The sequence below is a fragment of the Giraffa tippelskirchi genome, chromosome 12 (assembly GCF_054371585.1).
Source record: "Giraffa tippelskirchi isolate mGirTip1 chromosome 12, T2T-mGirTip1v1.2.pri, whole genome shotgun sequence".
NCBI lineage: Eukaryota > Metazoa > Chordata > Mammalia > Artiodactyla > Giraffidae > Giraffa > Giraffa tippelskirchi.
Window position 1 is genome coordinate 65059761 of NC_137286.1, and position 66203 is coordinate 65125963.

Here is a 66203-nt window from a genome sequence, read left to right on the forward strand (position 1 = left end):
CCTGGGAGACTCCAGCTTAATCTGGATTCAGGAGATATCTCTTCGGGCCAGCTAGTAATTGTAGGATAAGCCTAATGAGTCTTCACAGGATGAAGAGAGTAACGTGCCAAGGTAGCAATCGATGTCCTCATTCGAGAGGATGAAGCTGGTGCTCAGAGAAGGGGGGAACTTGGCCAGAGCAAGGAGGTGTGCACCCAGACAGAACCCCCAGATCCGGCCATTGGAGCTCAGGGAGGCCACTGGTGTGGCTTGTCCCTGTGGCAGGGGCCGAGGCACGCAGCCCACCCTGATTCCTGCGGGGGCCTGACTTGGGAAGTGCCATCTGGTAGCTTTGAGACTCACCAAACCAAATTGCACTGGAGAGAGGAAGGACACCTTCCTTCATCCACCCCCCACCCCCGCCGGATTCCCACATACCCTGACCCCTTTCTCTTGATTTCGGAGCCATTTCCAGAGTCCCGCTCATATGACCTCATTCGAAGTGCACTGTGGACGAGCTGCCATCTGCAGCTGCTACCACAGCAGCCAAGGGCTTTAGCTCCCGAGTACCTCCCTTCCTTTGGAACTTGGGGGCCCTCTACTCCCCACTTGCACACCACAGACCTTTGCTGAGGATTGTGGGGACCCTCACTCAGTTTGCAGCACGTTGTAGCCATCCCTGTCCTCTCAATACCTCCCTTGCCACTCAGCTTGTGAGCCCCTTTGGAGCAGCGTGGCCCACCTGGCTGCAACGGAAGAGACACAGCTGACAGTGAAACAACAGCTTAGATCTGACAGCCGGAAAGCTCTGTCAAAAGGGACCTCCCTCTTCACACCGTAGAGGCTGTAGGAGCCGCCAGGCTTTCGGAACCAGTGCTGGGGCCAAAATGACTCCACAGCCGTTTTCCTTCCTGGGGAGGGTTCTGGCTCGGGTGGGAATGGCTCAAGTCTCCTAAGGTTCTGAAAGCCCACTGTGTGCAGATTCACGGTACACAGAGAGGAGAAGGTGGAGTCCTGCCCTGGAGGTGGTCACAGCTCACGGATGAGCCAGGCAGGCAGGCAGGCAGGCAGGGCATGAGAACACCTGAGCTGCCTTCATGAGTGAATGGTGTGGGGGCAGAGGAAGAGAAGCCGGTCTGCTCCCTCATGTGGTGCCCAGGGCAGGTTGTCCCCAGAGGAAACCCTTACGACGGTGAGGACTCTCACTGCTGTTTCCCAAGGGGTTCCGTCGGTGCGTGTCTTCCCCGGAGCGGTCAGGCCGTCTCTAAAGTACACTGGCCATGGGCATTGCCTCTCCTTGGAACTTCCCACGTGTTTCTCTTTTTTATGGAACAGTGATTTTTCTAGAGGGGTTCTGGGCCACAAGGTTGTTGGGTCATTTTCTAGCCTTCTGTCGTGAAGAACGCTTTCCTGGGCGTTGGGGTGGTTTGTTGTTCCAGCTCCCTTTCTTGGCTTCTTTTGGGAGCTGGTGCAACAAGAGGAGCTCAGCCTCTGCCTTCTGGCTGAGATGTCACCCTTCAAACAGCAATGCCTGCCTGGAGATAATGATGGCATTTGCCAAAAGGGCTTCGTTTGGCACATGATATCTTGAAAGGACGTACACCGTCCTGTCAGCTATCAAAGGCTAGTTCAAATGACATAAAAATGAGAACTCTCCAATGGAGTCTTACAGTAGGTGGAGAGTCCGAAAGAAACTCCTTCAGTCATTTCACTGAGAGTCATTGATTGGGGACACCAAGAATATAGGAAGGAATGCAGAAAGAAAAGATGAAATTGTGTTCAGGATCGGGGGGAGGGATGAACAGGGCGTGCTTGCCTTGAATCCAGGCTTTGTTGGGGGGTGGGGCATAAAGATCAAACGGGTCTGAAACCACAAAGTGGTGATGGTAACACAGTATCACCAGTTACACAACAGTGTTCCCAAATTGCAACAATGATGAAAAAGTTTACTGATCCCAACTTAACCAACAAAAATACAGGAAACCATACAAAAAATAAAACATCACCAGAAAGGTGGAAACAAACCAAATGCAAAGCAGTTCAGGGGAAAGGAACTCCATGTCCCCTGGGGGCAGACCGAGTTGACAGCGTCCACGGTGAGCCGACAGGGATGGAGGCGGCAGAGCCGACCGCTCCCCTGGACGTGGTGTTTCCGGCAAGGGCTCTGGGTCTCTGTCCAGAGCGGGGGCTCGTTCTTCCTGCAGGGGTGGGTGAGTCATCGTCGGCGTCTGGGTGTTGCGCGGGAGCCAGGGCAGGCTCTCCCTGCCGAGGCGGTGACTCCTCCTCTGCCTCGGGTTCTCCTGCCAAAGCCCGAGCAGGTACAGGTGCACGTGGAGGTGGAGGTTCTGGCTGAGGGGGTGGGACATCAGTGCCTGGGGCTGGGGGTCCTGCAGGCACGGAGATCCGATCTGCCCGGTGTGCTGGCCAGAACCCAGCTGGCCTGGTGTCTCTGCGAGGGCAAGTCTCGGTTCTCCATCTGCCCTCGGTGGATCCCTGGGTCCTGCACCTGGAGCCACCACCTCTGTAGGGACAGGTCTGGGAAGTGGAGCCTGGTTCCAGTTGGAGGCCAGTGCTAGAGCTGGGGGAGAAGCAAAGTTTGCCCACAGGCCAGCCTTGGCATGTGCGTATCCCGGGACAGAAAGCTTCCAAGAGATTCCCAAAGAATACCCAGGGTCGGATGTCTTTTGGGACTGAAGTGTGCAAGATGGGGGTGGGGGTGTGAGGCCAGCGCTTGCTGCAGGCCCAGCAGCATCTTTCGGGGACTCGTCCCTGTGTAGCTCAGCACCCCCTCCCCACACACTCCCGTGCACCAGCCCCAGCGTCCTCACCTCTGTGCTCTGGCGTGCTGGGCTCCAGGTCCTCCTGCTGCCTCAGAGGCTGGGGTTCTCGGGACTCTGGGTCGGAGCCGGGTGTGCTGAGCTCCGTGGCAGCCTCAGACTGGGCCGCCGGGTGTATCCTGTGTGGTGTCTCGGCAGCAGGCCTTCCCCGCTTCCGCTTCGCCCCCGGTGGGGCTGATGCCTCCGTGGGCACGCTCACCTGGAGCCTGCACTGGGCCTCAGGGGCGGGGGGGTGGTGCTCCGATCCCTCCCTCCGGGAGGTGGACAGGGTGTCCCCGTCCTCGGCCTCATCACGTGTGAAGCTCTGCAACGACAGTGACCGTCAGCCAGCCATGCTGGGAGTTTTCCGAGCTGGGCCTGGCCAGTGGAGCCGCAGCTTCTGCCTGCTCGAACTTCTCTTCCCAGAAGGGTCAGAGACGTGTGTCTGCTCAGATCCCCACCCGGGAGGAAAGAGACCCACCTGAGGGTGTGAGGCCAGCCTGGGCGGCCGGCGCTGCCCGCACTCTCCCCATCCCACCCAGCCTGCTCTCCCCTGGGGTGTGGACACAACTTGCCCGCAGGCTTCTGCCCCACATCCGCCTGGGCTTCCTTGAGGGAGACACACCCCGAGAAGCCCGCATCCACACACACAGGCAAAGGACCCGGTGTTTCCGGGTGGCATGGGAGAGGTGGGCTGGCCCGGCCTGGGGCTCCCCGTGTTACCTTTCTGTTTCTCCGGGCAAAGGGCCAGAGGCCTCTCGGGGGTGCCCTGAGCCAACGTCGACAGGGTGCCCACGCACACTGCCTGTGAGCTCTCCTGAGGCCCCGGCCTCTGGGCAGGGGCAAACAGCAGAACATCCTGGCAGCAAGTGATCTGGCTGGGGGCTCCTCTCCGCTCTGGAGGCCTGGATACCCGGGATGCGGGTTCTGTTGGGTTCTGTTGCCGGCAGGTGACATCATTTCCTAGGATTCGTGCTGAGGTCCCTTCCCCAAAACTTCCCAAGGGAATCTCTGGGTTTCTGACTGCTCGACCACCCCCCTTAGGCCATGTGCAGGCACAGTGACAGCCACACAGCCCAGCCCACAGCCCTGGGGAGGCCTGGGTGCAGCCAGGGCCTGAGCTCCGAGGACCCCGCTGCTCTCAGACCAGGCTCCTTCTTCTCATAAGTGGTGTGGCCCTGGACAAGCGTATGCCCCTCAGGGTTTCCCCAGTCTCTCCATCTGCAGAGTGGGGGTCATTCTCCCATCTGCTTCCTAGGTCTGTCGGCCTACGAGCAGCTCCATGCCTTTCCACCTGGGGCCGATATCACGTGGAGCTTGTGCGCTGAGACTTCAGAAAGAAAGACTCCATCCAGGGCTGACACAGCACAGAATGGGGCAGAACGAGCCCTGGATGCGCCGTGGTACCCAGGAAAAGGCACTCCCCCTCCTGAGTGTTTTGAGACCCCGCATCCAAGTTGGAGGACCGAAAGGAAGACTCGAAGGTCTCCCTCTCTTATAGAAAAGAGTAGCCAACTTTCTGGTCCTCTGTTTCCATTGAGATTCTGTTCAAGTGTCCCAGCTCGGCTTCTGCGGGTGGCTGAGCTTCTAATGGCTCCCTGCGTTCTTGTCTTTTCCTCTCCAAACCTTCCGTCCTTTTCCCCCTTCTGGGGTGGATGGGCGCTGTCATTGCTTCTACCTTCGAGACAGATTGATGAAAAGTCTGGACCATCGACTCCTTTCCTCTCTTTGGTTCCGTGTCTCTCTCTGGCTGTGTCCCTCTCTTTTCCCTTCTCGATTCAGTCTGTGTCTTCCTCTTTCTCTCTCGTGTGTGGATGGATGGATGCTAGGAATGCACATGTATATGATTAGATGAGGGTTATGTTTTAGGGATAGGTTAGAGGGAGAGAAAGGCTTTAGTTCGGAGTTGGTCATGGGGGAAGGGTCAAGGGTGGTGGTGGTGTTTCTTGGAATCTGAGTGCTGTGCATTCTTCGTCTCTTTCCATAGGAACCCCTTCTCAGATACACCACTTGCAAGGAGTCTCTCATGTTCCGTTTCCTATCTTTTGCATTTCTGAATGCTTAGCTTCTCTGTTGTGAAGAGGTTCCATTGGATGGAAACCCATTGGCGTACTTCGTTTTCCTCTTTCCCTTACTTGAAGAGACCCATTTCTACCTCCGCCCAGCAAATGGCAAGGAGACTCTGATGTTAAGGAGCCTTTGACCTACGCTTCTTTCTAGCTATCTCATGACATCAGTCTTTAGGGTGAGGTTTTTCCCCGATATTGAGGTGGTGTGAGATCAAAACCAATAGCGTTCTTCAGATGTAGCTGTCTGGTTTTCCCATGGACATTTGTTGAAGAGGCTTTCTTGTTCCCATTTGGATATTCTCCCCTTTTGTGTCAGAGATGAGTTGACCATGGATGCCGGGGTTTGTTTCTGGACCCTCAACTTTATTCCATCGATCTGGATCTGTGTGTGTTGTTGTATTCCCAATAGCATACTGTCCTGCTGCTGCCGCTGCGCCTAAGTCACTTCAGTCGTGTCTGACTCTGCGCGACCCCATGGCCTGCAGCCTACCAGGCTCCTCCGTCCAGGGCGTTTTCCAGGCAAGAGTACTGGAGTGGGTCGCCATCGCCTTCTCCGATACTCTCCTGAGGATCCTAGTTTGGTCGTCTAATTTCCTTTCACACAACCTTGGATGTCCGTATCGGGGCTTTTTCGTCGGATTGTATTGACAATTTAGGCTCTTTTCTGTTTCCGTACCCCTTTTGCAATTCTTTGTTCGGTGCGAAAATGCATTGGCATTTTGGGAGGAATAGCATCGAAGCTGTGGATTGCCTTGTGGGGCTGTGACATCATTTTCCCAATAGGAATTCTTTCAAGCCCTGAGCACAGCTTCTCTTTCCAGTGGTTGGTGTGGGCTTGATCTTCCTTCTTCCATCTCTCGCCGTTTTGTGAGAACAGGTCCTTCCTTCCCTTCTGGGTTAGATGGACTCGTGGGTATCACTTCAGTGAATGGCATTGTCAGTGGGGGTGATAATTCCCTTCTCATTGGAAGACTTTGCTGTGAGTATTAGAAATGCAAGTGATTTCTCTTCCCCTTCCTCCCTGTCCATCTCTCAGAGCCACCGGGAAACAGAGGCCTCATCCAGGGTCACACAGGCCTGAGGGAGTGCAACTAGACTGTTGTTTCTTCAGGCCCTCAGTGCTGGACATCATCCGGGATACTCTGTGTGTGTCTTCCTCAGTCTGCTGTCCCTTCAGACCTTTCCCTAGTTTTCACAGGCTTGTCGTGTTGGTGTTCTTTGTCTGTTTGGAGACACATCCTTGAGAAGCTTTGTGTTTCCACTCATTCGTCTCGCGATGTATGACCTGTCTTTTGCTTTTGTAATGAGGTCTTTCCCACAGTAGATATCTTTGATTTTGCAAAGTCCACTGTATTCTCTGGGTTGTTTTGTGGGCTGCCTTTTTGTTTTGTGTGTGAAGACTCAAAGCACGTGTCCGGTTTCTGCTCATTGTTCTTCTAGATTTGTGACAAGTTTTCACGGAAACTTTGTCTAGGGATAACTGGAAGTGAACTCGGTGTAAGGTGTCAAGTCTCCATCTCCATTCATGTCATGCCCTGCAGTTTCCAATTCCCTGTTCCTGAGTGGTTTTGGAGACCTTGTGGGAAGTTTGGTTGCATCGGAGTTTGCGTTTCCACCTTGAGTAGATTCCCACTGTTCTGCCCTCAGGGACACTGTCAAGGGGGAGTGAGGAGCAGCCTGCACTTCCAGCAGTGACCACACGGTGGGGCGAGTGCTGCTCTCCCCTCTGGGAGCCCCAGGCCACAGGCATCCCAGTGAGGAGCCAGCTCTGTGCTCAGCTGAAAGGAGTTAGTCTCTCAGGAGCCTCTGAGCCCTTGCCTTTGGATCACCCAGGGTGGGCATTTGCTGTGACAGAAAAAATTGCCCTCAATTCCATGGACGGAAGAGCCTGGCTGTGTAGAGTTCGTGAGTTGCCGTGAATCAGACACAACTGAGGACACAAAAATTCAATAGTCTAAAACACTTTTTGGGGGTGGGGGGAGTGAAAGGGGGTGATGTGGGGTTTTTTGTCTTATATAATAGCCGAGGGAAATCTAGTTTAAACCTAAATTCACATAGATGGGAAAGGTATAGCTCTCCGTCACCCTATTAAAAAAAAAAAAAAAAACGTCTTAACTTTTCTGAAAGCTTATTTAGTAGCTTCCTTGAGCAGTTCATTGTGAAGGATTTTTTTTTTTTTTCTGTGACATTGGCCTCATGAAAAAGTACGGTTTGCCTTTACTGGATAATTTTGTTCATTGGTTTGTTAGGGAATCTTGGTAATATTTGAGTTTCCTGGGGAGTATGGTCACATGACCTGGCCCTGGCCAATCGGTGCGTTCCACCTCCCTGGCCACTGTGATTGGCTCCGGACTGGGGCAGTGCCCAATCGGGGCCCAGGGCCGGGCCTCACGTTGGAAGCCAGGGGAAGACGAGCTCTCGTCCTGCTGGGGTAGGGGAAGGATTGGGGCCGGGGGAGGTCAGGCTCCAGCAGTGGGAGGGGCTTGAGGTCCGCCTGCGGCAGTTGGTGACCTTCCTGCTCCCCTCAGGGCAGAGCCGCCGGCCTGAGAATGAGGGCGCTGCTGAGCCCAGGGGCTGAGATGGCCCGCTGCTGCTGTGGTCCCAGAGCTCCACCCGAGACCTGAGGGAGGCCGTCTGCCCGTGAGTCCTCTCCCGCTTGTCTGTCAGCTTGTTTGAACCATGCTGGGTTTTCTGCCCAGCTGGCTAAGGGGAGTCCCTGGAAATGCAAGGGTGTGGGTTTTGGCAGACTTCAGGGAAGACATGCCAGATGAGCCTGGGAGACTCCAGCTTAATCTGGATTCAGGAGATATCTCTTCGGGCCAGCTAGTAATTGTAGGATAAGCCTAATGAGTCTTCACAGGATGAAGAGAGTAATGTGCCAAGGTAGCAATCGATGTCCTCATTCGAGAGGATGAAGCTGGTGCTCAGAGAAGGGGGGAACTTGGCCAGAGCAAGGAGGTGTGCACCCAGACAGAACCCCCAGATCCGGCCATTGGAGCTCAGGGAGGCCACTGGTGTGGCTTGTCCCTGTGGCAGGGGCCGAGGCACGCAGCCCACCCTGATTCCTGCGGGGGCCTGACTTGGGAAGTGCCATCTGGTAGCTTTGAGACTCACCAAACCAAATTGCACTGGAGAGAGGAAGGACACCTTCCTTCATCCACCCCCCACCCCCGCCGGATTCCCACATACCCTGACCCCTTTCTCTTGATTTCGGAGCCATTTCCAGAGTCCCGCTCATATGACCTCATTCGAAGTGCACTGTGGACGAGCTGCCATCTGCAGCTGCTACCACAGCAGCCAAGGGCTTTAGCTCCCGAGTACCTCCCTTCCTTTGGAACTTGGGGGCCCTCTACTCCCCACTTGCACACCACAGACCTTTGCTGAGGATTGTGGGGACCCTCACTCAGTTTGCAGCACGTTGTAGCCATCCCTGTCCTCTCAATACCTCCCTTGCCACTCAGCTTGTGAGCCCCTTTGGAGCAGCGTGGCCCACCTGGCTGCAACGGAAGAGACACAGCTGACAGTGAAACAACAGCTTAGATCTGACAGCCGGAAAGCTCTGTCAAAAGGGACCTCCCTCTTCACACCGTAGAGGCTGTAGGAGCCGCCAGGCTTTCGGAACCAGTGCTGGGGCCAAAATGACTCCACAGCCGTTTTCCTTCCTGGGGAGGGTTCTGGCTCGAGTGGGAATGGCTCAAGTCTCCTAAGGTTCTGAAAGCCCACTGTGTGCAGATTCACGGTACACAGAGAGGAGAAGGTGGAGTCCTGCCCTGGAGGTGGTCACAGCTCACGGATGAGCCAGGCAGGCAGGCAGGCAGGCAGGGCATGAGAACACCTGAGCTGCCTTCATGAGTGAATGGTGTGGGGGCAGAGGAAGAGAAGCCGGTCTGCTCCCTCATGTGGTGCCCAGGGCAGGTTGTCCCCAGAGGAAACCCTTACGACGGTGAGGACTCTCACTGCTGTTTCCCAAGGGGTTCTGTCGGTGCGTGTCTTCCCCGGAGCGGTCAGGCCGTCTCTAAAGTACACTGGCCATGGGCATTGCCTCTCCTTGGAACTTCCCACGTGTTTCTCTTTTTTATGGAACAGTGATTTTTCTAGAGGGGTTCTGGGCCACAAGGTTGTTGGGTCATCTTCTAGCCTTCTGTCGTGAAGAACGCTTTCCTGGGCGTTGGGGTGGTTTGTTGTTCCAGCTCCCTTTCTTGGCTTCTTTTGGGAGCTGGTGCAACAAGAGGAGCTCAGCCTCTGCCTTCTGGCTGAGATGTCACCCTTCAAACAACAATGCCTGCCTGGAGATAATGATGGCATTTGCCAAAAGGGCTTCGTTTGGCACATGATATCTTGAAAGGACGTACACCGTCCTGTCAGCTATCAAAGGCTAGTTCAAATGACATAAAAACGAGAACTCTCCAATGGAGTCTTACAGTAGGTGGAGAGTCCGAAAGAAACTCCTTCAGTCATTTCACTGAGAGTCATTGATTGGGGACACCAAGAATATAGGAAGGAATGCAGAAAGAAAAGATGAAATTGTGTTCAGGATCGGGGGGAGGGATGAACAGGGCATGCTTGCCTTGAATCCAGGCTTTGTTGGGGGGTGGGGCATAAAGATCAAACGGGTCTGAAACCACAAAGTGGTGATGGTAACACAGTATCACCAGTTACACAACAGTGTTCCCAAATTGCAACAATGATGAAAAAGTTTACTAATCCCAACTTAACCAACAAAAATACAGGAAACCATACAAAAAATAAAACATCACCAGAAAGGTGGAAACAAACCAAATGCAAAGCAGTTCAGGGGAAAGGAACTCCATGTCCCCTGGGGGCAGACCGAGTTGACAGCGTCCACGGTGAGCCGACAGGGATGGAGGCGGCAGAGCCGACCGCTCCCCTGGACGTGGTGTTTCCGGCAAGGGCTCTGGGTCTCTGTCCAGAGCGGGGGCTCGTTCTTCCTGCAGGGGTGGGTGAGTCATCGTCGGCGTCTGGGTGTTGCGCGGGAGCCAGGGCAGGCTCTCCCTGCCGAGGCGGTGACTCCTCCTCTGCCTCGGGTTCTCCTGCCAAAGCCCGAGCAGGTACAGGTGCACGTGGAGGTGGAGGTTCTGGCTGAGGGGGTGGGACATCAGTGCCTGGGGCTGGGGGTCCTGCAGGCACGGAGATCCGATCTGCCCGGTGTGCTGGCCAGAACCCAGCTGGCCTGGTGTCTCTGCGAGGGCAAGTCTCGGTTCTCCATCTGCCCTCGGTGGATCCCTGGGTCCTGCACCTGGAGCCACCACCTCTGTAGGGACAGGTCTGGGAAGTGGAGCCTGGTTCCAGTTGGAGGCCAGTGCTAGAGCTGGGGGAGAAGCAAAGTTTGCCCACAGGCCAGCCTTGGCATGTGCGTATCCCGGGACAGAAAGCTTCCAAGAGATTCCCAAAGAATACCCAGGGTCGGATGTCTTTTGGGACTGAAGTGTGCAAGATGGGGGTGGGGGTGTGAGGCCAGCGCTTGCTGCAGGCCCAGCAGCATCTTTCGGGGACTCGTCCCTGTGTAGCTCAGCACCCCCTCCCCACACACTCCCGTGCACCAGCCCCAGCGTCCTCACCTCTGTGCTCTGGCGTGCTGGGCTCCAGGTCCTCCTGCTGCCTCAGAGGCTGGGGTTCTCGGGACTCTGGGTCGGAGCCGGGTGTGCTGAGCTCCGTGGCAGCCTCAGACTGGGCCGCCGGGTGTATCCTGTGTGGTGTCTCGGCAGCAGGCCTTCCCCGCCTCCGCTTCGCCCCCGGTGGGGCTGATGCCTCCGTGGGCACGCTCACCTGGAGCCTGCACTGGGCCTCAGGGGCGGGGGGGTGGTGCTCCGACCCCTCCCGCCGGGAGGTGGACGGGGTGTCCCCGTCCTCGGCCTCATCACGTGGGAAGCTCTGCAACGACAGTGACCGTCAGCCAGCCATGCTGGGAGTTTTCCGAGCTGGGCCTGGCCAGTGGAGCCGCAGCTTCTGCCTGCTCGAACTTCTCTTCCCAGAAGGGTCAGAGACGTGTGTCTGCTCAGATCCCCACCCGGGAGGAAAGAGACCCACCTGAGGGTGTGAGGCCAGCCTGGGCGGCCGGCGCTGCCCGCACTCTCCCCATCCCACCCAGCCTGCTCTCCCCTGGGGTGTGGACACAACTTGCCCGCAGGCTTCTGACCCCACATCCGCCTGGGCTTCCTTGAGGGAGACACACCCCGAGAAACCCGCATCCACACACACAGGCAAAGGACCCGGTGTTTCCGGGTGGCATGGGAGAGGTGGCCTGGCCCGGCCTGGGGCTCCCCGTGTTACCTTTCTGTTTCTCCGGGCAAAGGGCCAGAGGCCTCTCGGGGGTGCCCTGAGCCAACGTTGACAGGGTGCCCACGCACACAGCCTGTGAGCTCTCCTGAGGCCCCGGCCTCTGGGCAGGGGCAAACAGCAGAACATCCTGGCAGCAAGTGATCTGGCTGGGGGCTCCTCTCCGCTCTGGAGGCCTGGATACCCGGGTTGCGGGTTCTGTTGGGTTCTGTTGCCGGCAGGTGACATCATTTCCTGGGGTTCGTGCTGAGGTCCCTTCCCCAAAACTTCCCAAGGGAATCTCTGGGTTTCTGACTGCTCGACCACCCCCCTTAGGCCATGTGCAGGCACAGTGACAGCCACACAGCCCAGCCCACAGCCCTGGGGAGGCCTGGGTGCAGCCAGGGCCTGAGCTCCGAGGACCCCGCTGCTCTCAGACCAGGCTCCTTCTTCTCATAAGTGGTGTGGCCCTGGACAAGCGTATGCCCCTCAGGGTTTCCCCAGTCTCTCCATCTGGAGAGTGGGGGTCATTCTCCCATCTGCTTCCTAGGTCTGTCGGCCTACGAGCAGCTCCATGCCTTTCCACCTGGGGCCGATATCACGTGGAGCTTGTGCGCTGAGACTTCAGAAAGAAAGACTCCATCCAGGGCTGACACAGCACAGAATGGGGCAGAACGAGCCCTGGATGCGCCGTGGTACCCAGGAAAAGGCACTCCCCCTCCTGAGTGTTTTGAGACCCCGCATCCAAGTTGGAGGACCGAAAGGAAGACTCGAAGGTCTCCCTCTCTTATAGAAAAGAGTAGCCAACTTTCTGGTCCTCTGTTTCCATTGAGATTCTGTTCAAGTGTCCCAGCTCGGCTTCTGCGGGTGGCTGAGCTTCTAATGGCTCCCTGCGTTCTTGTCTTTTCCTCTCCAAACCTTCCGTCCTTTTCCCCCTTCTGGGGTGGATGGGCGCTGTCATTGCTTCTACCTTCGAGACAGATTGATGAAAAGTCTGGACCGTCGACTCCTTTCCTCTCTTTGGTTCCGTGTCTCTCTCTGTCTGTGTCCCTCTCTTTTCCCTTCTCGATTCAGTCTGTGTCTTCCTCTTTCTCTCTCGTGTGTGGATGGATGGATGCTAGGAATGCACATGTATATGATTAGATGAGGGTTATGTTTTAGGGATAGGTTAGAGGGAGAGAAAGGCTTTAGGTCGGAGTTGGTCATGGGGGAAGGGTCAAGGGTGGTGGTGGTGTTTCTTGGAATCTGAGTGCTGTGCATTCTTCGTCTCTTTCCATATGAACCCCTTCTCAGATACACCACTTGCAAGGAGTCTCTCATGTTCCGTTTCCTATCTTTTGCATTTCTGAATGCTTAGCTTCTCTGTTGTGAAGAGGTTCCATTGGATGGAAACCCATTGGCGAACTTCGTTTTCCTCTTTCCCTTACTTGAAGAGACCCATTTCTACCTCCGCCCAGCAAATGGCAAGGAGACTCTGATGTTAAGGAGCCTTTGACCTACGCTTCTTTCTAGCTATCTCATGACATCAGTCTTTAGGGTGAGGTTTTTCCCCGATATTGAGGTGGTGTGAGATCAAAACCAATAGCGTTCTTCAGATGTAGCTGTCTGGTTTTCCCATGGACATTTATTGAAGAGGTTTTCTTGTTCCCATTTGGATATTCTCCCCTTTTGTGTCAGAGATGAGTTGACCATGGATGCCGGGGTTTGTTTCTGGACCCTCAACTTTATTCCATCGATCTGGATCTGTGTGTGTTGTTGTATTCCCAATAGCATACTGTCCTGCTGCTGCCGCTGCGCCTAAGTCACTTCAGTCGTGTCTGACTCTGCGCGACCCCATGGCCTGCAGCCTACCAGGCTCCTCCGTCCAGGGCGTTTTCCAGGCAAGAGTACTGGAGTGGGTCGCCATCGCCTTCTCCGATACTCTCCTGAGGATCCTAGTTTGGTCGTCTAATTTCCTTTCACACAACCTTGGATGTCCGTATCGGGGCTTTTTCGACGGATTGTATTGACAATTTAGGCTCTTTTCTGTTTCCGTACCCCTTTTGCAATTCTTTGTTCGGTGCGAAAATGCATTGGCATTTCGGGAGGAATAGCATCGAAGCTGTGGATTGCCTTGTGGGGCTGTGACATCATTTTCCCAATATGAATTCTTTCAAGCCCTGAGCACAGCTTCTCTTTCCAGTGGTTGGTGTGGGCTTGATCTTCCTTCTTCCATCTCTCGCCGTTTTGTGAGAACAGGTCCTTCCTTCCCTTCTGGGTTAGATGGACTCGTGGGTATCACTTCAGTGAATGGCATTGTTAGTGGGGGTGATAATTCCCTTCTCATTGGAAGACTTTGCTATGAGTATTAGAAATGCAAGTGATTTCTCTTCCCCTTCCTCCCTGTCCATCTCTCAGAGCCACCGGGAAACAGAGGCCTCATCCAGGGTCACACAGGCCTGAGGGAGTGCAACTAGACTGTTGTTTCTTCAGGCCCTCAGTGCTGGACATCATCCGGGATACTCTGTGTGTGTCTTCCTCAGTCTGCTGTCCCTTCAGACCTTTCCCTAGTTTTCACAGGCTTGTCGTGTTGGTGTTCTTTGTCTGTTTGGAGACACATCCTTGAGAAGCTTTGTGTTTCCACTCATTCGTCTCGCGATGTATGACCTGTCTTTTGCTTTTGTAATGAGGTCTTTCCCACAGTAGATATCTTTGATTTTGCAAAGTCCACTGCATTCTCTGGGTTGTTTTGTGGGCTGCCTTTTTGTTTTGTGTGTGAAGACTCAAAGCACGTGTCCGGTTTCTGCTCATTGTTCTTCTAGATTTGTGACAAGTTTTCATGGAAACTTTGTCTAGGGATAACTGGAAGTGAACTCGGTGTAAGGTGTCAAGTCTCCATCTCCATTCATGTCATGCCCTGCAGTTTCCAATTCCCTGTTCCTGAGTGGTTTTGGAGACCTTGTGGGAAGTTTGGTTGCATCGGAGTTTGCGTTTCCACCTTGAGTAGATTCCCACTGTTCTGCCCTCAGGGACACTGTCAAGGGGGAGTGAGGAGCAGCCTGCACTTCCAGCAGTGACCACACGGTGGGGCGAGTGCTGCTCTCCCCTTTGGGAGCCCCAGGCCACAGGCATCCCAGTGAGGAGCCAGCTCTGTGCTCAGCTGAAAGGAGTTAGTCTCTCAGGAGCCTCTGAGCCCTTGCCTTTGGATCACCCAGGGTGGGCATTTGCTGCGACAGAAAAAATTGCCCTGAATTCCATGGACGGAAGAGCCTGGCTGTGTAGAGTTCGTGAGTTGCCGTGAATCAGACACAACTGAGGACACAAAAATTCAATAGACTAAAACACTTTTTGGCGGTGGGGGGAGTGAAAGGGGGTGATGTGGGGTTTTTTGTCTTATATAATAGCCGAGGGAAATCTAGTTTAAACCTAAATTCACATAGATGGGAAAGGTATAGCTCTCCGTCACCCTATTAAAAAAAAAAAAAAAGTCTTAACTTTTCTGAAAGCTTATTTAGTAGCTTCCTTGAGCAGTTCATTGTGAAGGATTTTTTTTTTTTTTTTTCTGTGACATTGGCCTCATTAAAAAGTACGGTTTGCCTTTACTGGAAAATTTTGTTCATTGGTTTGTTAGGGAATCTTGGTAATATTTGAGTTTCCTGGGGAGTATGGTCACATGACCTGGCCCTGGCCAATCGGTGCGTTCCACCTCCCTGGCCACTGTGATTGGCTCCGGACTGGGGCAGTGCCCAATCGGGGCCCAGGGCCGGGCCTCACGTTGGAAGCCAGGGGAAGACGAGCTCTCGTCCTGCTGGGGTAGGGGAAGGGGTGGGGCCGGGGGAGGTCAGGCTCCAGCAGTGGGAGGGGCTTGAGGTCCGCCTGCGGCAGTTGGTGACCTTCCTGCTCCCCTCAGGGCAGAGCCGCCGGCCTGAGAATGAGGGCGCTGCTGAGCCCAGGGGCTGAGATGGCCCGCTGCTGCTGTGGTCCCAGAGCTCCACCCGAGACCTGAGGGAGGCCGTCTGCCCGTGAGTCCTCTCCCGCTTGTCTGTCAGCTTGTTTGAACCATGCTGGGTTTTCTGCCCAGCTGGCTAAGGGGAGTCCCTGGAAATGCAAGGGTGTGGGTTTTGGCAGACTTCAGGGAAGACATGCCAGATGAGCCTGGGAGACTCCAGCTTAATCTGGATTCAGGAGATATCTCTTCGGGCCAGCTAGTAATTGTAGGATAAGCCTAATGAGTCTTCACAGGATGAAGAGAGTAACGTGCCAAGGTAGCAATCGATGTCCTCATTCGAGAGGATGAAGCTGGTGCTCAGAGAAGGGGGGAACTTGGCCAGAGCAAGGAGGTGTGCACCCAGACAGAACCCCCAGATCCGGCCATTGGAGCTCAGGGAGGCCACTGGTGTGGCTTGTCCCTGTGGCAGGGGCCGAGGCACGCAGCCCACCCTGATTCCTGCGGGGGCCTGACTTGGGAAGTGCCATCTGGTAGCTTTGAGACTCACCAAACCAAATTGCACTGGAGAGAGGAAGGACACCTTCCTTCATCCACCCCCCACCCCCGCCGGATTCCCACATACCCTGACCCCTTTCTCTTGATTTCGGAGCCATTTCCAGAGTCCCGCTCATATGACCTCATTCGAAGTGCACTGTGGACGAGCTGCCATCTGCAGCTGCTACCACAGCAGCCAAGGGCTTTAGCTCCCGAGTACCTCCCTTCCTTTGGAACTTGGGGGCCCTCTACTCCCCACTTGCACACCACAGACCTTTGCTGAGGATTGTGGGGACCCTCACTCAGTTTGCAGCACGTTGTAGCCATCCCTGTCCTCTCAATACCTCCCTTGCCACTCAGCTTGTGAGCCCCTTTGGAGCAGCGTGGCCCACCTGGCTGCAACGGAAGAGACACAGCTGACAGTGAAACAACAGCTTAGATCTGACAGCCGGAAAGCTCTGTCAAAAGGGACCTCCCTCTTCACACCGTAGAGGCTGTAGGAGCCGCCAGGCTTTCGGAACCAGTGCTGGGGCCAAAATGACTCCACAGCCGTTTTCCTTCCTGGGGAGGGTTCTGGCTCGGGTGGGAATGGCTCAAGTCTCCTAAGGTTCTGAAAGCCCACTGTGTGCAGATTCACGGTACACAGAGAGGAGAAGGTGGAGTCCTGCCCTGGAGGTGGTCACAGCTCACGGATGAGCCAGGCAGGCAGGCAGGCAGGCAGGGCATGAGAACACCTGAGCTGCCTTCATGAGTGAATGGTGTGGGGGCAGAGGAAGAGAAGCCGGTCTGCTCCCTCATGTGGTGCCCAGGGCAGGTTGTCCCCAGAGGAAACCCTTATGACGGTGAGGACTCTCACTGCTGTTTCCCAAGGGGTTCCGTCGGTGCGTGTCTTCCCCGGAGCGGTCAGGCCGTCTCTAAAGTACACTGGCCATGGGCATTGCCTCTCCTTGGAACTTCCCACGTGTTTCTCTTTTTTATGGAACAGTGATTTTTCTAGAGGGGTTCTGGGCCACAAGGTTGTTGGGTCATTTTCTAGCCTTCTGTCGTGAAGAACGCTTTCCTGGGCGTTGGGGTGGTTTGTTGTTCCAGCTCCCTTTCTTGGCTTCTTTTGGGAGCTGGTGCAACAAGAGGAGCTCAGCCTCTGCCTTCTGGCTGAGATGTCACCCTTCAAACAGCAATGCCTGCCTGGAGATAATGATGGCATTTGCCAAAAGGGCTTCGTTTGGCACATGATATCTTGAAAGGACGTACACCGTCCTGTCAGCTATCAAAGGCTAGTTCAAATGACATAAAAATGAGAACTCTCCAATGGAGTCTTACAGTAGGTGGAGAGTCCGAAAGAAACTCCTTCAGTCATTTCACTGAGAGTCATTGATTGGGGACACCAAGAATATAGGAAGGAATGCAGAAAGAAAAGATGAAATTGTGTTCAGGATCGGGGGGAGGGATGAACAGGGCGTGCTTGCCTTGAATCCAGGCTTTGTTGGGGGGTGGGGCATAAAGATCAAACGGGTCTGAAACCACAAAGTGGTGATGGTAACACAGTATCACCAGTTACACAACAGTGTTCCCAAATTGCAACAATGATGAAAAAGTTTACTGATCCCAACTTAACCAACAAAAATACAGGAAACCATACAAAAAATAAAACATCACCAGAAAGGTGGAAACAAACCAAATGCAAAGCAGTTCAGGGGAAAGGAACTCCATGTCCCCTGGGGGCAGACCGAGTTGACAGCGTCCACGGTGAGCCGACAGGGATGGAGGCGGCAGAGCCGACCGCTCCCCTGGACGTGGTGTTTCCGGCAAGGGCTCTGGGTCTCTGTCCAGAGCGGGGGCTCGTTCTTCCTGCAGGGGTGGGTGAGTCATCGTCGGCGTCTGGGTGTTGCGCGGGAGCCAGGGCAGGCTCTCCCTGCCGAGGCGGTGACTCCTCCTCTGCCTCGGGTTCTCCTGCCAAAGCCCGAGCAGGTACAGGTGCACGTGGAGGTGGAGGTTCTGGCTGAGGGGGTGGGACATCAGTGCCTGGGGCTGGGGGTCCTGCAGGCACGGAGATCCGATCTGCCCGGTGTGCTGGCCAGAACCCAGCTGGCCTGGTGTCTCTGCGAGGGCAAGTCTCGGTTCTCCATCTGCCCTCGGTGGATCCCTGGGTCCTGCACCTGGAGCCACCACCTCTGTAGGGACAGGTCTGGGAAGTGGAGCCTGGTTCCAGTTGGAGGCCAGTGCTAGAGCTGGGGGAGAAGCAAAGTTTGCCCACAGGCCAGCCTTGGCATGTGCGTATCCCGGGACAGAAAGCTTCCAAGAGATTCCCAAAGAATACCCAGGGTCGGATGTCTTTTGGGACTGAAGTGTGCAAGATGGGGGTGGGGGTGTGAGGCCAGCGCTTGCTGCAGGCCCAGCAGCATCTTTCGGGGACTCGTCCCTGTGTAGCTCAGCACGCCCTCCTCACACACTCCCGTGCACCAGCCCCAGCGTCCTCACCTCTGTGCTCTGGCGTGCTGGGCTCCAGGTCCTCCTACTGCCTCAGAGGCTGGGGTTCTCGGGACTCTGGGTCGGAGCCGGGTGTGCTGAGCTCCGTGGCAGCCTCAGACTGGGCCGCCGGGTGTATCCTGTGTGGTGTCTCGGCAGCAGGCCTTCCCCGCCTCCGCTTCGCCACCGGTGGGGCTGATGCTTCCGTGGGCACGCTCACCTGGAGCCTGCACTGGGCCTCAGGGGCGGGGGGGTGGTGCTCCGACCCCTCCCTCCGGGAGGTGGACGGGGTGTCCCCGTCCTCGGCCTCATCACGTGGGAAGCTCTGCAACGACAGTGACCGTCAGCCAGCCATGCTGGGAGTTTTCCGAGCTGGGCCTGGCCAGTGGAGCCGCTGCTTCTGCCTGCTCGAACTTCTCTTCCCAGAAGGGTCAGAGACGTGTGTCTGCTCAGATCCCCACCCGGGAGGAAAGAGACCCACCTGAGGGTGTGAGGCCAGCCTGGGCGGCCGGCGCTGCCCGCACTCTCCCCATCCCACCCAGCCTCCTCTCCCCTGGGGTGTGGACACAACTTGCCCGCAGGCTTCTGACCCCACATCCGCCTGGGCTTCCTTGAGGGAGACACACCCCGAGAAAACCGCATCCACACACACAGGCAAAGGACCCGGTGTTTCCGGGTGGCATGGGAGAGGTGGCCTGGCCCGGCCTGGGGCTCCCCGTGTTACCTTTCTGTTTCTCCGGGCAAAGGGCCAGAGGCCTCTCGGGGGTGCCCTGAGCCAACGTTGACAGGGTGCCCACGCACACTGCCTGTGAGCTCTCCTGAGGCCCCGGCCTCTGTGCAGGGGCAAACAGCAGAACATCCTGGCAGCAAGTGATCTGGCTGGGGGCTCCTCTCCGCTCTGGAGGCCTGGATACCCGGGTTGCGGGTTCTGTTGGGTTCTGTTGCCGGCAGGTGACATCATTTCCTGGGGTTCGTGCTGAGGTCCCTTCCCCAAAACTTCCCAAGGGAATCTCTGGGTTTCTGACTGCTCGACCACCCCCCTTAGGCCATGTGCAGGCACAGTGACAGCCACACAGCCCAGCCCACAGCCCTGGGGAGGCCTGGGTGCAGCCAGGGCCTGAGCTCCGAGGACCCCGCTGCTCTCAGACCAGGCTCCTTCTTCTCATTAGTGGTGTGGCCCTGGACAAGCGTATGCCCCTCAGGGTTTCCCCAGTCTCTCCATCTGCAGAGTGTGGGTCATTCTCCCATCTGCTTCCTAGGTCTGTCGGCCTACGAGCAGCTCCATGCCTTTCTACCTGGGGCCGATATGACGTGGAGCTTGTGCGCTGAGACTTCAGAAAGAAAGACTCCATCCAGGGCTGACACAGCACAGAATGGGGCAGAACGAGGCCTGGATGCGCCGTGGTACCCAGGAAAAGGCACTCCCCCTCCTGAGTGTTTTGAGACCCCGCATCCAAGTTGGAGGACCGAAAGGAAGACTCGAAGGTCTCCCTCTCTTATAGAAAAGAGTAGCCAACTTTCTGGTCCTCTGTTTCCATTGAGATTCTGTTCAAGTGTCCCAGCTCGGCTTCTGCGGGTGGCTGAGCTTCTAATGGCTCCCTGCGTTCTTGTCTTTTCCTCTCCAAACCTTCCGTCCTTTTCCCCCTTCTGGGGTGGATGGGCGCTGTCATTGCTTCTACCTTCGAGACAGATTGATGAAAAGTCTGGACCGTCGACTCCTTTCCTCTCTTTGGTTCCGTGTCTCTCTCTGTCTGTGTCCCTCTCTTTTCCCTTCTCGATTCAGTCTGTGTCTTCCTCTTTCTCTCTCGTGTGTGGATGGATGGATGCTAGGAATGCACATGCATATGATTAGATGAGGGTTATGTTTTAGGGATAGGTTAGAGGGAGAGAAAGGCTTTAGGTCGGAGTTGGTCATGGGGGAAGGGTCAAGGGTGGTGGTGGTGTTTCTTGGAATCTGAGTGCTGTGCATTCTTCGTCTCTTTCCATATGAACCCCTTCTCAGATACACCACTTGCAAGGAGTCTCTCATGTTCCGTTTCCTATCTTTTGCATTTCTGAATGCTTAGCTTCTCTGTTGTGAAGAGGTTCCATTGGATGGAAACCCATTGGCGTACTTCGTTTTCCTCTTTCCCTTACTTGAAGAGACCCATTTCTACCTCCGCCCAGCAAATGGCAAGGAGACTCTGATGTTAAGGAGCCTTTGACCTACGCTTCTTTCTAGCTATCTCATGACATCAGTCTTTAGGGTGAGGTTTTTCCCCGATATTGAGGTGGTGTGAGATCAAAACCAATAGCGTTCTTCAGATGTAGCTGTCTGGTTTTCCCATGGACATTTATTGAAGAGGCTTTCTTGTTCCCATTTGGATATTCTCCCCTTTTGTGTCAGAGATGAGTTGACCATGGATGCCGGGGTTTGTTTCTGGACCCTCAACTTTATTCCATCGATCTGGATCTGTGTGTGTTGTTGTATTCCCAATAGCATACTGTCCTGCTGCTGCCGCTGCGCCTAAGTCACTTCAGTCGTGTCTGACTCTGCGCGACCCCATGGCCTGCAGCCTACCAGGCTCCTCCGTCCAGGGCGTTTTCCAGGCAAGAGTACTGGAGTGGGTCGCCATCGCCTTCTCCGATACTCTCCTGAGGATCCTAGTTTGGTCGTCTAATTTCCTTTCACACAACCTTGGATGTCCGTATCGGGGCTTTTTCGTCGGATTGTATTGACAATTTAGGCTCTTTTCTGTTTCCGTACCCCTTTTGCAATTCTTTGTTCGGTGCGAAAATGCATTGGCATTTTGGGAGGAATAGCATCGAAGCTGTGGATTGCCTTGTGGGGCTGTGACATCATTTTCCCAATAGGAATTCTTTCAAGCCCTGAGCACAGCTTCTCTTTCCAGTGGTTGGTGTGGGCTTGATCTTCCTTCTTCCATCTCTCGCCGTTTTGTGAGAACAGGTCCTTCCTTCCCTTCTGGGTTAGATGGACTCGTGGGTATCACTTCAGTGAATGGCATTGTCAGTGGGGGTGATAATTCCCTTCTCATTGGAAGACTTTGCTGTGAGTATTAGAAATGCAAGTGATTTCTCTTCCCCTTCCTCCCTGTCCATCTCTCAGAGCCACCGGGAAACAGAGGCCTCATCCAGGGTCACACAGGCCTGAGGGAGTGCAACTAGACTGTTGTTTCTTCAGGCCCTCAGTGCTGGACATCATCCGGGATACTCTGTGTGTGTCTTCCTCAGTCTGCTGTCCCTTCAGACCTTTCCCTAGTTTTCACAGGCTTGTCGTGTTGGTGTTCTTTGTCTGTTTGGAGACACATCCTTGAGAAGCTTTGTGTTTCCACTCATTCGTCTCGCGATGTATGACCTGTCTTTTGCTTTTGTAATGAGGTCTTTCCCACAGTAGATATCTTTGATTTTGCAAAGTCCACTGCATTCTCTGGGTTGTTTTGTGGGCTGCCTTTTTGTTTTGTGTGTGAAGACTGAAAGCACGTGTCCGGTTTCTGCTCATTGTTCTTCTAGATTTGTGACAAGTTTTCATGGAAACTTTGTCTAGGGATAACTGGAAGTGAACTCGGTGTAAGGTGTCAAGTCTCCATCTCCATTCATGTCATGCCCTGCAGTTTCCAATTCCCTGTTCCTGAGTGGTTTTGGAGACCTTGTGGGAAGTTTGGTTGCATCGGAGTTTGCGTTTCCACCTTGAGTAGATTCCCACTGTTCTGCCCTCAGGGACACTGTCAAGGGGGAGTGAGGAGCAGCCTGCACTTCCAGCAGTGACCACACGGTGGGGCGAGTGCTGCTCTCCCCTTTGGGAGCCCCAGGCCACAGGCATCCCAGTGAGGAGCCAGCTCTGTGCTCAGCTGAAAGGAGTTAGTCTCTCAGGAGCCTCTGAGCCCTTGCCTTTGGATCACCCAGGGTGGGCATTTGCTGCGACAGAAAAAATTGCCCTGAATTCCATGGACGGAAGAGCCTGGCTGTGTAGAGTTCGTGAGTTGCCGTGAATCAGACACAACTGAGGACACAAAAATTCAATAGACTAAAACACTTTTTGGCGGTGGGGGGAGTGAAAGGGGGTGATGTGGGGTTTTTTGTCTTATATAATAGCCGAGGGAAATCTAGTTTAAACCTAAATTCACATAGATGGGAAAGGTATAGCTCTCCGTCACCCTATTAAAAAAAAAAAAAAAGTCTTAACTTTTCTGAAAGCTTATTTAGTAGCTTCCTTGAGCAGTTCATTGTGAAGGATTTTTTTTTTTTTTTTCTGTGACATTGGCCTCATTAAAAAGTACGGTTTGCCTTTACTGGAAAATTTTGTTCATTGGTTTGTTAGGGAATCTTGGTAATATTTGAGTTTCCTGGGGAGTATGGTCACATGACCTGGCCCTGGCCAATCGGTGCGTTCCACCTCCCTGGCCACTGTGATTGGCTCCGGACTGGGGCAGTGCCCAATCGGGGCCCAGGGCCGGGCCTCACGTTGGAAGCCAGGGGAAGACGAGCTCTCGTCCTGCTGGGGTAGGGGAAGGGGTGGGGCCGGGGGAGGTCAGGCTCCAGCAGTGGGAGGGGCTTGAGGTCCGCCTGCGGCAGTTGGTGACCTTCCTGCTCCCCTCAGGGCAGAGCCGCCGGCCTGAGAATGAGGGCGCTGCTGAGCCCAGGGGCTGAGATGGCCCGCTGCTGCTGTGGTCCCAGAGCTCCACCCGAGACCTGAGGGAGGCCGTCTGCCCGTGAGTCCTCTCCCGCTTGTCTGTCAGCTTGTTTGAACCATGCTGGGTTTTCTGCCCAGCTGGCTAAGGGGAGTCCCTGGAAATGCAAGGGTGTGGGTTTTGGCAGACTTCAGGGAAGACATGCCAGATGAGCCTGGGAGACTCCAGCTTAATCTGGATTCAGGAGATATCTCTTCGGGCCAGCTAGTAATTGTAGGATAAGCCTAATGAGTCTTCACAGGATGAAGAGAGTAACGTGCCAAGGTAGCAATCGATGTCCTCATTCGAGAGGATGAAGCTGGTGCTCAGAGAAGGGGGGAACTTGGCCAGAGCAAGGAGGTGTGCACCCAGACAGAACCCCCAGATCCGGCCATTGGAGCTCAGGGAGGCCACTGGTGTGGCTTGTCCCTGTGGCAGGGGCCGAGGCACGCAGCCCACCCTGATTCCTGCGGGGGCCTGACTTGGGAAGTGCCATCTGGTAGCTTTGAGACTCACCAAACCAAATTGCACTGGAGAGAGGAAGGACACCTTCCTTCATCCACCCCCCACCCCCGCCGGATTCCCACATACCCTGACCCCTTTCTCTTGATTTCGGAGCCATTTCCAGAGTCCCGCTCATATGACCTCATTCGAAGTGCACTGTGGACGAGCTGCCATCTGCAGCTGCTACCACAGCAGCCAAGGGCTTTAGCTCCCGAGTACCTCCCTTCCTTTGGAACTTGGGGGCCCTCTACTCCCCACTTGCACACCACAGACCTTTGCTGAGGATTGTGGGGACCCTCACTCAGTTTGCAGCACGTTGTAGCCATCCCTGTCCTCTCAATACCTCCCTTGCCACTCAGCTTGTGAGCCCCTTTGGAGCAGCGTGGCCCACCTGGCTGCAACGGAAGAGACACAGCTGACAGTGAAACAACAGCTTAGATCTGACAGCCGGAAAGCTCTGTCAAAAGGGACCTCCCTCTTCACACCGTAGAGGCTGTAGGAGCCGCCAGGCTTTCGGAACCAGTGCTGGGGCCAAAATGACTCCACAGCCGTTTTCCTTCCTGGGGAGGGTTCTGGCTCGGGTGGGAATGGCTCAAGTCTCCTAAGGTTCTGAAAGCCCACTGTGTGCAGATTCACGGTACACAGAGAGGAGAAGGTGGAGTCCTGCCCTGGAGGTGGTCACAGCTCACGGATGAGCCAGGCAGGCAGGCAGGCAGGCAGGGCATGAGAACACCTGAGCTGCCTTCATGAGTGAATGGTGTGGGGGCAGAGGAAGAGAAGCCGGTCTGCTCCCTCATGTGGTGCCCAGGGCAGGTTGTCCCCAGAGGAAACCCTTATGACGGTGAGGACTCTCACTGCTGTTTCCCAAGGGGTTCCGTCGGTGCGTGTCTTCCCCGGAGCGGTCAGGCCGTCTCTAAAGTACACTGGCCATGGGCATTGCCTCTCCTTGGAACTTCCCACGTGTTTCTCTTTTTTATGGAACAGTGATTTTTCTAGAGGGGTTCTGGGCCACAAGGTTGTTGGGTCATTTTCTAGCCTTCTGTCGTGAAGAACGCTTTCCTGGGCGTTGGGGTGGTTTGTTGTTCCAGCTCCCTTTCTTGGCTTCTTTTGGGAGCTGGTGCAACAAGAGGAGCTCAGCCTCTGCCTTCTGGCTGAGATGTCACCCTTCAAACAGCAATGCCTGCCTGGAGATAATGATGGCATTTGCCAAAAGGGCTTCGTTTGGCACATGATATCTTGAAAGGACGTACACCGTCCTGTCAGCTATCAAAGGCTAGTTCAAATGACATAAAAATGAGAACTCTCCAATGGAGTCTTACAGTAGGTGGAGAGTCCGAAAGAAACTCCTTCAGTCATTTCACTGAGAGTCATTGATTGGGGACACCAAGAATATAGGAAGGAATGCAGAAAGAAAAGATGAAATTGTGTTCAGGATCGGGGGGAGGGATGAACAGGGCGTGCTTGCCTTGAATCCAGGCTTTGTTGGGGGGTGGGGCATAAAGATCAAACGGGTCTGAAACCACAAAGTGGTGATGGTAACACAGTATCACCAGTTACACAACAGTGTTCCCAAATTGCAACAATGATGAAAAAGTTTACTGATCCCAACTTAACCAACAAAAATACAGGAAACCATACAAAAAATAAAACATCACCAGAAAGGTGGAAACAAACCAAATGCAAAGCAGTTCAGGGGAAAGGAACTCCATGTCCCCTGGGGGCAGACCGAGTTGACAGCGTCCACGGTGAGCCGACAGGGATGGAGGCGGCAGAGCCGACCGCTCCCCTGGACGTGGTGTTTCCGGCAAGGGCTCTGGGTCTCTGTCCAGAGCGGGGGCTCGTTCTTCCTGCAGGGGTGGGTGAGTCATCGTCGGCGTCTGGGTGTTGCGCGGGAGCCAGGGCAGGCTCTCCCTGCCGAGGCGGTGACTCCTCCTCTGCCTCGGGTTCTCCTGCCAAAGCCCGAGCAGGTACAGGTGCACGTGGAGGTGGAGGTTCTGGCTGAGGGGGTGGGACATCAGTGCCTGGGGCTGGGGGTCCTGCAGGCACGGAGATCCGATCTGCCCGGTGTGCTGGCCAGAACCCAGCTGGCCTGGTGTCTCTGCGAGGGCAAGTCTCGGTTCTCCATCTGCCCTCGGTGGATCCCTGGGTCCTGCACCTGGAGCCACCACCTCTGTAGGGACAGGTCTGGGAAGTGGAGCCTGGTTCCAGTTGGAGGCCAGTGCTAGAGCTGGGGGAGAAGCAAAGTTTGCCCACAGGCCAGCCTTGGCATGTGCGTATCCCGGGACAGAAAGCTTCCAAGAGATTCCCAAAGAATACCCAGGGTCGGATGTCTTTTGGGACTGAAGTGTGCAAGATGGGGGTGGGGGTGTGAGGCCAGCGCTTGCTGCAGGCCCAGCAGCATCTTTCGGGGACTCGTCCCTGTGTAGCTCAGCACGCCCTCCTCACACACTCCCGTGCACCAGCCCCAGCGTCCTCACCTCTGTGCTCTGGCGTGCTGGGCTCCAGGTCCTCCTACTGCCTCAGAGGCTGGGGTTCTCGGGACTCTGGGTCGGAGCCGGGTGTGCTGAGCTCCGTGGCAGCCTCAGACTGGGCCGCCGGGTGTATCCTGTGTGGTGTCTCGGCAGCAGGCCTTCCCCGCCTCCGCTTCGCCACCGGTGGGGCTGATGCTTCCGTGGGCACGCTCACCTGGAGCCTGCACTGGGCCTCAGGGGCGGGGGGGTGGTGCTCCGACCCCTCCCTCCGGGAGGTGGACGGGGTGTCCCCGTCCTCGGCCTCATCACGTGGGAAGCTCTGCAACGACAGTGACCGTCAGCCAGCCATGCTGGGAGTTTTCCGAGCTGGGCCTGGCCAGTGGAGCCGCTGCTTCTGCCTGCTCGAACTTCTCTTCCCAGAAGGGTCAGAGACGTGTGTCTGCTCAGATCCCCACCCGGGAGGAAAGAGACCCACCTGAGGGTGTGAGGCCAGCCTGGGCGGCCGGCGCTGCCCGCACTCTCCCCATCCCACCCAGCCTCCTCTCCCCTGGGGTGTGGACACAACTTGCCCGCAGGCTTCTGACCCCACATCCGCCTGGGCTTCCTTGAGGGAGACACACCCCGAGAAAACCGCATCCACACACACAGGCAAAGGACCCGGTGTTTCCGGGTGGCATGGGAGAGGTGGCCTGGCCCGGCCTGGGGCTCCCCGTGTTACCTTTCTGTTTCTCCGGGCAAAGGGCCAGAGGCCTCTCGGGGGTGCCCTGAGCCAACGTTGACAGGGTGCCCACGCACACTGCCTGTGAGCTCTCCTGAGGCCCCGGCCTCTGTGCAGGGGCAAACAGCAGAACATCCTGGCAGCAAGTGATCTGGCTGGGGGCTCCTCTCCGCTCTGGAGGCCTGGATACCCGGGTTGCGGGTTCTGTTGGGTTCTGTTGCCGGCAGGTGACATCATTTCCTGGGGTTCGTGCTGAGGTCCCTTCCCCAAAACTTCCCAAGGGAATCTCTGGGTTTCTGACTGCTCGACCACCCCCCTTAGGCCATGTGCAGGCACAGTGACAGCCACACAGCCCAGCCCACAGCCCTGGGGAGGCCTGGGTGCAGCCAGGGCCTGAGCTCCGAGGACCCCGCTGCTCTCAGACCAGGCTCCTTCTTCTCATTAGTGGTGTGGCCCTGGACAAGCGTATGCCCCTCAGGGTTTCCCCAGTCTCTCCATCTGCAGAGTGTGGGTCATTCTCCCATCTGCTTCCTAGGTCTGTCGGCCTACGAGCAGCTCCATGCCTTTCTACCTGGGGCCGATATGACGTGGAGCTTGTGCGCTGAGACTTCAGAAAGAAAGACTCCATCCAGGGCTGACACAGCACAGAATGGGGCAGAACGAGGCCTGGATGCGCCGTGGTACCCAGGAAAAGGCACTCCCCCTCCTGAGTGTTTTGAGACCCCGCATCCAAGTTGGAGGACCGAAAGGAAGACTCGAAGGTCTCCCTCTCTTATAGAAAAGAGTAGCCAACTTTCTGGTCCTCTGTTTCCATTGAGATTCTGTTCAAGTGTCCCAGCTCGGCTTCTGCGGGTGGCTGAGCTTCTAATGGCTCCCTGCGTTCTTGTCTTTTCCTCTCCAAACCTTCCGTCCTTTTCCCCCTTCTGGGGTGGATGGGCGCTGTCATTGCTTCTACCTTCGAGACAGATTGATGAAAAGTCTGGACCGTCGACTCCTTTCCTCTCTTTGGTTCCGTGTCTCTCTCTGTCTGTGTCCCTCTCTTTTCCCTTCTCGATTCAGTCTGTGTCTTCCTCTTTCTCTCTCGTGTGTGGATGGATGGATGCTAGGAATGCACATGCATATGATTAGATGAGGGTTATGTTTTAGGGATAGGTTAGAGGGAGAGAAAGGCTTTAGGTCGGAGTTGGTCATGGGGGAAGGGTCAAGGGTGGTGGTGGTGTTTCTTGGAATCTGAGTGCTGTGCATTCTTCGTCTCTTTCCATATGAACCCCTTCTCAGATACACCACTTGCAAGGAGTCTCTCATGTTCCGTTTCCTATCTTTTGCATTTCTGAATGCTTAGCTTCTCTGTTGTGAAGAGGTTCCATTGGATGGAAACCCATTGGCGTACTTCGTTTTCCTCTTTCCCTTACTTGAAGAGACCCATTTCTACCTCCGCCCAGCAAATGGCAAGGAGACTCTGATGTTAAGGAGCCTTTGACCTACGCTTCTTTCTAGCTATCTCATGACATCAGTCTTTAGGGTGAGGTTTTTCCCCGATATTGAGGTGGTGTGAGATCAAAACCAATAGCGTTCTTCAGATGTAGCTGTCTGGTTTTCCCATGGACATTTATTGAAGAGGCTTTCTTGTTCCCATTTGGATATTCTCCCCTTTTGTGTCAGAGATGAGTTGACCATGGATGCCGGGGTTTGTTTCTGGACCCTCAACTTTATTCCATCGATCTGGATCTGTGTGTGTTGTTGTATTCCCAATAGCATACTGTCCTGCTGCTGCCGCTGCGCCTAAGTCACTTCAGTCGTGTCTGACTCTGCGCGACCCCATGGCCTGCAGCCTACCAGGCTCCTCCGTCCAGGGCGTTTTCCAGGCAAGAGTACTGGAGTGGGTCGCCATCGCCTTCTCCGATACTCTCCTGAGGATCCTAGTTTGGTCGTCTAATTTCCTTTCACACAACCTTGGATGTCCGTATCGGGGCTTTTTCGTCGGATTGTATTGACAATTTAGGCTCTTTTCTGTTTCCGTACCCCTTTTGCAATTCTTTGTTCGGTGCGAAAATGCATTGGCATTTTGGGAGGAATAGCATCGAAGCTGTGGATTGCCTTGTGGGGCTGTGACATCATTTTCCCAATAGGAATTCTTTCAAGCCCTGAGCACAGCTTCTCTTTCCAGTGGTTGGTGTGGGCTTGATCTTCCTTCTTCCATCTCTCGCCGTTTTGTGAGAACAGGTCCTTCCTTCCCTTCTGGGTTAGATGGACTCGTGGGTATCACTTCAGTGAATGGCATTGTCAGTGGGGGTGATAATTCCCTTCTCATTGGAAGACTTTGCTGTGAGTATTAGAAATGCAAGTGATTTCTCTTCCCCTTCCTCCCTGTCCATCTCTCAGAGCCACCGGGAAACAGAGGCCTCATCCAGGGTCACACAGGCCTGAGGGAGTGCAACTAGACTGTTGTTTCTTCAGGCCCTCAGTGCTGGACATCATCCGGGATACTCTGTGTGTGTCTTCCTCAGTCTGCTGTCCCTTCAGACCTTTCCCTAGTTTTCACAGGCTTGTCGTGTTGGTGTTCTTTGTCTGTTTGGAGACACATCCTTGAGAAGCTTTGTGTTTCCACTCATTCGTCTCGCGATGTATGACCTGTCTTTTGCTTTTGTAATGAGGTCTTTCCCACAGTAGATATCTTTGATTTTGCAAAGTCCACTGTATTCTCTGGGTTGTTTTGTGGGCTGCCTTTTTGTTTTGTGTGTGAAGACTCAAAGCACGTGTCCGGTTTCTGCTCATTGTTCTTCTAGATTTGTGACAAGTTTTCATGGAAACTTTGTCTAGGGATAACTGGAAGTGAACTCGGTGTAAGGTGTCAAGTCTCCATCTCCATTCATGTCATGCCCTGCAGTTTCCAATTCCCTGTTCCTGAGTGGTTTTGGAGACCTTGTGGGAAGTTTGGTTGCATCGGAGTTTGCGTTTCCACCTTGAGTAGATTCCCACTGTTCTGCCCTCAGGGACACTGTCAAGGGGGAGTGAGGAGCAGCCTGCACTTCCAGCAGTGACCACACGGTGGAGCGAGTGCTGCTCTCCCCTCTGGGAGCCCCAGGCCACAGGCATCCCAGTGAGGAGCCAGGTCTGTGCTCAGCTGAAAGGAGTTAGTCTCTCAGGAGCCTCTGAGCCCTTGCCTTTGGATCACCCAGGGTGGGCATTTGCTGTGACAGAAAAAATTGCCCTGAATTCCATGGACGGAAGAGCCTGGCTGTGTAGAGTTCGTGAGTTGCCGTGAATCAGACACAACTGAGGACACAAAAATTCAATAGACTAAAACACTTTTTGGGGGTGGGGGGAGTGAAAGGGGGTGATGTGGGGTTTTTTGTCTTATATAATAGCCGAGGGAAATCTAGTTTAAACCTAAATTCACATAGATGGGAAAGGTATAGCTCTCCGTCACCCTATTAAAAAAAAAAAAAAAAAGTCTTAACTTTTCTGAAAGCTTATTTAGTAGCTTCCTTGAGCAGTTCATTGTGAAGGATTTTTTTTTTTTTCTGTGACATTGGCCTCATGAAAATGTACGGTTTGCCTTTACTGGATAATTTTGTTCATTGGTTTGTTAGGGAATCTTGGTAATATTTGAGTTTCCTGGGGAGTATGGTCACATGACCTGGCCCTGGCCAATCGGAGCGTTCCACCTCCCTGGCCACTGTGATTGGCTCCGGACTGGGGCAGTGCCCAATCGGGGCCCAGGGCCGGGCCTCACGTTGGAAGCCAGGGGAAGACGAGCTCTCGTCCTGCTGGGGTAGGGGAAGGGGTGGGGCCGGGGGAGGTCAGGCTCCAGCAGTGGGAGGGGCTTGAGGTCCGCCTGCGGCAGTTGGTGACCTTCCTGCTCCCCTCAGGGCAGAGCCGCCGGCCTGAGAATGAGGGCGCTGCTGAGCCCAGGGGCTGAGATGGCCAGCTGCTGCTGTGGTCCCAGAGCTCCACCCGAGACCTGAGGGAGGCCGTCTGCCCGTGAGTCCTCTCCCGCTTGTCTGTCAGCTTGTTTGAACCATGCTGGGTTTTCTGCCCAGCTGGCTAAGGGGAGTCCCTGGAAATGCAAGGGTGTGGGTTTTGGCAGACTTCAGGGAAGACATGCCAGATGAGCCTGGGAGACTCCAGCTTAATCTGGATTCAGGAGATATCTCTTCGGGCCAGCTAGTAATTGTAGGATAAGCCTAATGAGTCTTCACAGGATGAAGAGAGTAATGTGCCAAGGTAGCAATCGATGTCCTCATTCGAGAGGATGAAGCTGGTGCTCAGAGAAGGGGGGAACTTGGCCAGAGCAAGGAGGTGTGCACCCAGACAGAACCCCCAGATCCGGCCATTGGAGCTCAGGGAGGCCACTGGTGTGGCTTGTCCCTGTGGCAGGGGCCGAGGCACGCAGCCCACCCTGATTCCTGCGGGGGCCTGACTTGGGAAGTGCCATCTGGTAGCTTTGAGACTCACCAAACCAAATTGCACTGGAGAGAGGAAGGACACCTTCCTTCATCCACCCCCCACCCCCGCCGGATTCCCACATACCCTGACCCCTTTCTCTTGATTTCGGAGCCATTTCCAGAGTCCCGCTCATATGACCTCATTCGAAGTGCACTGTGGACGAGCTGCCATCTGCAGCTGCTACCACAGCAGCCAAGGGCTTTAGCTCCCGAGTACCTCCCTTCCTTTGGAACTTGGGGGCCCTCTACTCCCCACTTGCACACCACAGACCTTTGCTGAGGATTGTGGGGACCCTCACTCAGTTTGCAGCACGTTGTAGCCATCCCTGTCCTCTCAATACCTCCCTTGCCACTCAGCTTGTGAGCCCCTTTGGAGCAGCGTGGCCCACCTGGCTGCAACGGAAGAGACACAGCTGACAGTGAAACAACAGCTTAGATCTGACAGCCGGAAAGCTCTGTCAAAAGGGACCTCCCTCTTCACACCGTAGAGGCTGTAGGAGCCGCCAGGCTTTCGGAACCAGTGCTGGGGCCAAAATGACTCCACAGCCGTTTTCCTTCCTGGGGAGGGTTCTGGCTCGGGTGGGAATGGCTCAAGTCTCCTAAGGTTCTGAAAGCCCACTGTGTGCAGATTCACGGTACACAGAGAGGAGAAGGTGGAGTCCTGCCCTGGAGGTGGTCACAGCTCACGGATGAGCCAGGCAGGCAGGCAGGCAGGCAGGGCATGAGAACACCTGAGCTGCCTTCATGAGTGAATGGTGTGGGGGCAGAGGAAGAGAAGCCGGTCTGCTCCCTCATGTGGTGCCCAGGGCAGGTTGTCCCCAGAGGAAACCCTTACGACGGTGAGGACTCTCACTGCTGTTTCCCAAGGGGTTCCGTCGGTGCGTGTCTTCCCCGGAGTGGTCAGGCCGTCTCTAAAGTACACTGGCCATGGGCATTGCCTCTCCTTGGAACTTCCCACGTGTTTCTCTTTTTTATGGAACAGTGATTTTTCTAGAGGGGTTCTGGGCCACAAGGTTGTTGGGTCATTTTCTAGCCTTCTGTCGTGAAGAACGCTTTCCTGGGCGTTGGGGTGGTTTGTTGTTCCAGCTCCCTTTCTTGGCTTCTTTTGGGAGCTGGTGCAACAAGAGGAGCTCAGCCTCTGCCTTCTGGCTGAGATGTCACCCTTCAAACAGCAATGCCTGCCTGGAGATAATGATGGCATTTGCCAAAAGGGCTTCGTTTGGCACATGATATCTTGAAAGGACGTACACCGTCCTGTCAGCTATCAAAGGCTAGTTCAAATGACATAAAAATGAGAACTCTCCAATGGAGTCTTACAGTAGGTGGAGAGTCCGAAAGAAACTCCTTCAGTCATTTCACTGAGAGTCATTGATTGGGGACACCAAGAATATAGGAAGGAATGCAGAAAGAAAAGATGAAATTGTGTTCAGGATCGGGGGGAGGGATGAACAGGGCGTGCTTGCCTTGAATCCAGGCTTTGTTGGGGGGTGGGGCATAAAGATCAAACGGGTCTGAAACCACAAAGTGGTGATGGTAACACAGTATCACCAGTTACACAACAGTGTTCCCAAATTGCAACAATGATGAAAAAGTTTACTGATCCCAACTTAACCAACAAAAATACAGGAAACCATACAAAAAATAAAACATCACCAGAAAGGTGGAAACAAACCAAATGCAAAGCAGTTCAGGGGAAAGGAACTCCATGTCCCCTGGGGGCAGACCGAGTTGACAGCGTCCGCGGTGAGCCGACAGGGATGGAGGCGGCAGAGCCGACCGCTCCCCTGGACGTGGTGTTTCCGGCAAGGGCTCTGGGTCTCTGTCCAGAGCGGGGGCTCGTTCTTCCTGCAGGGGTGGGTGAGTCATCGTCGGCGTCTGGGTGTTGCGCGGGAGCCAGGGCAGGCTCTCCCTGCCGAGGCGGTGACTCCTCCTCTGCCTCGGGTTCTCCTGCCAAAGCCCGAGCAGGTACAGGTGCACGTGGAGGTGGAGGTTCTGGCTGAGGGGGTGGGACATCAGTGCCTGGGGCTGGGGGTCCTGCAGGCACGGAGATCCGATCTGCCCGATGTGCTGGCCAGAACCCAGCTGGCCTGGTGTCTCTGCGAGGGCAAGTCTCGGTTCTCCATCTGCCCTCGGTGGATCCCTGGGTCCTGCACCTGGAGCCACCACCTCTGTAGGGACAGGTCTGGGAAGTGGAGCCTGGTTCCAGTTGGAGGCCAGTGCTAGAGCTGGGGGAGAAGCAAAGTTTGCCCACAGGCCAGCCTTGGCATGTGCGTATCCCGGGACAGAAAGCTTCCAAGAGATTCCCAAAGAATACCCAGGGTCGGATGTCTTTTGGGACTGAAGTGTGCAAGATGGGGGTGGGGGTGTGAGGCCAGCGCTTGCTGCAGGCCCAGCAGCATCTTTCGGGGACTCGTCCCTGTGTAGCTCAGCACCCCCTCCCCACACACTCCCGTGCACCAGCCCCAGCGTCCTCACCTCTGTGCTCTGGCGTGCTGGGCTCCAGGTCCTCCTGCTGCCTCAGAGGCTGGGGTTCTCGGGACTCTGGGTCGGAGCCGGGTGTGCTGAGCTCCGTGGCAGCCTCAGACTGGGCCGCCGGGTGTATCCTGTGTGGTGTCTCGGCAGCAGGCCTTCCCCGCCTCCGCTTCGCCCCCGGTGGGGCTGATGCCTCCGTGGGCACGCTCACCTGGAGCCTGCACTGGGCCTCAGGGGCGGGGGGGTGGTGCTCCGACCCCTCCCTCCGGGAGGTGGACGGGGTGTCCCTGTCCTCGGCCTCATCACGTGGGAAGCTCTGCAACGACAGTGACCGTCAGCCAGCCATGCTGGGAGTTTTCCGAGCTGGGCCTGGCCAGTGGAGCCGCTGCTTCTGCCTGCTCGAACTTCTCTTCCCAGAAGGGTCAGAGACGTGTGTCTCCTCAGATCCCCACCCGGGAGGAAAGAGACCCACCTGAGGGTGTGAGGCCAGCCTGGGCGGCCGGCGCTGCCCGCACTCTCCCCATCCCACCCAGCCTGCTCTCCCCTGGGGTGTGGACACAACTTGCCCGCAGGCTTCTGACCCCACATCCGCCTGGGCTTCCTTGAGGGAGACACACCCCGAGAAACCCGCATCCACACACACAGGCAAAGGACCCGGTGTTTCCGGGTGGCATGGGAGAGGTGGGCTGGCCCGGCATGGGGCTCCCCGTGTTACCTTTCTGTTTCTCCGGGCAAAGGGCCAGAGGCCTCTCGGGGGTGCCCTGAGCCAACGTTGACAGGGTGCCCACGCACACTGCCTGTGAGCTCTCCTGAGGCCCCGGCCTCTGTGCAGGGGCAAACAGCAGAACATCCTGGCAGCAAGTGATCTGGCTGGGGGCTCCTCTCCGCTCTGGAGGCCTGGATACCCGGGTTGCGGGTTCTGTTGGGTTCTGTTGCCGGCAGGTGACATCATTTCCTGGGGTTCGTGCTGAGGTCCCTTCCCCAAAACTTCCCAAGGGAATCTCTGGGTTTCTGACTGCTCGACCACCCCCCTTAGGCCATGTGCAGGCACAGTGACAGCCACACAGCCCAGCCCACAGCCCTGGGGAGGCCTGGGTGCAGCCAGGGCCTGAGCTCCGAGGACCCCGCTGCTCTCAGACCAGGCTCCTTCTTCTCATAAGTGGTGTGGCCCTGGACAAGTGTATGCCCCTCAGGGTTTCCCCAGTCTCTCCATCTGCAGAGTGGTGGTCATTCTCCCATCTGCTTCCTAGGTCTGTCGGCCTACGAGCAGCTCCACGCCTTTCCACCTGGGGCCGATATCACGTGGAGCTTGTGCGCTGAGTCTTCAGAAAGAAAGACTCCATCCAGGGCTGACACAGCACAGAATGGGGCAGAACGAGGCCTGGATGCGCCGTGGTACCCAGGAAAAGGCACTCCCCCTCCTGAGTGTTTTGAGACCCCGCATCCAAGTTGGAGGACCGAAAGGAAGACTCGAAGGTCTCCCTCTCTTATAGAAAAGAGTAGCCAACTTTCTGGTCCTCTGTTTCCATTGAGATTCTGTTCAAGTGTCCCAGCTCGGCTTCTGCGGGTGGCTGAGCTTCTAATGGCTCCCTGCGTTCTTGTCTTTTCCTCTCCAAACCTTCCGTCCTTTTCCCCCTTCTGGGGTGGATGGGCGCTGTCATTGCTTCTACCTTCGAGACAGATTGATGAAAAGTCTGGACCATCGACTCCTTTCCTCTCTTTGGTTCCGTGTCTCTCTCTGTCTGTGTCCCTCTCTTTTCCCTTCTCGATTCAGTCTGTGTCTTCCTCTTTCTCTCTCGTGTGTGGATGGATGGATGCTAGGAATGCACATGTATATGATTAGATGAGGGTTATGTTTTAGGGATAGGTTAGAGGGAGAGAAAGGCTTTAGGTCGGAGTTGGTCATGGGGGAAGGGTCAAGGGTGGTGGTGGTGTTTCTTGGAATCTGAGTGCTGTGCATTCTTCGTCTCTTTCCATATGAACCCCTTCTCAGATACACCACTTGCAAGGAGTCTCTCATGTTCCGTTTCCTATCTTTTGCATTTCTGAATGCTTAGCTTCTCTGTTGTGAAGAGGTTCCATTGGATGGAAACCCATTGGCGTACTTCGTTTTCCTCTTTCCCTTACTTGAAGAGACCCATTTCTACCTCCGCCCAGCAAATGGCAAGGAGACTCTGATGTTAAGGAGCCTTTGACCTACGCTTCTTTCTAGCTATCTCATGACATCAGTCTTTAGGGTGAGGTTTTTCCCCGATATTGAGGTGGTGTGAGATCAAAACCAATAGCGTTCTTCAGATGTAGCTGTCTGGTTTTCCCATGGACATTTATTGAAGAGGCTTTCTTGTTCCCATTTGGATATTCTCCCCTTTTGTGTCAGAGATGAGTTGACCATGGATGCCGGGGTTTGTTTCTGGACCCTCAACTTTATTCCATCGATCTGGATCTGTGTGTGTTGTTGTATTCCCAATAGCATACTGTCCTGCTGCTGCCGCTGCGCCTAAGTCACTTCAGTCGTGTCTGACTCTGCGCGACCCCATGGCCTGCAGCCTACCAGGCTCCTCCGTCCAGGGCGTTTTCCAGGCAAGAGTACTGGAGTGGGTCGCCATCGCCTTCTCCGATACTCTCCTGAGGATCCTAGTTTGGTCGTCTAATTTCCTTTCACACAACCTTGGATGTCCGTATCAGGGCTTGTATTGACAATTTGTCGGATTGTATTGACAATTTAGGTTCTCTTCTGTTTCCGTACCCCTTTTGCAATTCTTTGTTCGGTGCGAAAATGCATTGGCCTTTTGGGAGGAATAGCATCGAAGCTGTGGATTGCCTTGTGGGGCTGTGACATCATTTTCCCAATAGGAATTCTTTCAAGCCCTGAGCACAGCTTCTCTTTCCAGTGGTTGGTGTGGGCTTGATCTTCCTTCTTCCATCTCTCGCCGTTTTGTGAGAACAGGTCCTTCCTTCCCTTCTGGGTTAGATGGACGCGTGGGTATCACTTAGGTGAATGGCATTGTCAGTGGGGGTGATAATTCCCTTCTCATTGGAAGACTTTGCTGTGAGTATTAGAAATGCAAGTGATTTCTCTTCCCCTTCCTCCCTGTCCATCTCTCAGAGCCACCGGGAAACAGAGGCCTCATCCAGGGAGTGCAACTAGGCTGTTGTTTCTTCAGGCCCTCAGTGCTGGACATCATCCGGGATACTCTGTGTGTGTCTTCCTCAGGCTGCTGTCCATTCAGACCTTTCCCTAGTTTTCACAGGCTTGTCGTGTTGGTGTTCTTTGTCTGTTTGGAGACACATCCTTGAGAAGCTTTGTGTTTCCACTCATTCGTCTCGCGATGTATGACCTGTCTTTTGCTTTTGTAATGAGGTCTTTCCCACAGTAGATATCTTTGATTTTGCAAAGTCCACTGTATTCTCTGGGTTGTTTTGTGGGCTGCCTTTTTGTTTTGTGTGTGAAGACTGAAAGCACGTGTCCGGTTTCTGCTCATTGTTCTTCTAGATTTGTGACAAGTTTTCATGGAAACTTTGTCTAGGGATAACTGGAAGTGAACTCGGTGTAAGGTGTCAAGTCTCCATCTCCATTCATGTCATGCCCTGCAGTTTCCAATTCCCTGTTCCTGAGTGGTTTTGGAGACCTTGTGGGAAGTTTGGTTGCATCGGAGTTTGCGTTTCCACCTTGAGTAGATTCCCACTGTTCTGCCCTCAGGGACACTGTCAAGGGGGAGTGAGGAGCAGCCTGCACTTCCAGCAGTGACCACACGGTGGGGCGAGTGCTGCTCTCCCCTCTGGGAGCCCCAGGCCACAGGCATCCCAGTGAGGAGCCAGGTCTGTGCTCAGCTGAAAGGAGTTAGTCTCTCAGGAGCCTCTGAGCCCTTGCCTTTGGATCACCCAGGGTGGGCATTTGCTGCAACAGAAAAAATTGCCCTGAATTCCATGGACGGAAGAGCCTGGCTGTGTAGAGTTCGTGAGTTGCCGTGAATCAGACACAACTGAGGACACAAAAATTCAATAGACTAAAACACTTTTTGGGGGTGGGGGGAGTGAAAGGGGGTGATGTGGGGTTTTTTGTCTTATATAATAGCCGAGGGAAATCTAGTTTAAACCTAAATTCACATAGATGGGAAAGGTATAGCTCTCCGTCACCCTATTAAAAAAAAAAAAAAACGTCTTAACTTTTCTGAAAGCTTATTTAGTAGCTTCCTTGAGCAGTTCATTGTGAAGGATTTTTTTTTTTTTCTGTGACATTGGCCTCATTAAAAGTACGGTTTGCCTTTACTGGATAATTTTGTTCATTGGTTTGTTAGGGAATCTTGGTAATATTTGAGTTTCCTGGGGAGTATGGTCACATGACCTGGCCCTGGCCAATCGGTGCGTTCCACCTCCCTGGCCACTGTGATTGGCTCCGGACTGGGGCAGTGCCCAAACGGGGCCCAGGGCCGGGCCTCACGTTGGAAGCCAGGGGAAGACGAGCTCTCGTCCTGCTGGGGTAGGGGAAGGGGTGGGGCCGGGGGAGGTCAGGCTCCAGCAGTGGGAGGGGCTTGAGGTCCGCCTGCGGCAGTTGGTGACCTTCCTGCTCCCCTCAGGGCAGAGCCGCCGGCCTGAGAATGAGGGCGCTGCTGAGCCCAGGGGCTGAGATGGCCCGCTGCTGCTGTGGTCCCAGAGTTCCACCCGAGACCTGAGGGAGGCCGTCTGCCCGTGAGTCCTCTCCCGCTTGTCTGTCAGCTTGTTTGAACCATGCTGGGTTTTCTGCCCAGCTGGCTAAGGGGAGTCCCTGGAAATGCAAGGGTGTGGGTTTTGGCAGACTTCAGGGAAGACATGCCAGATGAGCCTGGGAGACTCCAGCTTAATCTGGATTCAGGAGATATCTCTTCGGGCCAGCTAGTAATTGTAGGATAAGCCTAATGAGTCTTCACAGGATGAAGAGAGTAACGTGCCAAGGTAGCAATCGATGTCCTCATTCGAGAGGATGAAGCTGGTGCTCAGAGAAGGGGGGAACTTGGCCAGAGCAAGGAGGTGTGCACCCAGACAGAACCCCCAGATCCGGCCATTGGAGCTCAGGGAGGCCACTGGTGTGGCTTGTCCCTGTGGCAGGGGCCGAGGCACGCAGCCCACCCTGATTCCTGCGGGGGCCTGACTTGGGAAGTGCCATCTGGTAGCTTTGAGACTCACCAAACCAAATTGCACTGGAGAGAGGAAGGACACCTTCCTTCATCCACCCCCCACCCCCGCCGGATTCCCACATACCCTGACCCCTTTCTCTTGATTTCGGAGCCATTTCCAGAGTCCCGCTCATATGACCTCATTCGAAGTGCACTGTGGACGAGCTGCCATCTGCAGCTGCTACCACAGCAGCCAAGGGCTTTAGCTCCCGAGTACCTCCCTTCCTTTGGAACTTGGGGGCCCTCTACTCCCCACTTGCACACCACAGACCTTTGCTGAGGATTGTGGGGACCCTCACTCAGTTTGCAGCACGTTGTAGCCATCCCTGTCCTCTCAATACCTCCCTTGCCACTCAGCTTGTGAGCCCCTTTGGAGCAGCGTGGCCCACCTGGCTGCAACGGAAGAGACACAGCTGACAGTGAAACAACAGCTTAGATCTGACAGCCGGAAAGCTCTGTCAAAAGGGACATCCCTCTTCACACCGTAGAGGCTGTAGGAGCCGCCAGGCTTTCGGAACCAGTGCTGGGGCCAAAATGACTCCACAGCCGTTTTCCTTCCTGGGGAGGGTTCTGGCTCGAGTGGGAATGGCTCAAGTCTCCTAAGGTTCTGAAAGCCCACTGTGTGCAGATTCACGGTACACAGAGAGGAGAAGGTGGAGTCCTGCCCTGGAGGTGGTCACAGCTCACGGATGAGCCAGGCAGGCAGGCAGGCAGGCAGGGCATGAGAACACCTGAGCTGCCTTCATGAGTGAATGGTGTGGGGGCAGAGGAAGAGAAGCCGGTCTGCTCCCTCATGTGGTGCCCAGGGCAGGTTGTCCCCAGAGGAAACCCTTACGACGGTGAGGACTCTCACTGCTGTTTCCCAAGGGGTTCCGTCGGTGCGTGTCTTCCCCGGAGCGGTCAGGCCGTCTCTAAAGTACACTGGCCATGGGCATTGCCTCTCCTTGGAACTTCCCACGTGTTTCTCTTTTTTATGGAACAGTGATTTTTCTAGAGGGGTTCTGGGCCACAAGGTTGTTGGGTCATTTTCTAGCCTTCTGTCGTGAAGAACGCTTTCCTGGGCGTTGGGGTGGTTTGTTGTTCCAGCTCCCTTTCTTGGCTTCTTTTGGGAGCTGGTGCAACAAGAGGAGCTCAGCCTCTGCCTTCTGGCTGAGATGTCACCCTTCAAACAGCAATGCCTGCCTGGAGATAATGATGGCATTTGCCAAAAGGGCTTCGTTTGGCACATGATATCTTGAAAGGACGTACACCGTCCTGTCAGCTATCAAAGGCTAGTTCAAATGACATAAAAATGAGAACTCTCCAATGGAGTCTTACAGTAGGTGGAGAGTCCGAAAGAAACTCCTTCAGTCATTTCACTGAGAGTCATTGATTGGGGACACCAAGAATATAGGAAGGAATGCAGAAAGAAAAGATGAAATTGTGTTCAGGATCGGGGGGAGGGATGAACAGGGCGTGCTTGCCTTGAATCCAGGCTTTGTTGGGGGGTGGGGCATAAAGATCAAACGGGTCTGAAACCACAAAGTGGTGATGGTAACACAGTATCACCAGTTACACAACAGTGTTCCCAAATTGCAACAATGATGAAAAAGTTTACTGATCCCAACTTAACCAACAAAAATACAGGAAACCATACAAAAAATAAAACATCACCAGAAAGGTGGAAACAAACCAAATGCAAAGCAGTTCAGGGGAAAGGAACTCCATGTCCCCTGGGGGCAGACCGAGTTGACAGCGTCCACGGTGAGCCGACAGGGATGGAGGCGGCAGAGCCGACCGCTCCCCTGGACGTGGTGTTTCCGGCAAGGGCTCTGGGTCTCTGTCCAGAGCGGGGGCTCGTTCTTCCTGCAGGGGTGGGTGAGTCATCGTCGGCGTCTGGGTGTTGCGCGGGAGCCAGGGCAGGCTCTCCCTGCCGAGGCGGTGACTCCTCCTCTGCCTCGGGTTCTCCTGCCAAAGCCCGAGCAGGTACAGGTGCACGTGGAGGTGGAGGTTCTGGCTGAGGGGGTGGGACATCAGTGCCTGGGGCTGGGGGTCCTGCAGGCACGGAGATCCGATCTGCCCGGTGTGCTGGCCAGAACCCAGCTGGCCTGGTGTCTCTGCGAGGGCAAGTCTCGGTTCTCCATCTGCCCTCGGTGGATCCCTGGGTCCTGCACCTGGAGCCACCACCTCTGTAGGGACAGGTCTGGGAAGTGGAGCCTGGTTCCAGTTGGAGGCCAGTGCTAGAGCTGGGGGAGAAGCAAAGTTTGCCCACAGGCCAGCCTTGGCATGTGCGTATCCCGGGACAGAAAGCTTCCAAGAGATTCCCAAAGAATACCCAGGGTCGGATGTCTTTTGGGACTGAAGTGTGCAAGATGGGGGTGGGGGTGTGAGGCCAGCGCTTGCTGCAGGCCCAGCAGCATCTTTCGGGGACTCGTCCCTGTGTAGCTCAGCACCCCCTCCCCACACACTCCCGTGCACCAGCCCCAGCGTCCTCACCTCTGTGCTCTGGCGTGCTGGGCTCCAGGTCCTCCTGCTGCCTCAGAGGCTGGGGTTCTCGGGACTCTGGGTCGGAGCCGGGTGTGCTGAGCTCCGTGGCAGCCTCAGACTGGGCCGCCGGGTGTATCCTGTGTGGTGTCTCGGCAGCAGGCCTTCCCCGACTCCGCTTCGCCCCCGGTGGGGCTGATGCCTCCGTGGGCACGCTCACCTGGAGCCTGCACTGGGCCTCAGGGGCGGGGGGGTGGTGCTCCGACCCCTCCCGCCGGGAGGTGGACGGGGTGTCCCCGTCCTCGGCCTCATCACGTGGGAAGCTCTGCAACCACAGTGACCGTCAGCCAGCCATGCTGGGAGTTTTCCGAGCTGGGCCTGGCCAGTGGAGCCGCAGCTTCTGCCTGCTCGAACTTCTCTTCCCAGAAGGGTCAGAGATGTGTGTCTGCTCAGATCCCCACCCGGGAGGAAAGAGACCCACCTGAGGGTTTGAGGCCAGCCTGGGCGGCCGGCGCTGCCCGCACTCTCCCCATCCCACCCAGTCTGCTCTCCCCTGGGGTGTGGACACAACTTGCCCGCAGGCTTCTGACCCCACATCCGCCTGGGCTTCCTTGAGGGAGACACACCCCGAGAAACCCGCATCCACACACACAGGCAAAGGACCCGGTGTTTCCGGGTGGCATGGGAGAGGTGGCCTGGCCCGGCCTGGGGCTCCCCGTGTTACCTTTCTGTTTCTCCGGGCAAAGGGCCAGAGGCCTCTCGGGGGTGCCCTGAGCCAACGTTGACAGGGTGCCCACGCACACAGCCTGTGAGCTCTCCTGAGGCCCCGGCCTCTGGGCAGGGGCAAACAGCAGAATATCCTGGCAGCAAGTGATCTGGCTGGGGGCTCCTCTCCGCTCTGGAGGCCTGGATACCCGGGTTGCGGGTTCTGTTGGGTTCTGTTGCCGGCAGGTGACATCATTTCCTGGGGTTCGTGCTGAGGTCCCTTCCCCAAAACTTCCCAAGGGAATCTCTGGGTTTCTGACTGCTCAACCACCCCCCTTAGGCCATGTGCAGGCACAGTGACAGCCACACAGCCCAGCCCACAGCCCTGGGGAGGCCTGGGTGCAGCCAGGGCCTGAGCTCCGAGGACCCCGCTGCTCTCAGACCAGGCTCCTTCTTCTCATAAGTGGTGTGGCCCTGGACAAGCGTATGCCCCTCAGGGTTTCCCCAGTCTCTCCATCTGGAGAGTGGGGGTCATTCTCCCATCTGCTTCCTAGGTCTGTCGACCTACGAGCAGCTCCATGCCTTTCCACCTGGGGCCGATATCACGTGGAGCTTGTGCGCTGAGACTTCAGAAAGACTCCATCCAGGGCTGACACAGCACAGAATGGGGCAGAACGAGGCCTGGATGCGCCGTGGTACCCAGGAAAAGGCACTCCCCCTCCTGAGTGTTTTGAGACCCCGCATCCAAGTTGGAGGCGCGAAAGGAAGACTCGAAGGTCTCCCTCTCTTATAGAAAAGAGTAGCCAACTTTCTGGTCCTCTGTTTCCATTGAGATTCTGTTCAAGTGTCCCAGCTCGGCTTCTGCGGGTGGCTGAGCTTCTAATGGCTCCCTGCGTTCTTGTCTTTTCCTCTCCAAACCTTCCGTCCTTTTCCCCCTTCTGGGGTGGATGGGCGCTGTCATTGCTTCTACCTTCGAGACAGATTGATGAAAAGTCTGGACCGTCGACTCCTTTCCTCTCTTTGGTTCCGTGTCTCTCTCTGTCTGTGTCCCTCTCTTTTCCCTTCTCGATTCAGTCTGTGTCTTCCTCTTTCTCTCTCGTGTGTGGATGGATGGATGCTAGGAATGCACATGTATATGATTAGATGAGGGTTATGTTTTAGGGATAGGTTAGAGGGAGAGAAAGGCTTTAGGTCGGAGTTGGTCATGCGGGAAGGGTCAAGGGTGGTGGTGGTGTTTCTTGGAATCTGAGTGCTGTGCATTCTTCGTCTCTTTCCATATGAACCCCTTCTCAGATACACCACTTGCAAGGAGTCTCTCATGTTCCGTTTCCTATCTTTTGCATTTCTGAATGCTTAGCTTCTCTGTTGTGAAGAGGTTCCATTGGATGGAAACCCATTGGCGTACTTCGTTTTCCTCTTTCCCTTACTTGAAGAGACCCATTTCTACCTCCGCCCAGCAAATGGCAAGGAGACTCTGATGTTAAGGAGCCTTTGACCTACGCTTCTTTCTAGCTATCTCATGACATCAGTCTTTAGGGTGAGGTTTTTCCCCGATATTGAGGTGGTGTGAGATCAAAACCAATAGCGTTCTTCAGATGTAGCTGTCTGGTTTTCCCATGGACATTTATTGAAGAGGCTTTCTTGTTCCCATTTGGATATTCTCCCCTTTTGTGTCAGAGATGAGTTGACCATGGATGCCGGGGTTTGTTTCTGGACCCTCAACTTTATTCCATCGATCTGGATCTGTGTGTGTTGTTGTATTCCCAATAGCATACTGTCCTGCTGCTGCCGCTGCGCCTAAGTCACTTCAGTCGTGTCTGACTCTGCGCGACCCCATGGCCTGCAGCCTACCAGGCTCCTCCGTCCAGGGCGTTTTCCAGGCAAGAGTACTGGAGTGGGTCGCCATCGCCTTCTCCGATACTCTCCTGAGGATCCTAGTTTGGTCGTCTAATTTCCTTTCACACAACCTTGGATGTCCGTATCGGGGCTTTTTCGTCGGATTGTATTGACAATTTAGGCTCTTTTCTGTTTCCGTACCCCTTTTGCAATTCTTTGTTCGGTGCAAAAATGCATTGGCATTTTGGGAGGAATAGCATCGAAGCTGTGGATTGCCTTGTGGGGCTGTGACATCATTTTCCCAATAGGAATTCTTTCAAGCCCTGAGCACAGCTTCTCTTTCCAGTGGTTGGTGTGGGCTTGATCTTCCTTCTTCCATCTCTCGCCGTTTTGTGAGAACAGGTCCTTCCTTCCCTTCTGGGTTAGATGGACTCGTGGGTATCACTTCAGTGAATGGCATTGTTAGTGGGGGTGATAATTCCCTTCTCATTGGAAGACTTTGCTGTGAGTATTAGAAATGCAAGTGATTTCTCTTCCCCTTCCTCCCTGTCCATCTCTCAGAGCCACCGGGAAACAGAGGCCTCATCCAGGGTCACACAGGCCTGAGGGAGTGCAACTAGACTGTTGTTTCTTAAGGCCCTCAGTGCTGGACATCATCCGGGATACTCTGTGTGTGTCTTCCTCAGTCTGCTGTCCCTTCAGACCTTTCCCTAGTTTTCACAGGCTTGTCGTGTTGGTGTTCTTTGTCTGTTTGGAGACACATCCTTGAGAAGCTTTGTGTTTCCACTCATTCGTCTCGCGATGTATGACCTGTCTTTTGCTTTTGTAATGAGGTCTTTCCCACAGTAGATATCTTTGATTTTGCAAAGTCCACTGTATTCTCTGGGTTGTTTTGTGGGCTGCCTTTTTGTTTTGTGTGTGAAGACTCAAAGCACGTGTCCGGTTTCTGCTCATTGTTCTTCTAGATTTGTGACAAGTTTTCATGGAAACTTTGTCTAGGGATAACTGGAAGTGAACTCGGTGTAAGGTGTCAAGTCTCCATCTCCATTCATGTCATGCCCTGCAGTTTCCAATTCCCTGTTCCTGAGTGGTTTTGGAGACCTTGTGGGAAGTTTGGTTGCATCGGAGTTTGCGTTTCCACCTTGAGTAGATTCCCACTGTTCTGCCCTCAGGGACACTGTCAAGGGGGAGTGAGGAGCAGCCTGCACTTCCAGCAGTGACCACACGGTGGGGCGAGTGCTGCTCTCCCCTCTGGGAGCCCCAGGCCACAGGCATCCCAGTGAGGAGCCAGCTCTGTGCTCAGCTGAAAGGAGTTAGTCTCTCAGGAGCCTCTGAGCCCTTGCCTTTGGATCACCCAGGGTGGGCATTTGCTGCGACAGAAAAAATTGCCCTGAATTCCATGGACGGAAGAGCCTGGCTGTGTAGAGTTCGTGAGTTGCCGTGAATCAGACACAACTGAGGACACAAAAATTCAATAGACTAAAACACTTTTTGGCGGTGGGGGGAGTGAAAGGGGGTGATGTGGGGTTTTTTGTCTTATATAATAGCCGAGGGAAATCTAGTTTAAACCTAAATTCACATAGATGGGAAAGGTATAGCTCTCCGTCACCCTATTAAAAAAAAAAAAAAAGTCTTAACTTTTCTGAAAGCTTATTTAGTAGCTTCCTTGAGCAGTTCATTGTGAAGGATTTTTTTTTTTTTTCTGTGACATTGGCCTCATGAAAAAGTACGGTTTGCCTTTACTGGAAAATTTTGTTCATTGGTTTGTTAGGGAATCTTGGTAATATTTGAGTTTCCTGGGGAGTATGGTCACATGACCTGGCCCTGGCCAATCGGTGCGTTCCACCTCCCTGGCCACTGTGATTGGCTCCGGACTGGGGCAGTGCCCAATCGGGGCCCAGGGCCGGGCCTCACGTTGGAAGCCAGGGGAAGACGAGCTCTCGTCCTGCTGGGGTAGGGGAAGGGGTGGGGCCAGGGGAGGTCAGGCTCCAGCAGTGGGAGGGGCTTGAGGTCCGCCTGCGGCAGTTGGTGACCTTCCTGCTCCCCTCAGGGCAGAGCCGCCGGCCTGAGAATGAGGGCGCTGCTGAGCCCAGGGGCTGAGATGGCCCGCTGCTGCTGTGGTCCCAGAGCTCCACCCGAGACCTGAGGGAGGCCGTCTGCCCGTGAGTCCTCTCCCGCTTGTCTGTCAGCTTGTTTGAACCATGCTGGGTTTTCTGCCCAGCTGGCTAAGGGGAGTCCCTGGAAATGCAAGGGTGTGGGTTTTGGCAGACTTCAGGGAAGACATGCCAGATGAGCCTGGGAGACTCCAGCTTAATCTGGATTCAGGAGATATCTCTTCGGGCCAGCTAGTAATTGTAGGATAAGCCTAATGAGTCTTCACAGGATGAAGAGAGTAACGTGCCAAGGTAGCAATCGATGTCCTCATTCGAGAGGATGAAGCTGGTGCTCAGAGAAGGGGGGAACTTGGCCAGAGCAAGGAGGTGTGCACCCAGACAGAACCCCCAGATCCGGCCATTGGAGCTCAGGGAGGCCACTGGTGTGGCTTGTCCCTGTGGCAGGGGCCGAGGCACGCAGCCCACCCTGATTCCTGCGGGGGCCTGACTTGGGAAGTGCCATCTGGTAGCTTTGAGACTCACCAAACCAAATTGCACTGGAGAGAGGAAGGACACCTTCCTTCATCCACCCCCCACCCCCGCTGGATTCCCACATACCCTGACCCCTTTCTCTTGATTTTGGAGCCATTTCCAGAGTCCCGCTCATATGACCTCATTCGAAGTGCACTGTGGACGAGCTGCCATCTGCAGCTGCTACCACAGCAGCCAAGGGCTTTAGCTCCCGAGTACCTCCCTTCCTTTGGAACTTGGGGGCCCTCTACTCCCCACTTGCACACCACAGACCTTTGCTGAGGATTGTGGGGACCCTCACTCAGTTTGCAGCACGTTGTAGCCATCCCTGTCCTCTCAATACCTCCCTTGCCACTCAGCTTGTGAGCCCCTTTGGAGCAGCGTGGCCCACCTGGCTGCAACGGAAGAGACACAGCTGACAGTGAAACAACAGCTTAGATCTGACAGCCGGAAAGCTCTGTCAAAAGGGACCTCCCTCTTCACACCGTAGAGGCTGTAGGAGCCGCCAGGCTTTCGGAACCAGTGCTGGGGCCAAAATGACTCCACAGCCGTTTTCCTTCCTGGGGAGGGTTCTGGCTCGAGTGGGAATGGCTCAAGTCTCCTAAGGTTCTGAAAGCCCACTGTGTGCAGATTCACGGTACACAGAGAGGAGAAGGTGGAGTCCTGCCCTGGAGGTGGTCACAGCTCACGGATGAGCCAGGCAGGCAGGCAGGCAGGCAGGGCATGAGAACACCTGAGCTGCCTTCATGAGTGAATGGTGTGGGGGCAGAGGAAGAGAAGCCGGTCTGCTCCCTCATGTGGTGCCCAGGGCAGGTTGTCCCCAGAGGAAACCCTTACGACGGTGAGGACTCTCACTGCTGTTTCCCAAGGGGTTCCGTCGGTGCGTGTCTTCCCCGGAGCGGTCAGGCCGTCTCTAAAGTACACTGGCCATGGGCATTGCCTCTCCTTGGAACTTCCCACGTGTTTCTCTTTTTTATGGAACAGTGATTTTTCTAGAGGGGTTCTGGGCCACAAGGTTGTTGGGTCATCTTCTAGCCTTCTGTCGTGAAGAACGCTTTCCTGGGCGTTGGGGTGGTTTGTTGTTCCAGCTCCCTTTCTTGGCTTCTTTTGGGAGCTGGTGCAACAAGAGGAGCTCAGCCTCTGCCTTCTGGCTGAGATGTCACCCTTCAAACAACAATGCCTGCCTGGAGATAATGATGGCATTTGCCAAAAGGGCTTCGTTTGGCACATGATATCTTGAAAGGACGTACACCGTCCTGTCAGCTATCAAAGGCTAGTTCAAATGACATAAAAATGAGAACTCTCCAATGGAGTCTTACAGTAGGTGGAGATTCCGAAAGAAACTCCTTCAGTCATTTCACTGAGAGTCATTGATTGGGGACACCAAGAATATAGGAAGGAATGCAGAAAGAAAAGATAAAATTGTGTTCAGGATCGGGGGGAGGGATGAACAGGGCGTGCTTGCCTTGAATCCAGGCTTTGTTGGGGGGTGGGGCATAAAGATCAAACGGGTCTGAAACCACAAAGTGGTGATGGTAACACAGTATCACCAGTTACACAACAGTGTTCCCAAATTGCAACAATGATGAAAAAGTTTACTGATCCCAAGTTAACCAACAAAAATACAGGAAACCATACAAAAAATAAAACATCACCAGAAAGGTGGAAACAAACCAAATGCAAAGCAGTTCAGGGGAAAGGAACTCCATGTCCCCTGGGGGCAGACCGAGTTGACAGCGTCCACGGTGAGCCGACAGGGATGGAGGCGGCAGAGCCGACCGCTCCCCTGGACGTGGTGTTTCCGGCAAGGGCTCTGGGTCTCTGTCCAGAGCGGGGGCTCGTTCTTCCTGCAGGGGTGGGTGAGTCATCGTCGGCGTCTGGGTGTTGCGCGGGAGCCAGGGCAGGCTCTCCCTGCCGAGGCGGTGACTCCTCCTCTGCCTCGGGTTCTCCTGCCAAAGCCCGAGCAGGTACAGGTGCACGTGGAGGTGGAGGTTCTGGCTGAGGGGGTGGGACATCAGTGCCTGGGGCTGGGGGTCCTGCAGGCACGGAGATCCGATCTGCCCGGTGTGCTGGCCAGAACCCAGCTGGCCTGGTGTCTCTGCGAGGGCAAGTCTCGGTTCTCCATCTGCCCTCGGTGGATCCCTGGGTCCTGCACCTGGAGCCACCACCTCTGTAGGGACAGGTCTGGGAAGTGGAGCCTGGTTCCAGTTGGAGGCCAGTGCTAGAGCTGGGGGAGAAGCAAAGTTTGCCCACAGGCCAGCCTTGGCATGTGCGTATCCCGGGACAGAAAGCTTCCAAGAGATTCCCAAAGAATACCCAGGGTCGGATGTCTTTTGGGACTGAAGTGTGCAAGATGGGGGTGGGGGTGTGAGGCCAGCGCTTGCTGCAGGCCCAGCAGCATCTTTCGGGGACTCGTCCCTGTGTAGCTCAGCACCCCCTCCCCACACACTCCCGTGCACCAGCCCCAGCGTCCTCACCTCTGTGCTCTGGCGTGCTGGGCTCCAGGTCCTCCTGCTGCCTCAGAGGCTGGGGTTCTCGGGACTCTGGGTCGGAGCCGGGTGTGCTGAGCTCCGTGGCAGCCTCAGACTGGGCCGCCGGGTGTATCCTGTGTGGTGTCTCGGCAGCAGGCCTTCCCCGACTCCGCTTCGCCCCCGGTGGGGCTGATGCCTCCGTGGGCACGCTCACCTGGAGCCTGCACTGGGCCTCAGGGGCGGGGGGGTGGTGCTCCGACCCCTCCCGCCGGGAGGTGGACGGGGTGTCCCCGTCCTCGGCCTCATCACGTGGGAAGCTCTGCAACGACAGTGACCGTCAGCCAGCCATGCTGGGAGTTTTCCGAGCTGGGCCTGGCCAGTGGAGCCGCAGCTTCTGCCTGCTCGAACTTCTCTTCCCAGAAGGGTCAGAGACGTGTGTCTGCTCAGATCCCCACCCGGGAGGAAAGAGACCCACCTGAGGGTGTGAGGCCAGCCTGGGCGGCCGGCGCTGCCCGCACTCTCCCCATCCCACCCAGCCTGCTCTCCCCTGGGGTGTGGACACAACTTGCCCGCAGGCTTCTGACCCCACATCCGCCTGGGCTTCCTTGAGGGAGACACACCCCGAGAAACCCGCATCCACACACACAGGCAAAGGACCCGGTGTTTCCGGGTGGCATGGGAGAGGTGGCCTGGCCCGGCCTGGGGCTCCCCGTGTTACCTTTCTGTTTCTCCGGGCAAAGGGCCAGAGGCCTCTCGGGGGTGCCCTGAGCCAACGTTGACAGGGTGCCCACGCACACAGCCTGTGAGCTCTCCTGAGGCCCCGGCCTCTGGGCAGGGGCAAAGAGCAGAACATCCTGGCAGCAAGTGATCTGGCTGGGGGCTCCTCTCCGCTCTGGAGGCCTGGATACCCGGGTTGCGGGTTCTGTTGTGTTCTGTTGCCGGCAGGTGACATCATTTCCTGGGGTTCGTGCTGAAGTCCCTTCCCCAAAACTTCCCAAGGGAATCTCTGGGTTTCTGACTGCTCGACCACCCCCCTTAGGCCATGTGCAGGCACAGTGACAGCCACACAGCCCAGCCCACAGCCCTGGGGAGGCCTGGGTGCAGCCAGGGCCTGAGCTCCGAGGACCCCGCTGCTCTCAGACCAGGCTCCTTCTTCTCATAAGTGGTGTGGCCCTGGACAAGCGTATGCCCCTCAGGGTTTCCCCAGTCTCTCCATCTGGAGAGTGGGGGTCATTCTCCCATCTGCTTCCTAGGTCTGTCGACCTACGAGCAGCTCCATGCCTTTCCACCTGGGGCCGATATCACGTGGAGCTTGTGCGCTGAGACTTCAGAAAGAAAGACTCCATCCAGGGCTGACACAGCACAGAATGGGGCAGAACGAGGCCTGGATGCGCCGTGGTACCCAGGAAAAGGCACTCCCCCTCCTGAGTGTTTTGAGACCCCGCATCCAAGTTGGAGGACCGAAAGGAAGACTCGAAGGTCTCCCTCTCTTATAGAAAAGAGTAGCCAACTTTCTGGTCCTCTGTTTCCATTGAGATTCTGTTCAAGTGTCCCAGCTCGGCTTCTGCGGGTGGCTGAGCTTCTAATGGCTCCCTGCGTTCTTGTCTTTTCCTCTCCAAACCTTCCGTCCTTTTCCCCCTTCTGGGGTGGATGGGCGCTGTCATTGCTTCTACCTTCGAGACAGATTGATGAAAAGTCTGGACCATCGACTCCTTTCCTCTCTTTGGTTCCGTGTCTCTCTCTGTCTGTGTCCCTCTCTTTTCCCTTCTCGATTCAGTCTGTGTCTTCCTCTTTCTCTCTCGTGTGTGGATGGATGGATGCTAGGAATGCACATGTATATGATTAGATGAGGGTTATGTTTTAGGGATAGGTTAGAGGGAGAGAAAGGCTTTAGGTCGGAGTTGGTCATGGGGGAAGGGTCAAGGGTGGTGGTGGTGTTTCTTGGAATCTGAGTGCTGTGCATTCTTCGTCTCTTTCCATATGAACCCCTTCTCAGATACACCACTTGCAAGGAGTCTCTCATGTTCCGTTTCCTATCTTTTGCATTTCTGAATGCTTAGCTTCTCTGTTGTGAAGAGGTTCCATTGGATGGAAACCCATTGGCGTACTTCGTTTTCCTCTTTCCCTTACTTGAAGAGACCCATTTCTACCTCCGCCCAGCAAATGGCAAGGAGACTCTGATGTTAAGGAGCCTTTGACCTACGCTTCTTTCTAGCTATCTCATGACATCAGTCTTTAGGGTGAGGTTTTTCCCCGATATTGAGGTGGTGTGAGATCAAAACCAATAGCGTTCTTCAGATGTAGCTGTCTGGTTTTCCCATGGACATTTATTGAAGAGGCTTTCTTGTTCCCATTTGGATATTCTCCCCTTTTGTGTCAGAGATGAGTTGACCATGGATGCCGGGGTTTGTTTCTGGACCCTCAACTTTATTCCATCGATCTGGATCTGTGTGTGTTGTTGTATTCCCAATAGCATACTGTCCTGCTGCTGCCGCTGCGCCTAAGTCACTTCAGTCGTGTCTGACTCTGCGCGACCCCATGGCCTGCAGCCTACCAGGCTCCTCCGTCCAGGGCGTTTTCCAGGCAAGAGTACTGGAGTGGGTCGCCATCGCCTTCTCCGATACTCTCCTGAGGATCCTAGTTTGGTCGTCTAATTTCCTTTCACACAACCTTGGATGTCCGTATCAGGGCTTGTATTGACAATTTGTCGGATTGTATTGACAATTTAGGTTCTCTTCTGTTTCCGTACCCCTTTTGCAATTCTTTGTTCGGTGCGAAAATGCATTGGCCTTTTGGGAGGAATAGCATCGAAGCTGTGGATTGCCTTGTGGGGCTGTGACATCATTTTCCCAATAGGAATTCTTTCAAGCCCTGAGCACAGCTTCTCTTTCCAGTGGTTGGTGTGGGCTTGATCTTCCTTCTTCCATCTCTCGCCGTTTTGTGAGAACAGGTCCTTCCTTCCCTTCTGGGTTAGATGGACTCGTGGGTATCACTTAGGTGAATGGCATTGTCAGTGGGGGTGATAATTCCCTTCTCATTGGAAGACTTTGCTGTGAGTATTAGAAATGCAAGTGATTTCTCTTCCCCTTCCTCCCTGTCCATCTCTCAGAGCCACCGGGAAACAGAGGCCTCATCCAGGGAGTGCAACTAGGCTGTTGTTTCTTCAGGCCCTCAGTGCTGGACATCATCCGGGATACTCTGTGTGTGTCTTCCTCAGGCTGCTGTCCATTCAGACCTTTCCCTAGTTTTCACAGGCTTGTCGTGTTGGTGTTCTTTGTCTGTTTGGAGACACATCCTTGAGAAGCTTTGTGTTTCCACTCATTCGTCTCGCGATGTATGACCTGTCTTTTGCTTTTGTAATGAGGTCTTTCCCACAGTAGATATCTTTGATTTTGCAAAGTCCACTGTATTCTCTGGGTTGTTTTGTGGGCTGCCTTTTTGTTTTGTGTGTGAAGACTGAAAGCACGTGTCCGGTTTCTGCTCATTGTTCTTCTAGATTTGTGACAAGTTTTCATGGAAACTTTGTCTAGGGATAACTGGAAGTGAACTCGGTGTAAGGTGTCAAGTCTCCATCTCCATTCATGTCATGCCCTGCAGTTTCCAATTCCCTGTTCCTGAGTGGTTTTGGAGACCTTGTGGGAAGTTTGGTTGCATCGGAGTTTGCGTTTCCACCTTGAGTAGATTCCCACTGTTCTGCCCTCAGGGACACTGTCAAGGGGGAGTGAGGAGCAGCCTGCACTTCCAGCAGTGACCACACGGTGGGGCGAGTGCTGCTCTCCCCTCTGGGAGCCCCAGGCCACAGGCATCCCAGTGAGGAGCCAGGTCTGTGCTCAGCTGAAAGGAGTTAGTCTCTCAGGAGCCTCTGAGCCCTTGCCTTTGGATCACCCAGGGTGGGCATTTGCTGCAACAGAAAAAATTGCCCTGAATTCCATGGACGGAAGAGCCTGGCTGTGTAGAGTTCGTGAGTTGCCGTGAATCAGACACAACTGAGGACACAAAAATTCAATAGACTAAAACACTTTTTGGGGGTGGGGGGAGTGAAAGGGGGTGATGTGGGGTTTTTTGTCTTATATAATAGCCGAGGGAAATCTAGTTTAAACCTAAATTCACATAGATGGGAAAGGTATAGCTCTCCGTCACCCTATTAAAAAAAAAAAAAAACGTCTTAACTTTTCTGAAAGCTTATTTAGTAGCTTCCTTGAGCAGTTCATTGTGAAGGATTTTTTTTTTTTTCTGTGACATTGGCCTCATTAAAAGTACGGTTTGCCTTTACTGGATAATTTTGTTCATTGGTTTGTTAGGGAATCTTGGTAATATTTGAGTTTCCTGGGGAGTATGGTCACATGACCTGGCCCTGGCCAATCGGTGCGTTCCACCTCCCTGGCCACTGTGATTGGCTCCGGACTGGGGCAGTGCCCAATCGGGGCCCAGGGCCGGGCCTCACGTTGGAAGCCAGGGGAAGACGAGCTCTCGTCCTGCTGGGGTAGGGGAAGGGGTGGGGCCGGGGGAGGTCAGGCTCCAGCAGTGGGAGGGGCTTGAGGTCCGCCTGCGGCAGTTGGTGACCTTCCTGCTCCCCTCAGGGCAGAGCCGCCGGCCTGAGAATGAGGGCGCTGCTGAGCCCAGGGGCTGAGATGGCCCGCTGCTGCTGTGGTCCCAGAGCTCCACCCGAGACCTGAGGGAGGCCGTCTGCCCGTGAGTCCTCTCCCGCTTGTCTGTCAGCTTGTTTGAACCATGCTGGGTTTTCTGCCCAGCTGGCTAAGGGGAGTCCCTGGAAATGCAAGGGTGTGGGTTTTGGCAGACTTCAGGGAAGACATGCCAGATGAGCCTGGGAGACTCCAGCTTAATCTGGATTCAGGAGATATCTCTTCGGGCCAGCTAGTAATTGTAGGATAAGCCTAATGAGTCTTCACAGGATGAAGAGAGTAACGTGCCAAGGTAGCAATCGATGTCCTCATTCGAGAGGATGAAGCTGGTGCTCAGAGAAGGGGGGAACTTGGCCAGAGCAAGGAGGTGTGCACCCAGACAGAACCCCCAGATCCGGCCATTGGAGCTCAGGGAGGCCACTGGTGTGGCTTGTCCCTGTGGCAGGGGCCGAGGCACGCAGCCCACCCTGATTCCTGCGGGGGCCTGACTTGGGAAGTGCCATCTGGTAGCTTTGAGACTCACCAAACCAAATTGCACTGGAGAGAGGAAGGACACCTTCCTTCATCCACCCCCCACCCCCGCCGGATTCCCACATACCCTGACCCCTTTCTCTTGATTTCGGAGCCATTTCCAGAGTCCCGCTCATATGACCTCATTCGAAGTGCACTGTGGACGAGCTGCCATCTGCAGCTGCTACCACAGCAGCCAAGGGCTTTAGCTCCCGAGTACCTCCCTTCCTTTGGAACTTGGGGGCCCTCTACTCCCCACTTGCACACCACAGACCTTTGCTGAGGATTGTGGGGACCCTCACTCAGTTTGCAGCACGTTGTAGCCATCCCTGTCCTCTCAATACCTCCCTTGCCACTCAGCTTGTGAGCCCCTTTGGAGCAGCGTGGCCCACCTGGCTGCAACGGAAGAGACACAGCTGACAGTGAAACAACAGCTTAGATCTGACAGCCGGAAAGCTCTGTCAAAAGGGACCTCCCTCTTCACACCGTAGAGGCTGTAGGAGCCGCCAGGCTTTCGGAACCAGTGCTGGGGCCAAAATGACTCCACAGCCGTTTTCCTTCCTGGGGAGGGTTCTGGCTCGAGTGGGAATGGCTCAAGTCTCCTAAGGTTCTGAAAGCCCACTGTGTGCAGATTCACGGTACACAGAGAGGAGAAGGTGGAGTCCTGCCCTGGAGGTGGTCACAGCTCACGGATGAGCCAGGCAGGCAGGCAGGCAGGCAGGGCATGAGAACACCTGAGCTGCCTTCATGAGTGAATGGTGTGGGGGCAGAGGAAGAGAAGCCGGTCTGCTCCCTCATGTGGTGCCCAGGGCAGGTTGTCCCCAGAGGAAACCCTTACGACGGTGAGGACTCTCACTGCTGTTTCCCAAGGGGTTCCGTCGGTGCGTGTCTTCCCCGGAGCGGTCAGGCCGTCTCTAAAGTACACTGGCCATGGGCATTGCCTCTCCTTGGAACTTCCCACGTGTTTCTCTTTTTTATGGAACAGTGATTTTTCTAGAGGGGTTCTGGGCCACAAGGTTGTTGGGTCATTTTCTAGCCTTCTGTCGTGAAGAACGCTTTCCTGGGCGTTGGGGTGGTTTGTTGTTCCAGCTCCCTTTCTTGGCTTCTTTTGGGAGCTGGTGCAACAAGAGGAGCTCAGCCTCTGCCTTCTGGCTGAGATGTCACCCTTCAAACAGCAATGCCTGCCTGGAGATAATGATGGCATTTGCCAAAAGGGCTTCGTTTGGCACATGATATCTTGAAAGGACGTACACCGTCCTGTCAGCTATCAAAGGCTAGTTCAAATGACATAAAAATGAGAACTCTCCAATGGAGTCTTACAGTAGGTGGAGAGTCCGAAAGAAACTCCTTCAGTCATTTCACTGAGAGTCATTGATTGGGGACACCAAGAATATAGGAAGGAATGCAGAAAGAAAAGATGAAATTGTGTTCAGGATCGGGGGGAGGGATGAACAGGGCGTGCTTGCCTTGAATCCAGGCTTTGTTGGGGGGTGGGGCATAAAGATCAAACGGGTCTGAAACCACAAAGTGGTGATGGTAACACAGTATCACCAGTTACACAACAGTGTTCCCAAATTGCAACAATGATGAAAAAGTTTACTGATCCCAAGTTAACCAACAAAAATACAGGAAACCATACAAAAAATAAAACATCACCAGAAAGGTGGAAACAAACCAAATGCAAAGCAGTTCAGGGGAAAGGAACTCCATGTCCCCTGGGGGCAGACCGAGTTGACAGCGTCCACGGTGAGCCGACAGGGATGGAGGCGGCAGAGCCGACCGCTCCCCTGGACGTGGTGTTTCCGGCAAGGGCTCTGGGTCTCTGTCCAGAGCGGGGGCTCGTTCTTCCTGCAGGGGTGGGTGAGTCTTCGTCGGCGTCTGGGTGTTGCGCGGGAGCCAGGGCAGGCTCTCCCTGCCGAGGCGGTGACTCCTCCTCTGCCTCGGGTTCTCCTGCCAAAGCCCGAGCAGGTACAGGTGCACGTGGAGGTGGAGGTTCTGGCTGAGGGGGTGGGACATCAGTGCCTGGGGCTGGGGGTCCTGCAGGCACGGAGATCCGATCTGCCCGGTGTGCTGGCCAGAACCCAGCTGGCCTGGTGTCTCTGCGAGGGCAAGTCTCGGTTCTCCATCTGCCCTCGGTGGATCCCTGGGTCCTGCACCTGGAGCCACCACCTCTGTAGGGACAGGTCTGGGAAGTGGAGCCTGGTTCCAGTTGGAGGCCAGTGCTAGAGCTGGGGGAGAAGCAAAGTTTGCCCACAGGCCAGCCTTGGCATGTGCGTATCCCGGGACAGAAAGCTTCCAAGAGATTCCCAAAGAATACCCAGGGTCGGATGTCTTTTGGGACTGAAGTGTGCAAGATGGGGGTGGGGGTGTGAGGCCAGCGCTTGCTGCAGGCCCAGCAGCATCTTTCGGGGACTCGTCCCTGTGTAGCTCAGCACCCCCTCCCCACACACTCCCGTGCACCAGCCCCAGCGTCCTCACCTCTGTGCTCTGGCGTGCTGGGCTCCAGGTCCTCCTGCTGCCTCAGAGGCTGGGGTTCTCGGGACTCTGGGTCGGAGCCGGGTGTGCTGAGCTCCGTGGCAGCCTCAGACTGGGCCGCCGGGTGTATCCTGTGTGGTGTCTCGGCAGCAGGCCTTCCCCGACTCCGCTTCGCCCCCGGTGGGGCTGATGCCTCCGTGGGCACGCTCACCTGGAGCCTGCACTGGGCCTCAGGGGCGGGGGGGTGGTGCTCCGACCCCTCCCGCCGGGAGGTGGACGGGGTGTCCCCGTCCTCGGCCTCATCACGTGGGAAGCTCTGCAACCACAGTGACCGTCAGCCAGCCATGCTGGGAGTTTTCCGAGCTGGGCCTGGCCAGTGGAGCCGCAGCTTCTGCCTGCTCGAACTTCTCTTCCCAGAAGGGTCAGAGATGTGTGTCTGCTCAGATCCCCACCCGGGAGGAAAGAGACCCACCTGAGGGTTTGAGGCCAGCCTGGGCGGCCGGCGCTGCCCGCACTCTCCCCATCCCAGCCAGTCTGCTCTCCCCTGGGGTGTGGACACAACTTGCCCGCAGGCTTCTGACCCCACATCCGCCTGGGCTTCCTTGAGGGAGACACACCCCGAGAAACCCGCATCCACACACACAGGCAAAGGACCCGGTGTTTCCGGGTGGCATGGGAGAGGTGGCCTGGCCCGGCCTGGGGCTCCCCGTGTTACCTTTCTGTTTCTCCGGGCAAAGGGCCAGAGGCCTCTCGGGGGTGCCCTGAGCCAACGTTGACAGGGTGCCCACGCACACAGCCTGTGAGCTCTCCTGAGGCCCCGGCCTCTGGGCAGGGGCAAACAGCAGAATATCCTGGCAGCAAGTGATCTGGCTGGGGGCTCCTCTCCGCTCTGGAGGCCTGGATACCCGGGTTGCGGGTTCTGTTGGGTTCTGTTGCCGGCAGGTGACATCATTTCCTGGGGTTCGTGCTGAGGTCCCTTCCCCAAAACTTCCCAAGGGAATCTCTGGGTTTCTGACTGCTCAACCACCCCCCTTAGGCCATGTGCAGGCACAGTGACAGCCACACAGCCCAGCCCACAGCCCTGGGGAGGCCTGGGTGCAGCCAGGGCCTGAGCTCCGAGGACCCCGCTGCTCTCAGACCAGGCTCCTTCTTCTCATAAGTGGTGTGGCCCTGGACAAGCGTATGCCCCTCAGGGTTTCCCCAGTCTCTCCATCTGGAGAGTGGGGGTCATTCTCCCATCTGCTTCCTAGGTCTGTCGACCTACGAGCAGCTCCATGCCTTTCCACCTGGGGCCGATATCACGTGGAGCTTGTGCGCTGAGACTTCAGAAAGACTCCATCCAGGGCTGACACAGCACAGAATGGGGCAGAACGAGGCCTGGATGCGCCGTGGTACCCAGGAAAAGGCACTCCCCCTCCTGAGTATTTTGAGACCCCGCATCCAAGTTGGAGGCGCGAAAGGAAGACTCGAAGGTCTCCCTCTCTTATAGAAAAGAGTAGCCAACTTTCTGGTCCTCTGTTTCCATTGAGATTCTGTTCAAGTGTCCCAGCTCGGCTTCTGCGGGTGGCTGAGCTTCTAATGGCTCCCTGCGTTCTTGTCTTTTCCTCTCCAAACCTTCCGTCCTTTTCCCCCTTCTGGGGTGGATGGGCGCTGTCATTGCTTCTACCTTCGAGACAGATTGATGAAAAGTCTGGACCGTCGACTCCTTTCCTCTCTTTGGTTCCGTGTCTCTCTCTGTCTGTGTCCCTCTCTTTTCCCTTCTCGATTCAGTCTGTGTCTTCCTCTTTCTCTCTCGTGTGTGGATGGATGGATGCTAGGAATGCACATGTATATGATTAGATGAGGGTTATGTTTTAGGGATAGGTTAGAGGGAGAGAAAGGCTTTAGGTCGGAGTTGGTCATGCGGGAAGGGTCAAGGGTGGTGGTGGTGTTTCTTGGAATCTGAGTGCTGTGCATTCTTCGTCTCTTTCCATATGAACCCCTTCTCAGATACACCACTTGCAAGGAGTCTCTCATGTTCCGTTTCCTATCTTTTGCATTTCTGAATGCTTAGCTTCTCTGTTGTGAAGAGGTTCCATTGGATGGAAACCCATTGGCGTACTTCGTTTTCCTCTTTCCCTTACTTGAAGAGACCCATTTCTACCTCCGCCCAGCAAATGGCAAGGAGACTCTGATGTTAAGGAGCCTTTGACCTACGCTTCTTTCTAGCTATCTCATGACATCAGTCTTTAGGGTGAGGTTTTTCCCCGATATTGAGGTGGTGTGAGATCAAAACCAATAGCGTTCTTCAGATGTAGCTGTCTGGTTTTCCCATGGACATTTATTGAAGAGGCTTTCTTGTTCCCATTTGGATATTCTCCCCTTTTGTGTCAGAGATGAGTTGACCATGGATGCCGGGGTTTGTTTCTGGACCCTCAACTTTATTCCATCGATCTGGATCTGTGTGTGTTGTTGTATTCCCAATAGCATACTGTCCTGCTGCTGCCGCTGCGCCTAAGTCACTTCAGTCGTGTCTGACTCTGCGCGACCCCATGGCCTGCAGCCTACCAGGCTCCTCCGTCCAGGGCGTTTTCCAGGCAAGAGTACTGGAGTGGGTCGCCATCGCCTTCTCCGATACTCTCCTGAGGATCCTAGTTTGGTCGTCTAATTTCCTTTCACACAACCTTGGATGTCCGTATCGGGGCTTTTTCGTCGGATTGTATTGACAATTTAGGCTCTTTTCTGTTTCCGTACCCCTTTTGCAATTCTTTGTTCGGTGCGAAAATGCATTGGCATTTTGGGAGGAATAGCATCGAAGCTGTGGATTGCCTTGTGGGGCTGTGACATCATTTTCCCAATAGGAATTCTTTCAAGCCCTGAGCACAGCTTCTCTTTCCAGTGGTTGGTGTGGGCTTGATCTTCCTTCTTCCATCTCTCGCCGTTTTGTGAGAACAGGTCCTTCCTTCCCTTCTGGGTTAGATGGACTCGTGGGTATCACTTCAGTGAATGGCATTGTTAGTGGGGGTGATAATTCCCTTCTCATTGGAAGACTTTGCTGTGAGTATTAGAAATGCAAGTGATTTCTCTTCCCCTTCCTCCCTGTCCATCTCTCAGAGCCACCGGGAAACAGAGGCCTCATCCAGGGTCACACAGGCCTGAGGGAGTGCAACTAGACTGTTGTTTCTTAAGGCCCTCAGTGCTGGACATCATCCGGGATACTCTGTGTGTGTCTTCCTCAGTCTGCTGTCCCTTCAGACCTTTCCCTAGTTTTCACAGGCTTGTCGTGTTGGTGTTCTTTGTCTGTTTGGAGACACATCCTTGAGAAGCTTTGTGTTTCCACTCATTCGTCTCGCGATGTATGACCTGTCTTTTGCTTTTGTAATGAGGTCTTTCCCACAGTAGATATCTTTGATTTTGCAAAGTCCACTGTATTCTCTGGGTTGTTTTGTGGGCTGCCTTTTTGTTTTGTGTGTGAAGACTCAAAGCACGTGTCCGGTTTCTGCTCATTGTTCTTCTAGATTTGTGACAAGTTTTCATGGAAACTTTGTCTAGGGATAACTGGAAGTGAACTCGGTGTAAGGTGTCAAGTCTCCATCTCCATTCATGTCATGCCCTGCAGTTTCCAATTCCCTGTTCCTGAGTGGTTTTGGAGACCTTGTGGGAAGTTTGGTTGCATCGGAGTTTGCGTTTCCACCTTGAGTAGATTCCCACTGTTCTGCCCTCAGGGACACTGTCAAGGGGGAGTGAGGAGCAGCCTGCACTTCCAGCAGTGACCACACGGTGGGGCGAGTGCTGCTCTCCCCTCTGGGAGCCCCAGGCCACAGGCATCCCAGTGAGGAGCCAGCTCTGTGCTCAGCTGAAAGGAGTTAGTCTCTCAGGAGCCTCTGAGCCCTTGCCTTTGGATCACCCAGGGTGGGCATTTGCTGCGACAGAAAAAATTGCCCTGAATTCCATGGACGGAAGAGCCTGGCTGTGTAGAGTTCGTGAGTTGCCGTGAATCAGACACAACTGAGGACACAAAAATTCAATAGACTAAAACACTTTTTGGCGGTGGGGGGAGTGAAAGGGGGTGATGTGGGGTTTTTTGTCTTATATAATAGCCGAGGGAAATCTAGTTTAAACCTAAATTCACATAGATGGGAAAGGTATAGCTCTCCGTCACCCTATTAAAAAAAAAAAAAAAGTCTTAACTTTTCTGAAAGCTTATTTAGTAGCTTCCTTGAGCAGTTCATTGTGAAGGATTTTTTTTTTTTTTCTGTGACATTGGCCTCATGAAAAAGTACGGTTTGCCTTTACTGGAAAATTTTGTTCATTGGTTTGTTAGGGAATCTTGGTAATATTTGAGTTTCCTGGGGAGTATGGTCACATGACCTGGCCCTGGCCAATCGGTGCGTTCCACCTCCCTGGCCACTGTGATTGGCTCCGGACTGGGGCAGTGCCCAATCGGGGCCCAGGGCCGGGCCTCACGTTGGAAGCCAGGGGAAGACGAGCTCTCGTCCTGCTGGGGTAGGGGAAGGGGTGGGGCCAGGGGAGGTCAGGCTCCAGCAGTGGGAGGGGCTTGAGGTCCGCCTGCGGCAGTTGGTGACCTTCCTGCTCCCCTCAGGGCAGAGCCGCCGGCCTGAGAATGAGGGCGCTGCTGAGCCCAGGGGCTGAGATGGCCCGCTGCTGCTGTGGTCCCAGAGCTCCACCCGAGACCTGAGGGAGGCCGTCTGCCCGTGAGTCCTCTCCCGCTTGTCTGTCAGCTTGTTTGAACCATGCTGGGTTTTCTGCCCAGCTGGCTAAGGGGAGTCCCTGGAAATGCAAGGGTGTGGGTTTTGGCAGACTTCAGGGAAGACATGCCAGATGAGCCTGGGAGACTCCAGCTTAATCTGGATTCAGGAGATATCTCTTCGGGCCAGCTAGTAATTGTAGGATAAGCCTAATGAGTCTTCACAGGATGAAGAGAGTAACGTGCCAAGGTAGCAATCGATGTCCTCATTCGAGAGGATGAAGCTGGTGCTCAGAGAAGGGGGGAACTTGGCCAGAGCAAGGAGGTGTGCACCCAGACAGAACCCCCAGATCCGGCCATTTGAGCTCAGGGAGGCCACTGGTGTGGCTTGTCCCTGTGGCAGGGGCCGAGGCACGCAGCCCACCCTGATTCCTGCGGGGGCCTGACTTGGGAAGTGCCATCTGGTAGCTTTGAGACTCACCAAACCAAATTGCACTGGAGAGAGGAAGGACACCTTCCTTCATCCACCCCCCACCCCCGCCGGATTCCCACATACCCTGACCCCTTTCTCTTGATTTCGGAGCCATTTCCAGAGTCCCGCTCATATGACCTCATTCGAAGTGCACTGTGGACGAGCTGCCATCTGCAGCTGCTACCACAGCAGCCAAGGGCTTTAGCTCCCGAGTACCTCCCTTCCTTTGGAACTTGGGGGCCCTCTACTCCCCACTTGCACACCACAGACCTTTGCTGAGGATTGTGGGGACCCTCACTCAGTTTGCAGCACGTTGTAGCCATCCCTGTCCTCTCAATACCTCCCTTGCCACTCAGCTTGTGAGCCCCTTTGGAGCAGCGTGGCCCACCTGGCTGCAACGGAAGAGACACAGCTGACAGTGAAACAACAGCTTAGATCTGACAGCCGGAAAGCTCTGTCAAAAGGGACCTCCCTCTTCACACCGTAGAGGCTGTAGGAGCCGCCAGGCTTTCGGAACCAGTGCTGGGGCCAAAATGACTCCACAGCCGTTTTCCTTCCTGGGGAGGGTTCTGGCTCGGGTGGGAATGGCTCAAGTCTCCTAAGGTTCTGAAAGCCCACTGTGTGCAGATTCACGGTACACAGAGAGGAGAAGGTGGAGTCCTGCCCTGGAGGTGGTCACAGCTCACGGATGAGCCAGGCAGGCAGGCAGGCAGGCAGGGCATGAGAACACCTGAGCTGCCTTCATGAGTGAATGGTGTGGGGGCAGAGGAAGAGAAGCCGGTCTGCTCCCTCATGTGGTGCCCAGGGCAGGTTGTCCCCAGAGGAAACCCTTACGACGGTGAGGACTCTCACTGCTGTTTCCCAAGGGGTTCCGTCGGTGCGTGTCTTCCCCGGAGCGGTCAGGCCGTCTCTAAAGTACACTGGCCATGGGCATTGCCTCTCCTTGGAACTTCCCACGTGTTTCTCTTTTTTATGGAACAGTGATTTTTCTAGAGGGGTTCTGGGCCACAAGGTTGTTGGGTCATTTTCTAGCCTTCTGTCGTGAAGAACGCTTTCCTGGGCGTTGGGGTGGTTTGTTGTTCCAGCTCCCTTTCTTGGCTTCTTTTGGGAGCTGGTGCAACAAGAGGAGCTCAGCCTCTGCCTTCTGGCTGAGATGTCACCCTTCAAACAGCAATGCCTGCCTGGAGATAATGATGGCATTTGCCAAAAGGGCTTCGTTTGGCACATGATATCTTGAAAGGACGTACACCGTCCTGTCAGCTATCAAAGGCTAGTTCAAATGACATAAAAATGAGAACTCTCCAATGGAGTCTTACAGTAGGTGGAGAGTCCGAAAGAAACTCCTTCAGTCATTTCACTGAGAGTCATTGATTGGGGACACCAAGAATATAGGAAGGAATGCAGAAAGAAAAGATGAAATTGTGTTCAGGATCGGGGGGAGGGATGAACAGGGCGTGCTTGCCTTGAATCCAGGCTTTGTTGGGGGGTGGGGCATAAAGATCAAACGGGTCTGAAACCACAAAGTGGTGATGGTAACACAGTATCACCAGTTACACAACAGTGTTCCCAAATTGCAACAATGATGAAAAAGTTTACTGATCCCAACTTAACCAACAAAAATACAGGAAACCATACAAAAAATAAAACATCACCAGAAAGGTGGAAACAAACCAAATGCAAAGCAGTTCAGGGGAAAGGAACTCCATGTCCCCTGGGGGCAGACCGAGTTGACAGCGTCCACGGTGAGCCGACAGGGATGGAGGCGGCAGAGCCGACCGCTCCCCTGGACGTGGTGTTTCCGGCAAGGGCTCTGGGTCTCTGTCCAGAGCGGGGGCTCGTTCTTCCTGCAGGGGTGGGTGAGTCATCGTCGGCGTCTGGGTGTTGCGCGGGAGCCAGGGCAGGCTCTCCCTGCCGAGGCGGTGACTCCTCCTCTGCCTCGGGTTCTCCTGCCAAAGCCCGAGCAGGTACAGGTGCACGTGGAGGTGGAGGTTCTGGCTGAGGGGGTGGGACATCAGTGCCTGGGGCTGGGGGTCCTGCAGGCACGGAGATCCGATCTGCCCGGTGTGCTGGCCAGAACCCAGCTGGCCTGGTGTCTCTGCGAGGGCAAGTCTCGGTTCTCCATCTGCCCTCGGTGGATCCCTGGGTCCTGCACCTGGAGCCACCACCTCTGTAGGGACAGGTCTGGGAAGTGGAGCCTGGTTCCAGTTGGAGGCCAGTGCTAGAGCTGGGGGAGAAGCAAAGTTTGCCCACAGGCCAGCCTTGGCATGTGCGTATCCCGGGACAGAAAGCTTCCAAGAGATTCCCAAAGAATACCCAGGGTCGGATGTCTTTTGGGACTGAAGTGTGCAAGATGGGGGTGGGGGTGTGAGGCCAGCGCTTGCTGCAGGCCCAGCAGCATCTTTCGGGGACTCGTCCCTGTGTAGCTCAGCACCCCCTCCCCACACACTCCCGTGCACCAGCCCCAGCGTCCTCACCTCTGTGCTCTGGCGTGCTGGGCTCCAGGTCCTCCTGCTGCCTAAGAGGCTGGGGTTCTCGGGACTCTGGGTCGGAGCCGGGTGTGCTGAGCTCCGTGGCAGCCTCAGACTGGGCCGCCGGGTGTATCCTGTGTGGTGTCTCGGCAGCAGGCCTTCCCCGCTTCCGCTTCGCCCCCGGTGGGGCTGATGCCTCCGTGGGCACGCTCACCTGGAGCCTGCACTGGGCCTCAGGGGCGGGGGGGTGGTGCTCCGATCCCTCCCTCCGGGAGGTGGACAGGGTGTCCCCGTCCTCGGCCTCATCACGTGTGAAGCTCTGCAACGACAGTGACCGTCAGCCAGCCATGCTGGGAGTTTTCCGAGCTGGGCCTGGCCAGTGGAGCCGCAGCTTCTGCCTGCTCGAACTTCTCTTCCCAGAAGGGTCAGAGACGTGTGTCTGCTCAGATCCCCACCCGGGAGGAAAGAGACCCACCTGAGGGTGTGAGGCCAGCCTGGGCGGCCGGCGCTGCCCGCACTCTCCCCATCCCACCCAGCCTGCTCTCCCCTGGGGTGTGGACACAACTTGCCCGCAGGCTTCTGACCCCACATCCGCCTGGGCTTCCTTGAGGGAGACACACCCCGAGAAGCCCGCATCCACACACACAGGCAAAGGACCCGGTGTTTCCGGGTGGCATGGGAGAGGTGGGCTGGCCGGGCCTGGGGCTCCCCGTGTTACCTTTCTGTTTCTCCGGGAAAAGGGCCAGAGGCCTCTCGGGGGTGCCCTGAGCCAACGTCGACAGGGTGCCCACGCACACTGCCTGTGAGCTCTCCTGAGGCCCCGGCCTCTGGGCAGGGGCAAACAGCAGAACATCCTGGCAGCAAGTGATCTGGCTGGGGGCTCCTCTCCGCTCTGGAGGCCTGGATACCCGGGATGCGGGTTCTGTTGGGTTCTGTTGCCGGCAGGTGACATCATTTCCTAGGATTCGTGCTGAGGTCCCTTCCCCAAAACTTCCCAAGGGAATCTCTGGGTTTCTGACTGCTCGACCACCCCCCTTAGGCCATGTGCAGGCACAGTGACAGCCACACAGCCCAGCCCACAGCCCTGGGGAGGCCTGGGTGCAGCCAGGGCCTGAGCTCCGAGGACCCCGCTGCTCTCAGACCAGGCTCCTTCTTCTCATAAGTGGTGTGGCCCTGGACAAGCGTATGCCCCTCAGGGTTTCCCCAGTCTCTCCATCTGCAGAGTGGGGGTCATTCTCCCATCTGCTTCCTAGGTCTGTCGGCCTACGAGCAGCTCCATGCCTTTCCACCTGGGGCCGATATCACGTGGAGCTTGTGCGCTGAGACTTCAGAAAGAAAGACTCCATCCAGGGCTGACACAGCACAGAATGGGGCAGAACGAGCCCTGGATGCGCCGTGGTACCCAGGAAAAGGCACTCCCCCTCCTGAGTGTTTTGAGACCCCGCATCCAAGTTGGAGGACCGAAAGGAAGACTCGAAGGTCTCCCTCTCTTATAGAAAAGAGTAGCCAACTTTCTGGTCCTCTGTTTCCATTGAGATTCTGTTCAAGTGTCCCAGCTCGGCTTCTGCGGGTGGCTGAGCTTCTAATGGCTCCCTGCGTTCTTGTCTTTTCCTCTCCAAACCTTCCGTCCTTTTCCCCCTTCTGGGGTGGATGGGCGCTGTCATTGCTTCTACCTTCGAGACAGATTGATGAAAAGTCTGGACCATCGACTCCTTTCCTCTCTTTGGTTCCGTGTCTCTCTCTGTCTGTGTCCCTCTCTTTTCCCTTCTCGATTCAGTCTGTGTCTTCCTCTTTCTCTCTCGTGTGTGGATGGATGGATGCTAGGAATGCACATGTATATGATTAGATGAGGGTTATGTTTTAGGGATAGGTTAGAGGGAGAGAAAGGCTTTAGTTCGGAGTTGGTCATGGGGGAAGGGTCAAGGGTGGTGGTGGTGTTTCTTGGAATCTGAGTGCTGTGCATTCTTCGTCTCTTTCCATAGGAACCCCTTCTCAGATACACCACTTGCAAGGAGTCTCTCATGTTCCGTTTCCTATCTTTTGCATTTCTGAATGCTTAGCTTCTCTGTTGTGAAGAGGTTCCATTGGATGGAAACCCATTGGCGTACTTCGTTTTCCTCTTTCCCTTACTTGAAGAGACCCATTTCTACCTCCGCCCAGCAAATGGCAAGGAGACTCTGATGTTAAGGAGCCTTTGACCTACGCTTCTTTCTAGCTATCTCATGACATCAGTCTTTAGGGTGAGGTTTTTCCCCGATATTGAGGTGGTGTGAGATCAAAACCAATAGCGTTCTTCAGATGTAGCTGTCTGGTTTTCCCATGGACATTTGTTGAAGAGGCTTTCTTGT

The 66203-nt window shown here is 55.1% G+C and overlaps 5 protein-coding genes and 2 long non-coding RNA genes across 7 annotated transcripts in view; 2 read left to right on the plus strand and 5 right to left on the minus strand.

Moving 5' to 3' along the window:
* Positions 1–1894: 1894 nt before the first annotated feature.
* Positions 1895–15556, minus strand: LOC145529846 (uncharacterized). The gene is made up of 3 exons (XM_081550607.1): positions 11156–15556; positions 10444–10756; positions 1895–2557 (listed from the first exon to the last, which is right to left on the minus strand). The coding sequence occupies exons 1-3, from the start codon at positions 11390–11392 to the stop codon at positions 1926–1928; spliced, it is 1182 nt and encodes a 393-aa protein (XP_081406733.1). The 5' UTR covers positions 11393–15556; the 3' UTR covers positions 1895–1925.
* On the plus strand, positions 7357–17226 carry LOC145530011 (uncharacterized). Its single transcript, XR_014071410.1, has 2 exons — positions 7357–7504; positions 15030–17226. It is a non-coding gene; the product is annotated as an uncharacterized LOC145530011 (long non-coding RNA).
* Positions 17227–37928: 20702 nt separating this feature from the next.
* LOC145530002 (uncharacterized) overlaps positions 37929–66203 on the plus strand; it is a 1493464-nt gene continuing 1465189 nt past the window's right edge. The window contains exons 1-4 of the long non-coding RNA XR_014071397.1: positions 37929–38037; positions 45556–45667; positions 53181–53292; positions 60811–60922. This is a non-coding gene — a long non-coding RNA (uncharacterized LOC145530002). The remainder of the gene's footprint in view (positions 38038–45555; positions 45668–53180; positions 53293–60810; positions 60923–66203) is intronic.
* LOC145530077 (uncharacterized) lies at positions 40077–41922 on the minus strand. Its single transcript, XM_081550888.1, has 3 exons — positions 41689–41922; positions 40977–41289; positions 40077–40726 (listed from the first exon to the last, which is right to left on the minus strand). Exons 1-3 carry the CDS (start codon positions 41920–41922, stop codon positions 40095–40097), a joined length of 1179 nt encoding a protein of 392 aa, XP_081407014.1. The 3' UTR covers positions 40077–40094.
* On the minus strand, positions 44327–51829 carry LOC145530078 (uncharacterized). Its single transcript, XM_081550889.1, has 3 exons — positions 51798–51829; positions 48607–48917; positions 44327–48356 (listed from the first exon to the last, which is right to left on the minus strand). The coding sequence occupies exons 1-3, from the start codon at positions 51827–51829 to the stop codon at positions 47725–47727; spliced, it is 975 nt and encodes a 324-aa protein (XP_081407015.1). The 3' UTR covers positions 44327–47724.
* Positions 55319–57177, minus strand: LOC145530079 (uncharacterized). The gene is made up of 3 exons (XM_081550891.1): positions 56944–57177; positions 56232–56544; positions 55319–55981 (listed from the first exon to the last, which is right to left on the minus strand). The coding sequence occupies exons 1-3, from the start codon at positions 57175–57177 to the stop codon at positions 55350–55352; spliced, it is 1179 nt and encodes a 392-aa protein (XP_081407017.1). The 3' UTR covers positions 55319–55349.
* LOC145529955 (uncharacterized) lies at positions 62416–64743 on the minus strand. The gene is made up of 3 exons (XM_081550729.1): positions 64574–64743; positions 63862–64174; positions 62416–63611 (listed from the first exon to the last, which is right to left on the minus strand). The coding sequence occupies exons 1-3, from the start codon at positions 64706–64708 to the stop codon at positions 62980–62982; spliced, it is 1080 nt and encodes a 359-aa protein (XP_081406855.1). The 5' UTR covers positions 64709–64743; the 3' UTR covers positions 62416–62979.

What these genes read in the sequence shown, in the direction of transcription:
- LOC145530077 (XM_081550888.1), bottom strand. Translation starts at nt 41,922, where the DNA reads ATGTCACCTGCCGGCAACAGAACCCAACAGAACCCGCAACCCGGGTAT. An exon ending in TTGCCCGGAGAAACAGAAAG is followed by an intron (nt 41,290 to 41,688) that starts GTAACACGGGGA and finishes CTGTGGTTGCAG; the next exon opens with AGCTTCCCACGTGATGAGGC. An exon ending in CAGCACGCCAGAGCACAGAG is followed by an intron (nt 40,727 to 40,976) that starts GTGAGGACGCTG and finishes CTTCTCCCCCAG; the next exon opens with CTCTAGCACTGGCCTCCAAC.
- LOC145530079 (XM_081550891.1), bottom strand. Translation starts at nt 57,177, where the DNA reads ATGTCACCTGCCGGCAACAGAACCCAACAGAACCCGCAACCCGGGTAT. An exon ending in TTGCCCGGAGAAACAGAAAG is followed by an intron (nt 56,545 to 56,943) that starts GTAACACGGGGA and finishes CTGTGGTTGCAG; the next exon opens with AGCTTCCCACGTGATGAGGC. An exon ending in CAGCACGCCAGAGCACAGAG is followed by an intron (nt 55,982 to 56,231) that starts GTGAGGACGCTG and finishes CTTCTCCCCCAG; the next exon opens with CTCTAGCACTGGCCTCCAAC.
- LOC145529846 (XM_081550607.1), bottom strand. Translation starts at nt 11,392, where the DNA reads ATGATGTCACCTGCCGGCAACAGAACCCAACAGAACCCGCAACCCGGG. An exon ending in TTGCCCGGAGAAACAGAAAG is followed by an intron (nt 10,757 to 11,155) that starts GTAACACGGGGA and finishes CTGTCGTTGCAG; the next exon opens with AGCTTCCCACGTGATGAGGC. An exon ending in CAGCACGCCAGAGCACAGAG is followed by an intron (nt 2,558 to 10,443) that starts GTGAGGACGCTG and finishes CTTCTCCCCCAG; the next exon opens with CTCTAGCACTGGCCTCCAAC.
- LOC145529955 (XM_081550729.1), bottom strand. Translation starts at nt 64,708, where the DNA reads ATGTTCTGCTGTTTGCCCCTGCCCAGAGGCCGGGGCCTCAGGAGAGCT. An exon ending in TTTCCCGGAGAAACAGAAAG is followed by an intron (nt 64,175 to 64,573) that starts GTAACACGGGGA and finishes CTGTCGTTGCAG; the next exon opens with AGCTTCACACGTGATGAGGC. An exon ending in CAGCACGCCAGAGCACAGAG is followed by an intron (nt 63,612 to 63,861) that starts GTGAGGACGCTG and finishes CTTCTCCCCCAG; the next exon opens with CTCTAGCACTGGCCTCCAAC.
- LOC145530078 (XM_081550889.1), bottom strand. Translation starts at nt 51,829, where the DNA reads ATGGACAGCAGCCTGAGGAAGACACACACAGA. An exon ending in CTGAGGAAGACACACACAGA is followed by an intron (nt 48,918 to 51,797) that starts GTATCCCGGATG and finishes GTCGTTGCAGAG; the next exon opens with CTTCCCACGTGATGAGGCCG. An exon ending in CAGCACGCCAGAGCACAGAG is followed by an intron (nt 48,357 to 48,606) that starts GTGAGGACGCTG and finishes CTTCTCCCCCAG; the next exon opens with CTCTAGCACTGGCCTCCAAC.